Source organism: Schistocerca gregaria, chromosome 8 (assembly GCF_023897955.1).
Source record: "Schistocerca gregaria isolate iqSchGreg1 chromosome 8, iqSchGreg1.2, whole genome shotgun sequence".
Lineage (NCBI taxonomy): Eukaryota > Metazoa > Arthropoda > Insecta > Orthoptera > Acrididae > Schistocerca > Schistocerca gregaria.
This window is the reverse complement of record NC_064927.1, coordinates 47,179,923-47,252,011: the sequence shown is the minus strand read 5'-3', so window position 1 is coordinate 47,252,011 and position 72,089 is coordinate 47,179,923.

Here is a 72,089-nt window from a genome sequence, read left to right as displayed (position 1 = left end):
AGTCCACAGATTACAGAATGCCTCAAGATGTGCATTAGAAACTACTACTGGTCTTCCAGGGAACGGTCAAAGCGTAGACTGTTTGAGACATTACTATCATGGAGGAACGTGCGCATGGTGACTGTTGTATTCATTCCCGAGGCAATTTCTGTGTTTCATCAACACTCTGATAGTCCACAGATTACAGAATGAATCCAGATGTGCATCGGAAAATACTACAGGTCTTCCAGGGAACGATCAAAGCGTAGACTGTTTGAGTCATTACTCCCATGGAGGAAAGGGCGCATATTGACTGTGGTATTCAATCCCTATGCAATTTCTGTGTTTCATTAACACTTTGAAAGTCCACAGATTACAGAATGCCTCCAGATGTGCATCGGAAATTACTACTGGTCTTCCAGGTTACGATCAAAGCGTAGACTGTTTGAGACATTACTCCCATGGAGGAAAGTGCGCATGGTGACTGTTGTATTCAATCCCGATGCAATTTCTGTGTTACATCAACACTCTGATAGTCCACGGTTTCCAGAATGCCTCCAGATGTTCATATCAAACTACTACTGGTCTTCCAGGGAACGATCAAAGCGTAGACTGTTTGAGACATTACTCCCATGAAGGAAAGTGGGCATTGTGACTGTTGTATTCAATCCCTATGCAATTTCTGTGTTTCATCAACACTTTGAAAGTCCACAGATTACAGAATGCCTCCAGATGTGCATCGGAAACCACTACAGGTCTTCCAGGGAACGATCAAATCGTAGACCATTGAAGACATTTCTCCCACGGACGAAAGTGCGCGTGGTGACTGTTGTATCAAATCCCGATCCAATTTTCGTGTTTCATCAACACTCTGATAGTCCACTGATTACAGAATGCCTCCAGATGTGCATCGGAAACTACTACTGGTCTTCAGGGAACAATCAAAGCGTAGACTGTTTGAGTCATTACTCCCATGGAGGAAAGTGCGCATGGTGACTGTTGTATTCAATCCCGATGCAATTTCTGTGTTACATCAACACTCTGATAGTCCACAGATTACAGAAAGCCTCCAGATGTGCATCGGAAATTACTACTGGTATTCCAGGGAACGATCAAAGCGTAGACTGTTTGAAGCATTACTCCCATGGAGGAAAGTGCGCGTGGTGACTTTTGTATTCAATCCCGATGCAATTTCTGTGTGTTTCATCAACACTTTGAAAGTCCACAGATTACAGAATGCCTCCAGACGTGCATTGGAAACTACTACTGGTCTTCCAGGGAATGGTCGAAGCGTAGACTGCTTGAGACATTACTCCCATGGAGGAACGTGCGCACGGTGACTGTTGTATTCAATTCCGATGCAATTTCTGTGCTTCATCAACACTCTGGTAGTCCACAGGTTACAGAATGCCTCAAGATGTGCATTTGAAAGTACTCCTGGTCTTCCAGGGAACGATCAAAGCGTAGACTGTTTGAGACATTACTCTCATGGAGGAAGGTGCGCATGGTGACTGTTGTATTCAATCCCGATGCAATTTCTGTGTTTCCACAAACATCTGATAGTCCACAGATTACAGAATGAATCCAGATGTGCATCGGACACTACTACAGGTCTTCCAGGGAACGATCAAAGCGTAGACTGTTTGAGTCATTACTCCCATGGAGGAAAGGGCGCATGGTGACTGTTGTATTCAATCCCTATGCAATTTCTGTGTTTCATTAACACTTTGAAAGTCCACAGATTACAGAATGCCTCCAGATGTGCATCGGAAACTACTACTGGTCTTCCAGGGATCGATCAAAGCGTAGACTGTTTGAGACATTACTCCCATGGAGGAAAGTGCGCGTGGTGACTGTTGTATTCAATACCGATGCAATTTCAGTGTTTCATCAACACTTTGAAGGTCCACAGATTACAGAATGCCTCCAGATGTGCATCGGAAACTTCTTCAGGTCTTCCAGGGAACGATCAAAGCGTAGACTGTTTAAGACATTACTCCTATGGAGGAAAGTGCGCATGGTGGCTTTTTGTATTCAATCCCGATGCAATTTCTGTGTTTCATCAACACTTTGAAAGTCCACTGGTTACAGAATGCCTCCAGATGTGCATTGGAAACTACTACTGGTCTTCGAGGGAATGGTCGAAGCGTAGACTGCTTGAGACATTACTCCCATGGAGGAACGTGCGCATGGTGACTGTTGTATTCAATCCCGATGCAATTTCTGTGTTTCTTTAACACTCTGATAGTCCACAGATTACAGAATGCCTCCAGATGTGCATCGGAAATTACTACTGGTCTTCCAGGGAACGATCAAAGCATAGACTGTTTGAGACAGTACTCCCATGGAGGAAAGTGCGCATAGTGGCTGTTGTATTCGATCCCGATGCAATTTCTTTGTTTCAACAACACTTTGAAAGTACACAGATTGCAGAATGAATCCAGAAGTGCATCGGAAACTACTACTGGTCTTCCAGGGAACGATCAAAGCGTACACTGTTTGAGACATTACTCTCATGGCGGAAGGTGCGCATGGTGACAGTTGTATTCAATCCTGATGCAACTTCTGTGTTTCATCAACACTTTGAAGGTCCACAGATTACAGAATGCCTAAAGATGTGTATCGGAAACTACTACTGTTCTTCCAGGGAATGGTCGAAGCGCAGACTGCTTGAGACATTACTCCCATGGAGGAACGTGCGCGTGGTGACTGTTGCATTCGATCCCGATGCAATTACTTTGTTTCAACAACACTCTGATAGTCCACTGATTACAAAATGCCTCAGATGTGCATCGGAAACTACTACTGGTCTTCCACGGACCGATCAAAGCGTAGACTGTTTGAGACATTACTCCCATGGAGGAAAGTGCGCATGGTGACTGTTGTATTGAATCCCGATGCAATTTCTGTGTTACTTCAACACTTTGAAAGTCCACAGATTACAGAATGCCGCCAGATTTGCATCGGAAACTACTACTTGTCTTCCAGGGAATGGTCGAAGCGTAGACTGCTTGAAACATTACTCCCATGGAGGAACGTGCTCATGGTGACTGTTGTATTCAATCCCGATGCAATTTCTGAGTTTCATCAACACTCTGATAGTCCACAGTTTGCAGAATGCCTCCAGATGTGCATCTGAAACTACTACTGGTCTTCCAGGGAACGAACAAAGCGTAGACTGTTTGAGACATTACTCTCATGGAGGAAGGTGCGCATGGTGACAGTTGTATTCAATCCTGATGCAATTTCTGTGTTTCATCAACACCTTGAATGTCCACAGATTACAGAATGCCTCAAGATGTGCATTAGAAACTACTACTGGTCTTCCAGGGAACGGTCAAAGCGTAGACTGTTTGAGACATTACTATCATGGAGGAACGTGCGCATGGTGACTGTTGTATTCAATCCCGAGGCAATTTCTGTGTTTCATCAACACTCTGATAGTCCACAGATTACCGAACGCCTCCAGATGTGCATCGGAAACTACTACAGGTCTTCCAGGGAACGATTAAAGCGTAGACCGTTTGAGTAATTACTCCCATGGAGGATAGGGCGCATGGTGACTGTTGTATTCAATCCCTATGCTATTTCTGTGTTTCATTAACACTTAGAAAGTCCACAGATTACAGAATGCCTCCAGATGTGCATCGGAAACTACTACTGGTCTTCCAGGGAACGATCAAAGCGTAGACTGTTTGAGACATTACTCTCATGGAGGAAGGTGCGCATGGTGACTGTTGTATTCAATCCCGATGCAATTTCTGTGTTTCCACAAACCTCTGATAGTCCACAGATTACAGAATGCCTCCAGATGTGCATCGGAAACTACTACAGGTCTTCCAGGGAACGATCAAAGCGTAGACTGATTGAGACATTACTCTCATGGAGGAAGGTGAGCATGGTGACTGTTGTATTCAATCCCGATGCAACTTCTGTGTTTCCACAAACATCTGATAGTCCACAGATTACAGAATGAATCCAGATGTGCATCGGAAACTACTACAGGACTTCCAGGGAACGATCAAAACGTAGACTGTTTGAGTCATTACTCCCATGGAGGAAAGGGCGCATGGTGACTGTTGTATTCAATCCCTATGCAATTTCTGTGTTTCATTAACACTTTGAAAGTCCACAGATTACAGAATGCCTAGAGATGTGCATCGGAAACTACTACTGGTCTTCCAGGGAACGATCAAAGCGTAGACTGTTTGAGGCATTACTCCAATGGAGGAAAGTGCGCGTGGTGACTGTTGTATTCAATCCCGATGCAATTTCTGTGTTTCATCAACACTCTGATAGTCCACAGATTACAGAATGCCTCCAGATGTGCATCGGAAATTACTACTGGTCTTCCAGGGAACGATCAAAGCGTAGACTGTTTGAGACATTACTCCCATGGAGGAAAGTGCGCATGGTGGCTGTTGTATTCAATCCCGATGCAATTTCTTTGTTTCAACAACACTTTGAAAGTACACAGATTACAGAATGCCTCCCGAAGTGCATCGGAAACTACTACTGGTCTTCCAGGGAATGGTCGAAGCGAAGACTGCTTGAGACATTACTCCCATGGAGGAGCGTGCGCATGGTGACTGTTGTATTCGATCCCGATGCAATTACTTTGTTTCATCAACACTCTGATAGTCCACAGTTTGCAGAATGCCTCCAGATGTGCATCTGAAACTACTACTGGTCTTCCAGGGAACGAACAAAGCGTAGACTGTTTGAGACATTACTCTCATGGAGGAAGGTGAGCATGGTGACAGTTGTATTCAATCCTGATGCAATTTCTGTGATTCATCAACACCTTGAAGGTCCACAGATTACAGAATGCCTCCAGATGTGCATTAGAAACTACTACTGGTCTTCCAGCTAACGGTGAAAGCGTAGACTGTTTGAGACATTACTATCATGGAGGAACGTGCGCATGGTGACTGTTGTATTCAATCCCGAGGCAATTTCTGTGTTTCATCAACACTCTGATAGTCCACAGATTACAGAACGCCTCCAGATGTGCATCGGAAACTACTACAGGTCCTCCAGGGAACGATCAAAGCGTAGACTGTTTGAGACATTACTCTCATATAGGAAGGTGCGCATGGTGACTGTTGTATTCAATCCCGATGCAATTTCTGTGTTTCCACAAACATCTGATAGTCCACAGATTACAGAATGAATCCAGATGTTCATCGGAAACTACTACAGGTCTTCCAGGGAACGATCAAAGCGTAGACTGTTTGAGTCATTACTCCCATGGAGGAAAGGGCGCATGGTGACTGTTGTATTCAATCCCTATGCAATTTCTGTGTTTCATTAACACTTTGAAAGTCCACAGATTACAGAATGCCTCCAGATGTGCATTGGAAACTACTACTGGTCTTCGAGGGAATGGTCGAAGCGTAGACTGCTTGAGACATTACTCCCATGGAGGAACGTGCGCATGGTGACTGTTGTATTCAATCCCGATGCAATTTCTGTGTTTCTTTAACACTCTGATAGTCCACAGATTACAGAATGCCTCCAGATGTGCATCGGAAATTACTACTGGTCTTCCAGGGAACGATCAAAGCGTAGACTGTTTGAGACATTACTCCCATGGAGGAAAGTGCGCATGGTGGCTGTTGTATTCGATCCCGATGCAATTTCTTTGATTCAACAACACTTTGAAAGTACACAGATTACAGAATGCCTCCAGAAGTGCATCGGAAACTACTACTGGTCTTCCAGGGAATGGTCGAAGCGTAGTTGCTTGAGACTTTACTCCCATGGAGGAACGTGTGCATGGTGACTGTTGTATTCAATCCCGATGCAATTTCTGTGTTTCATCAGCACTCTGATTGTCCACAGTTTAGAGAATGCCTAAAGATGTGCATCTGAAACTACTACTGGTCCTCCAGGGAACGATCAAAGCTTACACTGTTTGAGACATTACTCTCATGGCGGAAGGTGCGCATGGTGGCAGTGGTATTCAATCCTGATGCAACTTCTGTGTTTCATCAACACTTTGAAGGTCAGCAGATTAAAGAATGCCGAAAGATGTGCATCGGAAACTACTACTGGGCTTCCAGGGAATGGTCGAAGCGTAGACTGCTTGAGACATTACTCCCATGGAGGAAAGTGCGCATGGTGACTGTTGTATTCAATCCCGATGCAATTTCTGTGTTACATCAACACTTTGAAAGTCTACAGATTACAGAATGCCGCCAGATTTGCATCGGAAACTACTACTGGTCTTCCAGGGAATGGTCGAAGCGTAGACTGCTTGAAACATTACTCCCATGGAGGAACGTGCTCATGGTGACTGTTGTATTCAATCCCGATGTAATTTCTGAGTTTCATCAACACTCTGATAGTCCACAGTTTGCAGAATGCCTCCAGATGTGCATCTGAAACTACTACTGGTCTTCCAGGGAACGAACAAAGCGTAGACTGTTTGAGACATTACTCTCATGGCGGAAGGAGCGCATGGTGACAGTTGTATTCAATCCTGATGCAACTTCTGTGTTTCATCAACACTTTGAAGGTCCACAGATTACAGAATGCCTCCAGATGTGCATCGGAAATTACTACTGGTCTTCCAGGGAACGATCAAAGCGTAGACTGTTTGAGACATTACTCCCATTTAGGAACGTGCGCATGGTGACTGTTGTATTCGATCCTGATGCAATTACTTTGTTTCAACAACACTCTGATAGTCCACTGATTACAAAATGCCTCCAGATGTGCATCGGAAACTACTACTGGTCTACCACGGACCGATCAAAGCGTAGACTGTTTGAGACATTACTCCCATGGAGGAAAGTGCGCATGGTGACTGTTGTATTCAATCCCGATACAATTTTTGTGTTACATCAAAACTTTGAAAGTCCACAGATTACAGAATGCCGCCAGATGTGCATCGGAAACTACTACTGGTCTTCCAGGGAATGGTCGAAGCGTAGACTGCTTGAGACATTACTCCAATGGAGGAACGTGCTCATGGTGACTGTTGTATTCAATCCCGATGCAATTTCTGAGTTTCATCAACACTCTGATAGTCCACAGTTTGCACAATGCCTCCAGATGTGCATCTGAAACTACTACTGGTCTTCCAGGGAACGATCAAAGCGTACACTGTTTGAGACATTACTCTCATGGCGGAAGGAGCGCATGGTGACAGTTGTGTTCTATCCTGATGCACCTTCTGTGTTTCATCAACACTCTGATAGTCCACAGATTACAGAATGCCTCCAGATGTGCATCAGAAACTACCACTGGTCTTCCAGGGAACGATCAAAGCGTAGACTGTTTGAGACATTACTCCCATGGAGGAAAGTGCGCATGGTAACTGTTGTATTCAATCCCGATGCAATTTCTGTGTTACATCAACACTCTGATAGTCCACAGATTACAGAATGCCTCCAGATGTGCATCGGAAATTGCTAGTGGTCTTCCAGGGAACGATCAAAGCGTAGACTGTTTGGAGCATTACTCCCATGGAGGAAAGTGTGCATGGTGACTTTTGTATTCAATCCCGATGCAATTTCTGTGTTTCATCAACACTTTGAAAGTCCACAGGTTACAGAATGCCTCCAGATGTGCATTGGAAACTACTACTGGTCTTCGAGGGAATGGTCGAAGCGTAGACTGCTTGAGACATTACTCCCATGGAGGAACGTGCGCATGGTGACTGTTGTATTCAATCCCGATGCAATTTCTGTGTTTCTTTAACACTCTGATAGTCCACAGATTACAGAATGCCTCCAGATGTGCATCGGAAATTACTACTGGTCCTCCAGGGAACGATCAAAGCGTAGACTGTTTGAGACATTACTCCCATGGAGGAAAGTGCGCATGGTGGCTGTTGTATTCGATCCCGATGCAATTTCTTTGACTCAACAACACTTTGAAAGTACACAGATTACAGAATGCCTCCAGAAGTGCATCGGAAACTACTACTGGTCTTCCAGGGAATGGTCGAAGCGTAGTTGCTTGAGACTTTACTCCCATGGAGGAACGTGTGCATGGTGACTGTTGTATTCAATCCCGATGCAATTTCTGTGTTTCATCAACACTCTGATTGTCCACAGTTTAGAGAATGCCTAAAGATGTGCATCTGAAACTACTACTTTTCCTCCAGGGAACGATCAAAGCGTACACTGTTTGAGACATTACTCTCATGGCGGAAGGTGCGCATGGTGACAGTTGTATTCAATCCAGATGCAACTTCTGTGTTTCATCAACACTTTGAAGGTCAACAGATTACAGAATGCCTAAAGATGTGCATCGGAAACTACTACTGGGCTTCCAGGGAATGGTCGAAGCGTAGACTGCTTGAGACAGTACTCCCATGGAGGAACGTGCGCATGGTGACTGTTGTATTCGATCCCGATGCAATTACTTTGTTTCAACAACACTCTGATAGTCCACTGATTACAAAATGCCTCAGATGTGCATCGGAAACTACTACTGGTCTTCCACGGACCGATCAAAGCGTAGACTGTTTGAGACATTACTCCCATGGAGGAAAGTGCGCATGGTGACTGTTGTATTCAATCCCGATGCAATTTCTGTGTTACATCAACACTTTGAAAGTCCACAGATTACAGAATGCCGCCAGATTTGCATCGGAAACTACTACTGGTCTTCCAGGGAATGGTCGAAGCGTAGACTCCTTGAAACATTACTCCCATGGAGGAACGTGCTCATGGTGACTGTTGTATTCAATCCCGATGTAATTTCTGAGTTTCATCAACACTCTGACAGTCCACAGTTTGCAGAATGCCTCCAGATGTGCATCTGAAGCTACTACTGGTCTTCCAGGGAACGAACAAAGCGTAGACTGTTTGAGACATTACTCTCATGGAGGAAGGTGGGCATGGTGACAGTTGTATTCAATCCTGATGCAATTTCTGTGTTTCATCAACACCTTGAAGGTCCACAGATTACAGAATGCCTCAAGATGTGCATTAGAAACTACTACTGGTCTTCCAGGGAACGGTCAAAGCGTAGACTGTTTGAGACATTACTATCATGGAGGAATGTGCGCATGGTGACTGTTGTATTCAATCCCGAACAATTTCTGTGTTTCATCAACACTCTGATAGTCCACAGATTACAGAACGCCTCCAGATGTGCATCGGAAACTACTACAGGTCTTCCAGGGAACGGTCAAAGCGTAGACTGTTTGAGACATTACTCTAATGGAGGAAGGTGAGCATGGTGACTGTTGTATTCAATCCCGATGCAATTTCTGTGTTACCACAAACATCTGATAGTCCACAGATTACAGAACGCCTCCAGATGTGCATCGGAAACTACTACAGGTCTTCCAGGGAACGATTAAAGCGTAGACTCTTTGAGACATTACTCCCATGGAGGAACGTGCGCATGGTGACTGTTGTATTCGATCCTGATGCAATTACTTTGTTTCAACAACACTCTGATAGTCCACTGATTTCAAAATGCCTGCAGATGTGCATCGGAAACTACTACTGGTCTACCACGGACCGATCAAAGCGTAGACTGTTTGAGACATTACTCCCGTGGAGGAAAGTGCGCATGGTGTCTGTTGTATTCAATCCCGATACAATTTCTGTGTTACATCAACACTTTGAAAGTCCACAGATTACAGAATGCCGCCAGATGTGCATCGGAAACTACTACTGGTCTTCCAGGGAATGGTCGAAGCGTAGACTGCTTGAGACATTACTCCCATGGAGGAACGTGCTCATGGTGACTGTTGTATTCAATCCCGATGCAATTTCTGAGTTTCATCAACACTCTGATAGTCCACAGTTTGCACAATGCCTCCAGATGTGCATCTGAAACTACTACTGGTCTTAAGGGAACGATCAAAGCGTACACTGTTTGAGACATTACTCTCATGGCGGAAGGAGCGCATGGTGACAGTTGTATTCTATCCTGATGCACCTTCTGTGTTTCATCAACACTCTGATAGTCCACAGATTACAGAATGCCTCCAGATGTGCATCGGAAATTGCTAGTGGTCTTCCAGGGAACGATCAAAGCGTAGACTGTTTGAAGCATTACTCCCATGGAGGAAAGTGTGCATGGTGACTTTTGTATTCAATCCCGATGCAATTTCTGTGTTTCATCAACACTTTGAAAGTCCACAGATTACAGAATGCCTCCAGATGTGCATTGGAAACTACTACTGGTCTTCCAGGGAATGGTCGAAGCGTAGACTGCTTGAGACATTACTCCCATGGAGGAACGTGCGCATGGTGACTTTTGTATCCAATCCCGATGCAATTTCTGTGTTTCATCAACACTCTGATAGTCCACAGTTTCCAGAATGCCTCCAAATGTGCATTTGAAACTACTACTGGTCTTCCAGGGAACGATCAAAGCGTAGACAGTTTCAGACATTACTCTCATGGAGGAAGGTGCTCATTGTGACGGTTGTATTCAATCCCGATGCAATTTCTGTGTTTCCACAAACCTCTGATTGTCCACAGATTACAGAATGCCTCCAGATGTGCATCGGTAACTACTACAGGTCTTCCAGGGAACGATCAAAGCGTAGACTGTTTGAGACATTACTCCCATGGAGGAACGTGAGCATGGTGACTGTTGTATTCAATCGCGATGCAATTTCTGTGTTTCATCAACACTCTGATAGTCCACAGTTTCCAGAATGATTCCAGATGAGCATCTGAAACTACTACTGGTCTTCCAGGGAACGGTCAAAGCGTAGACTGTTTGAGACATTACTACTATGGAGGAAAGTGCGCGTGGTGACTGTTGTATTCAATCCCGATCCAATTTCTGTGTTTCATCAACACTCTTATAGTCCACTGATTACAGAATGCCTATAGATGTGCATCGGAAACTACTACAGGTCTTCAACGAACGATCAAAGCGTAGACTGTTTGAGACATTACTCCCATGGAGGAAAGTGTGCATGGTGACTGTTGTATTCAATCCCGATGCAATTTCTGTGTTACATCAACACTCTGATAGTCCACAGATTACAGAATGTCTCCAGATGTGCATCGGAAATTACTACTGGTCTTCCAGGGAACGATCAAAGCGTAGACTGTATGAGACATTACTCCCATGGAGGAAAGTGCGCATGGTGGCTGTTGTATTCGATCCCGATGCAATTTCTTTGTTTCAACAACACTTTGAAAGTACACAGATTACAGAATGCCTCCAGAAGTGCATCGGAAACTACTACTGGTCTTCAACGAACGATCAAAGCGTAGACTGTTTGAGACATTACTCCCATGGAGGAAAGTGCGCATGGTGTTTGTTGTATTCAATCCCGATGCAATTTCTGTGTTACATCAACACTCTGATAGTCCACAGATTACAGAATGCCTCCAGATGTGCATCGGAAACTACTACTGGGCTTCCAGGGAATGGTCGAAGCGTAGACTGCTTGAGACATTACTCCCATGGAGGAACGTGCGCATGGTGACTGTTGTATTCGATCCCGATGCAATTTCTTTGTTTCAACAACACTCTGATAGTCCACTGATTACAAAATGCCTCCAGATGTGCATCGGAAACTACTACTGTTCTTCCACGGACCGATCAATGCGTAGACTGTTTGAGACATTACTCCCATGGAGGAAAGTGCGCATGGTGACTGTTGTATTCAATCCCGATGCAATTTCTGTGTTACATCAACACTTTGAAAGTCCACACAGAATGCCGAAAGATGTGCATCGGAAACTACTACTGGTCTTCCAGGGAATGGTCGAAGCGTAGACTGGTTTAGACATTACTCCCATGGAGGAACGTGCTCATGGTGACTGTTGTATTCAATCCCGATGCAATTTCTGAGTTTCATCAACACTCTGATAGTCCACAGTTTGCAGAATGCCTCCAGATGTGCATCTGAAACTACTACTGGTCCTCCAGGGAACGATCAAAGCGTAGACTGTTTGAGACATTACTCTCATGGAGGAAGGTGCGCATGGTGACAGTTGTATTCAATCCTGATGCAATTTCTGTGTTTCATCAACACCTTGAAGGTCCACAGATTACAGAATGCCTCAAGATGTGCATTAGAAACTACTACTAGTCTTCCAGGGAACGGTCAAAGCGTAGACTGTTTGAGACATTACTCCCATGGAGGAACGTGCGCATGGTGACTGTTGTATTCAATCCCGAGGCAATTTCTGTGTTTCATCAACACTCTGATAGTCCACACGTTTCCAGAATGCCTTCAGATGTGCATCTGAAACTACTACAGGTCTTCCAGGGAACGATCAAAGCATAGACTGTTTGAGACATTACTCCCATGGAGGAAAGTGCGCATGGTGACTGCTGCATTCAATCCCGATGCAATTTCTGTGTTACATCAACACTCTGATAGTCCACAGTTTCCAGAATGCCTCCAGATGTGCATCTGAAACTACTACTGGTCTTCCAGGGAACGATCAAAGCGTAGACTGTTTGAGACATTACTCCCATGGAGGAACGTGCGCATGGTGACTGTTGTATTCAATCCCGATGCAATTTCTGTGTTACATGAACACTCTGATAGTCCACAGTTTCCAGAATGCTCCAGATGTGCATCTCAAACTACTACTTATCTTCCAGAGAACGATCAAAGCGTAGACCATTTAAGACATTACTCCCATGGACGAAAGTGCGCGTGGTGACTGTTGTATTCAATCCCTATCCAATTTCTGTGTTTCATCAACACTCTGATAGTGCACTGATTACAGAATGCCTCCAGATGTGCATCCTAAACTACTACTGATCTTCAGGGAATGATCAAGGCATAGACTGTTTGAGACATTACTCCCATGAAGGAAAGTGCGCGTGGTGACTGTTGTATTCAATCCCGATGCAATTTCTGTGTTACATCAACACTCTGATAGTCCACAGATTACAGAATGCCTAGAGATGTGCATCGGAAATTACTACTGGTCTTCCAGGGAACGATCAAAGCGTAGACTGTTTGAAGCATTACTCCCATGGAGGAAAGTGCGCATGGTGATTTTTGTAATCAATCCCGATGCAATTTCTGTGTTTCATCAACACTTTGAAAGTCCACAGATTACAGAATGCCTCCAGATGTGCATTGGAAACTACTACTGATCTTCCAGGGAATGGTCGAAGCGTAGACTGCTTGAGACATTACTCCCATGGAGGAAAGTGCGCATGGCGACTGTTGTATTCAATCCCGATGCAATTTCTGTGTTTCATCAACACTCTGATAGTCCACAGTTTCCAGAATGCCTCCAGATGTGCATTTGAAACTACTACTGGTCTTCCAGGGAATGGTCGAAGCGTAGACTGCTTGAGACATTACTCCCATGGAGGAACGTGCTCATGGTGACTGTTGTATTCAATCCCGATGCAATTTCTGAGTTTCATCAACACTCTGATAGTCCACAGTTTGCACAATGCCTCCAGATGTGCATCTGAAACTACTACTGGTCTTCCAGGGAACGATCAAAGCGTACACTGTTTGAGACATTACTCTCATGGCGGAAGGAGCGCATGGTGACAGTTGTATTCTATCCTGATGCACCTTCTGTGTTTCATCAACACTCTGATAGTCCACAGATTACAGAATGCCTCCAGATGTGCATCGGAAATTGCTAGTGGTCTTCCAGGGAACGATCAAAGCGTAGACTGTTTGAAGCATTACTCCCATGGAGGAAAGTGTGCATGGTGACTTTTGTATTCAATCCCGATGCAATTTCTGTGTTTCATCAACACTTTGAAAGTCCACAGATTACAGAATGCCTCCAGATGTGCATTGGAAACTACTACTGGTCTTCCAGGGAATGGTCGAAGCGTAGACTGCTTGAGACATTACTCCCATGGAGGAACGTGCGCATGGTGACTTTTGTATCCAATCCCGATGCAATTTCTGTGTTTCATCAACACTCTGATAGTCCACAGTTTCCAGAATGCCTCCAAATGTGCATTTGAAACTACTACTGGTCTTCCAGGGAACGATCAAAGCGTAGACAGTTTGAGACATTACTCTCATGGAGGAAGGTGCTCATTGTGACGGTTGTATTCAATCCCGATGCAATTTCTGTGTTTCCACAAACCTCTGATTGTCCACAGATTACAGAATGCCTCCAGATGTGCATCGGTAACTACTACAGGTCTTCCAGGGAACGATCAAAGCGTAGACTGTTTGAGACATTACTCCCATGGAGGAACGTGAGCATGGTGACTGTTGTATTCAATCGCGATGCAATTTCTGTGTTTCATCAACACTCTGATAGTCCACAGATTACAGAATGTCTCCAGATGTGCATCGGAAATTACTACTGGTCTTCCAGGGAACGATCAAAGCGTAGACTGTATGAGACATTACTCCCATGGAGGAAAGTTCGCATGGTGGCTGTTGTATTCGATCCCGATGCAATTTCTTTGTTTCAACAACACTTTGAAAGTACACAGATTACAGAATGCCTCCAGAAGTGCATCGGAAACTACTACTGGTCTTCAACGAACGATCAAAGCGTAGACTGTTTGAGACATTACTCCCATGGAGGAAAGTGCGCATGGTGTTTGTTGTATTCAATCCCGATGCAATTTCTGTGTTACATCAACACTCTGATAGTCCACAGATTACAGAATGCCTCCAGATGTGCATCGGAAACTACTACTGGGCTTCCAGGGAATGGTCGAGCGTAGACTGCTTGAGACATTACTCCCATGGAGGAACGTGCGCATGGTGACTGTTGTATTCGATCCCGATGCAATTTCTTTGTTTCAACAACACTCTGATAGTCCACTGATTACAAAATGCCTCCGGATGTGCATCGGAAACTACTACTGTTCTTCCACGGACCGATCAATGCGTAGACTGTTTGAGACATTACTCCCATGGAGGAAAGTGCGCATGGTGACTGTTGTATTCAATCCCGATGCAATTTCTGTGTTACATCAACACTTTGAAAGTCCACACAGAATGCCGAAAGATGTGCATCGGAAACTACTACTGGTCTTCCAGGGAATGGTCGAAGCGTAGACTGGTTTAGACATTACTCCCATGGAGGAACGTGCTCATGGTGACTGTTGTAATCAATCCCGATGCAATTTCTGAGTTTCATCAACACTCTGATAGTCCACAGTTTGCAGAATGCCTCCAGATGTGCATCTGAAACTACCACTGGTCCTCCAGGGAACGATCAAAGCGTAGACTGTTTGAGACATTACTCTCATGGAGGAAGGTGCGCATGGTGACAGTTGTATTCAATCCTGATGCAATTTCTGTGTTTCATCAACACCTTGAAGGTCCACAGATTACAGAATGCCTCAAGATGTGCATTAGAAACTACTACTAGTCTTCCAGGGAACGGTCAAAGCGTAGACTGTTTGAGACATTACTCCCATGGAGGAACGTGCGCATGGTGACTGTTGTATTCAATCCCGAGGCAATTTCTGTGTTTCATCAACACTCTGATAGTCCACACTTTTCCAGAATGCCTTCAGATGTGCATCTGAAACTACCACTGGTCCTCCAGGGAACGATCAAAGCGTAGACTGTTTGAGACATTACTCCCATGGAGGAACGTGCGCATGGTGACTGTTGTATTCAATCCCGATGCAATTTCTGTGTTACATGATCACTCTGATAGTCCACAGTTTCCAGAATGCTCCAGATGTGCATCTCAAACTACTACTTATCTTCCAGAGAACGATCAAAGCGTAGACCATTTAAGACATTACTCCCATGGACGAAAGTGCGCGTGGTGACTGTTGTATTCAATCCCTATCCAATTTCTGTGTTTCATCAACACTCTGATAGTGCACTGATTACAGAATGCCTCCAGATGTGCATCCTAAACTACTACTGATCTTCAGGGAATGATCAAGGCGTAGACTGTTTGAGACATTACCCCCATGAAGGAAAGTGCGCGTGGTGACTGTTGTATTCAATCCCGATGCAATTTCTGTGTTACATCAACACTCTGATAGTCCACAGATTACAGAATGCCTAGAGATGTGCATCGGAAATTACTACTGGTCTTCCAGGGAACGATGAAAGCGTAGACTGTTTGAAGCATTACTCCCATGGAGGAAAGTGCGCATGGTGATTTTTGTAATCAATCCCGATGCAATTTCTGTGTTTCATCAACACTTTGAAAGTCCACAGATTACAGAATGCCTCCAGATGTGCATTGGAAACTACTACTGATCTTCCAGGGAATGGTCGAAGCGTAGACTGCTTGAGACATTACTCCCATGGAGGAAAGTGCGCATGGCGACTGTTGTATTCAATCCCGATGCAATTTCTGTGTTTCATCAACACTCTGATAGTCCACAGTTTCCAGAATGCCTCCAGATGTGCATTTGAAACTACTACTGGTCTTCCAGGGAACGATCAAAGCGTAGACTGTTTGAGACATTACTCTCATGGAGGAAGGTGCTCATGGTGACAGTTGTATTCAATCCCGATGCAATTTCTGTGTTTCCACAAACATCTGATAGTCCACAGATTACAGAATGCCTCCAGATGTGCATCGGAAACTACTACAGGTCTTCCAGGGAACGATCAAAGAGTAGACTGTTTAAGACATTACTCCCATGGACGAAAGTGCGCATGGTGACTGTTGTATTCAATCCCGATCCAATTTCTGTGTTTCATCAACACTCTTATAGTCCACTGATTACAGAATGCCTATAGATGTGCATCGGAAACTACTACTGGTCTTCAACGAACGATCAAAGCGTAGACTGTTTGAGACATTACTCCCATGGAAGAAAGTGCGCATGGTGACTGTTGTATTCAATCCCGATGCAATTTCTGTGTTACATTAACACTCTGATAGTCCACAGATTACAGAATGCCTCCAGATGTGCATCGGAAATTACTACTGGTCTTCCAGGGAACGATCAAAGCGTAGACTGTATGAGACATTACTCCCATGGAGGAAAGTGCGAAATGGTGGCTGTTGTATTCGATCCCGATGCAATTTCTTTGTTTCAACAACACTTTGAAAGTACACAGATTACAGAATGCCTCCAGAAGTGCATCGGAAACTACTACTGGTCTTCAACGAACGATCAAAGCGTAGACTGTTTGAGACATTACTCCCATGGAGGAAAGTGCGCATGGTGACTGTTGTATTCAATCCCGATGCAATTTCTTTGTTACATCAACACTCTGATAGTCCACAGATTACAGAATGCCTCCAGATGTGCATCGGAAACTACTACTGGGCTTCCAGGGAATGGTCGAAGCGTAGACTGCTTGAGACATTACTCCCATGGAGGAACGTGCGCATGGTGACTGTTGTATTCGATCCCGATGCAATTTCTTTGTTTCAACAACACTTTGAAAGTCCACAGATTACAGAATGCATCCAGATGTGCATCGGAAACTACTACTGGTCTTCCAGGGAACGATCAAAGCGTCGACTGTTTGAGACATTACTCTCATGAAGGAAGGTGCGCATGGTGACTGTTGTATTCAATCCCGATGCAATTTCTGTGTTTCCACAAACCTCTGATAGTCCACAGATTACAGAGTGCCTCCAGATGTGCATCGGAAACTACTACAGGTCTTCCAGGGAACGATCAAAGCGTAGACTGTTTGAGACATTACTCCCATGAAGGAACGTGAGAATGGTGACTGTTGTATTCAATCCCAATGCAATTCCTGTGTTTCATCAACAATCTGATAGTCCACAGTTTCCAGAATGCCTCCAGATGAGCATCTGAAACTACTACTGGTCTTCCAGGGAAAGATCAAAGCGTAGACTGTTTGAAACATTACTCCCATGGAGGAGAGTGCGCGTGGTGACTGTTGTATTCAATACCGATGCAATTTCAGTGTTCCATCAACACTTTGAAGGTCCACAGATTACAGAATGCCTCCAGATGTGCATCGGAAACTACTACAGGTCTTCCAGGGAACGATCAAAGCGTAGACTGTTTAAGACATTACTCCCATGAACGAAAGTGCGCATGGTGACTGTTGTATTCAATCCCGATCCAATTTCTGTGTTTCATCAACAGTCTGATAGTCCACTGATTACAGAATGCCTATAGATGTGCATCGGAAACTACTACTGGTCTTCAACGAACGATCAAAGCGTAGACTGTTTGAGACATTACTCCCATGGAGGAAAGTGCGCATGGAGACTGTTGTATTCAATCCCGATGCAAATTCTGTGTTACATCAACACTCTGATAGCCCACAGATTACAGAATGCCCCCAGATGTGCATCGGAAATTACTACTGGTCTTCCAGGGAACGATCAAAGCGTAGACTCTTCGAGACATTACTCCCATGGAGGAAAGTGCGCATGGTGGCTGTTGTATTCGATCCCGATGCAATTTCTTTGTTTCAACAACACTTTGAAAGTACACAGATTACAGAATGCCTCCAGAAGTGCATCGGAAACTACTACTGGTCTTCCAGGGAATGGTCGAAGCGTAGACTGCTTGAGACATAACTCCCATGGAGGAACTTGTGCATGGTGACTGTTGCATTTAATCCCGATGCAATTTCTGTGTTTCATCAACACTCTGATTGTCCACAGTTTCCAGAATGCCTAAAGATGTGCATCGGAAACTACTACAGGTCTGCCAGGGAACGATCAAACGTAGACTGTTTGAGACATTACTCCCATGGAGGAAAATGAGCATGGTGACTGTTGTGTTCAATCCTGATGCAATTTCTGTGTTTCATCAACACTTTGAAGGTCCACAGATTACAGAATGCCTTCAGATGTGCATCGGAATCTACTACTGGGCTTCCAGGGAATGGTCGAAGCGTAGACTGCTTCAGACATTACTCCCATGGAGGAACGTGCTCATGGTGACTGTTGTATTCGATCCCGATGCAATTTCTTTGTTTCAACAACACTCTGATAGTCCACTGATTACAAAATGCCTACAGATGTGCATCGGAAACTACTACTGGTCTTCCACGGACCGATCAAAGCGTAGACTGTTTGAGACATTACTCCCATTGAGGAAAGTGCGCATGGTGACTGTTGTATTCAATCCCGATGCAATTTCTGTGTTTCATCAACTCTTTGAAAGTCCACAGGTTACAGAATGCCTCCAGATGTTCATCGGAAACTACTACTGGTCTTCCAGGGAATGGTCGAAGCGTAGACTGCTTGAGACATTACTCTCAGGGAGGAACGTGCTCATGGTGACTGTTGTATTCAATCCCGATGCAATTTACGAGTTTCATCAACACTCTGATAGTCCACAGTTTGCAGAATTCCTCCAGATGTGCATCTGAAACTACTACTGGTCTTCCAGGGAACGATCAAAGCGTAGACTGTTTGAGACATTACTCTCATGGAGGAAAGTGCGCATGGTGACAGTTGTATTCAATCCTGATGCAATTTCTGTGTTTCATCAACACTTTGAAAGTCCACAGATTACAGAATGAATCCAGATGTGCATCGGAAACTACTACTGGTCTTCCACATAATGATCAGAGCGTAGAATGTTTGAGACATTACTCCCATGGAGGAAAGTGCGCATGGTGACTGTTGTATTCAATCCCGATGCAATTTCTTCGTTTCATTAACACTTTGAAAGTCCACAGAATACAGAATGCCTCCAGATGTGCATCGGACTACTACTGGTCTTCCAGGGAACGGTCGAAGCGTAGACTGTATGAGACATTTCTCCCATGGAGGAACGTGCGCATGGTTACTGTTGTATTCAATACCGATGCAAATTCTGTGTTTCATCAACACTCTGATTGTCCACAGTTTCCAGAATGCCTAAAGATGTGCATCTGAAACTACTACTGGTCTTCCAGGGAACGATCAAAGCGTTCACTGTTTGAGACATTACTCTCATGGCGGAAGGTGCGCATGGTGACAGTTGTATTCAATCCTGATGCAATTTCTGTGTTTCATCAACACTTTGAAGGTCTACAGATTACAGAATGCCTCCAGATGTGCATCGGAAACTACTACTGGGCTTCCAGGGAATGGTCGAACCGTAGACTGCTTGAGACATTACTCCCATGGAGGAACGTGCGCATGGTGACTGTTGTATTCGATCCCGATGCAATTTCTTTGTTTCAACAACACTCTGACAGTCCACTGATTACAAAATGCCTCCAGATGTGCATCGGAAACTACTACTGGTCTTCCACGGACCGATCAAAGCGTAGACTGTTTCAGACATTACTCCCATGGAGGAAAGTGCGCATGGTGACTTTTGTATTCAATCCCGATGCAATTTATGTGTTTCATCAACACTTTGAAAGTCCACAGATTACAGAATGCCTCCAGATGTGCATCGGAAACTACTACTGGTCTTCCAGGGAACGGTCAAAGCGTAGGTTGTTTGAGACATTACTCCCATGGAGGAACGTGCACATGGTGACTGTTGTATTCAATCCCGATGCAATTTCTGTGTTTCATCAACACTCTGATAGTCCACAGTTTCCAGAATGCCTCCAGATGTGCATTTGAAACTACTACTGGTCTTCCAGGGAACGATCAAAGCGTAGACTGTTTGAGACATTACTGTCATGGAGGAAGGTGCGCATGGTGACTGTTGTATTCAATCCCTATGCAATTTCTGTGTTTCCACAAACATCTGATAGTCCACAGATTACAGAATGCCTCCAGATGTGCATCGGAAACTACTACAGGTCTTCCAGGGAACGATCAAAGCGTAGACTGATTGAGACATTACCCCCATGGAGGAAAGGGCGCATGGTGACTGTTCTATTCAATCCCAATGCAATTTCTGTGTTTCATTAACACTTTGAAAGTCCACAGATTACAGAATGCCTCCAGATGTGCATCGGAAACCACTACTGGTCTTCCAGGGAACGATCAAAGCGTAGACTGTTTGAGACATTACTCTCATGGAGGAAGGTGCGCATGGTGACTGTTGCATTCAATCCCGATGCAATTTCTGTGTTTCCACAAACCTCTGATAGTCCACAGATTACAGAATGCCTCCAGATGTGCATTGGAAACTACTACTGGTCTTCCAGGGAACGATCAAAGCGTAGACTGTTTGAGACATTACTCTCATGGAGGAAGGTGCGCATGGTGACTGTTGTATTCAATCCCTATGCAATTTCTGTGTTTCCACAAACATCTGATAGTCCACAGATTACAGAATGCCTCCAGATGTGCATCGGAAACTACTACAGGTCTTCCAGGGAACGATCAAAGCGTAGACTGTTAGAGACATTACTCCCATGGAGGAAAGTGCGCATGGTGACTTTTGTATTTAATCCCGATGCAATTTATGTGTTTCATCAACACCTTGAAAGTCCACAGATTACAGAATGCCTCCAGATGTGCATTGGATACTACTACTGGTCTTCCAGGGAATGGTAAAAGCGTAGACTGCTTGAGACATTACTCCCATGGGGGGAAGTGCGCATGGTGTCTGTTGTATTCAATCCCGATGCAATTTCTGTGTTTCATCAACACTTTGAATGTCCACAGATTACAGAATGCCTCCAGATGTGCATCGGAAACTACTACTGGTCTTCCAGGGAACGATCAGATCGTAGACTGTTTGAGACACCACTCCCATGGAGGTAAGTGCGCATGGTGACAGTTGTATTCAATCCTGATGCAATTTCTGTGTTTCATCAACACTTTGAAAGTCCACAGATTACAGAATGAATCCAGATGTGCATCGGAAACTACTACTGGTCTTCCACATAATGATCAGAGCGTAGAATGTTTGAGACATTACTCCCATGGAGGAAAGTGCGCATGGTGACTGTTGTATTCAATCCCGATGCAATTTCTTCGTTTCATTAACACTTTGAAAGTCCACAGAATACAGAATGCCTCCAGATGTGCATCGGACTACTACTGGTCTTCCAGGGAACGGTCGAAGCGTAGACTGTTTGAGACATTTCTCCCATGGAGGAACGTGCGCATGGTTACTGTTGTATTCAATCCCGATGCAAATTCTGTGTTTCATCAACACTCTGATTGTCCACAGTTTCCAGAATGCCTAAAGATGTGCATCTGAAACTACTACTGGTCTTCCAGGGAACGATCAAAGCGTACACTGTTTGAGACATTACTCTCATGGCGGAAGGTGCGCATGGTGACAGTTGTATTCAATCCTGATGCAATTTCTGTGTTTCATCAACACTTTGAAGGTCTACAGATTACAGAATGCCTCCAGATGTGCATCGGAAACTACTACTGGGCTTCCAGGGAATGGTCGAACCGTAGACTGCTTGAGACATTACTCCCATGGAGGAACGTGCGCATGGTGACTGTTGTATTCGATCCCGATGCAATTTCTTTGTTTCAACAACACTCTGACAGTCCACTGATTACAAAATGCCTCCAGATGTGCATCGGAAACTACTACTGGTCTTCCACGGACCGATCAAAGCGTAGACTGTTTCAGACATTACTCCCATGAAGGAACGTGCGCATGGTGACTTTTGTATTCAATCCCGATGCAACTTATGTGTTTCATCAACACTTTGAAAGTCCACAGATTACAGAATGCCTCCAGATGTGCATCGGAAACTACTACTGGTCTTCCAGGGAATGGTCGAAGCGTAGACTGCTTGAGACATTACTCCCATGGGGGGAAGTGCGCATGGTGACTGTTGTATTCAATCCCGATGCAATTTCTGTGTTTCATCAACACTTTGAATGTCCACAGATTACAGAATGCCTCCAGATGTGCATCGGAAACTACTACTGGTCTTCCAGGGAACGGTCAAAGCGTAGGTTGTTTGAGACATTACTCCCATGGAGGAACGTGCACATGGTGACTGTTGTATTCAATCCCGATGCAATTTCTGTGTTTCATCAACACTCTGATAGTCCACAGTTTCCAGAATGCCTCCAGATGTGCATTTGAAACTAACTACTACTGGTCTTCCAGGGAACGATCAAAGCGTAGACTGTTTGAGACATTACTGTCATGGAGGAAGGTGCGCATGGTGACTGTTGTATTCAATCCCTATGCAATTTCTGTGTTTCCACAAACATCTGATAGTCCACAGATTACAGAATGCCTCCAGATGTGCATCGGAAACTACTACAGGTCTTCCAGGGAACGATCAAAGCGTAGACTGATTGTATCATTACTCCCATGGAGGAAAGGGCGCATGGTGACTGTTCTGTTCAATCCCTATGCAAATTCTGTGTTTCATTAACACTTTGAAAGTCCACAGATTACAGAATGCCCCCAGATGTGCATCGGAAACTACTACTGGTCTTCCAGGGAACGATCAAAGCGTAGACTGTTTGAGACATTACTCTCATGGAGGAAGGTGCGCATGGTGACTGTTGCATTCAATCCCGATGCAATTTCTGTGTTTCCACAAACCTCTGATAGTCCACAGATTACAGAATGCCTCCAGATGTGCATTGGAAACTACTACTGGTCTTCCAGGGAATGGTCGAAGCGTAGACTGCTTGAGACATTACTCCCATGGAGGAACGTGCGCATGGTGACTGTTGTATTCAATCCCGATGCAATTTCTGTGTTTCATCAACACTCTGATAGTCCACAGTATCCAGAATGCCTCCAGATGTGCATTTGAAACTACTATTGGTCTTCCAGGGAACGATCAAAGCGTATTCTGTTTGAGACATTACTCTCATGGAGGAAGGTGCGCATGGTGACTGTTGTATTCAATCCCTATGCAATTTCTGTGTTTCCACAAACATCTGATAGTCCACAGATTACAGAATGCCTCCAGATGTGCATCGGAAACTACTACAAGTCTTCCAGGGAACGATCAAAGCGTAGACTGTTTGAGACATTACTCCCATGGAGGAAAGTGCGCATGGTGACTTTTGTATTTAATCCCGATGCAATTTATGTATTTCATCAACACTTTGAAAGTCCACAGATTACAGAATGCCTCCAGATGTGCATTGGATACTACTACTGGTCTTCCAGGGAATGGTCGAAGCGTAGACTGCTTGAGACATTACTCCCATGGGGGGAAGTGCGCATGGTGACTGTTGTATTCAATCCCGATGCAATTTCTGTGTTTCATCAACACTTTGAATGTCCACAGATTACAGAATGCCTCCAGATGTGCATCGGAAACTACTACTGGTCTTCCAGGGAACGGTCAAAGCGTAGGCTGTTTGAGACATTACTCCCATGGAGTCACGTGCACATGGTGACTGTTGTATTCAATCCAGATGCAATTTCTGTGTTTCATCAACACTCTGATAGTCCACAGTTTCCAGAATGCCTCCAGATGTGCATTTGAAACTACTACTGGTCTTCCAGGGAACGATCAAATCGTAGACTGTTTGAGACATTACTCTCATGGAGGAAGTTGCGCATGGTGACTGTTGTATTCAATCCCATGCAATATCTGTGTTTCCACAAACATCTGATAGTCCACAGATTACAGAATGCCTCAAGATGTGCATCGGAAACTACTACAGGTCTTCCAGGGAACGATCAAAGCGTAGACTGTTTGAGATATTACTCCCATGGAGGAAAGGGCGCATGGTGACTGTTCTATTCAATCCCTATGCAATTTCTGTGTTTCATTAACACTTTGAAAGTCCACAGATTACAGAATGCCTCCAGATGTGCATCGGAAACTACTACTGGTCTTCCAGGGAACGATCAAAGCGTAGACTGTTTGAGACATTACTCTCATGGAGGAAGGTGCGCATGGTGAATGTTGTATTCAATCCCGATGCAATTTCTGTGTTTCCACAAACCTCTGATTGTCCACAGATTACAGAATGCCTCCAGATGTGCATCGGAAACTACTACAGGTCTTCCAGGGAACGATCAAAGCGTAGACTGTTTGAGACATTACTCCCATGGAGGAACGTGAGCATGGTGACTGTTGAATTCAATCCCGATGCAATTTCTGTGTTTCATCAACACTCTGAAAGTCCACAGTTTCCAGAATGCCTCCAGATGTGCATCGGAAACTACTACTGGTCTTCAACTTACGATCAAAGCGTACACTGTTTGAGACATTACTCTCATGGCGGAAGGTGCGCATGGTGACAGTTGTATTCGATCCTGATGCAATTTCTGTGTTTCATCAACACTTTGAAGGTCCACAGATTACAGAATGCCTCCAGATGTGCATCGGAAACTACTACTGGTCTTCCACGGACCGATCAAAGCGTACACTGTTTGAGACATTACTCACATGGAGGAAAGTGCGCATGGTGACAGTTGTATTCAATCCCGATGCAACTTCTGTGTTTCATCAACACTTTGAAAGTGCACAGATTACAGAATGCCTCCAGATGTGCATCGGAAACTACTACTGGTCTTCCAGGGAATGGTTGAAGCGTAGACTGCTTGAGACATTACTCCCAGGGAGGAACGTGCTCATGGTGACTATTGTATTCAATCCCGATGCAATTTCTGAGTTTCATCAACACTCTGATAGTCCACAGTTTGCAGAATGCCTCCAGATGTGCATCTGAAACTACTACAGGTCTTCCAGGGAACGATCAAATCGTACACTGTTTGAGACATTATTCCCATGGAGGAAAGTGCGCATGGTGACAGTTGTATTCAATCCTGATGCAATTTCTGTGTTTCATCAACACTTTGAAGGTCCACAGATTACAGAATGCCTCCAGATGTGCATTGGAAACTACTACTGGTCTTCCAGGGAACGGTCAAATCGTAGACTGTTTGAGACATTACTCCCATGGAGGAACGTGCGCATGGTGACTGTTGTATTCAATCCCGATGCAATTTCTGTGTTTCATCAACACTCTGATAGCCCACAGTTTCCAGAATGCCTTCAGATGTGCATCAGAAGCTACTACTGGTCTTCAACGAACGATCAAAGCGTAGACTGTTTGAGACATTACTCCCATGGAGGAAAGTGCGCATGGTGACTTTTGTATTCAATACCGATGCATTTCTGTGTTTCATCAACACTTTGAAAGTCCACAGATTACAGAATGCCTCCAAATGTGCATTGGAAACTACTACTGGTCTTCCAGGGAATGGTCGAAGCGTAGATTGCTTGAGACATTACTCCAATGGAGGAACGTGCGCATGGTGACAGTTGTATTCAATCCCGATGCAATTTCTGTGTTTCATCAACACTCTGATAGTCCACAGTATCCAAAATGCCTCCAGATGTGCATTTGAAACTACTATTGGTCTTCCAGGGAACGATCAAACCGTATTCTGTTTGAGACATTACTCTCATGGAGGAAGGTGCGCATGGTGACTGTTGTATTCAATCCCTATGCAATTTCTGTGTTTCTACAAACATATGATAGTCCACAGATTACAGAATGCCTCCAGATGTGCATCGGAAACTACTACAGGTCTTCCAGGGAACGATCAAAGCGTAGACTGTTTGAGACATTACTCCCATGGAGGAAAGGGCGCATGGTGACTGTTCTATTCAATTCCTATGCAATTTCTGTGTTTCATTAACACTTTGAAAGTCCACAGATTACAGAATGCCTCCAGATGTGCATCGGAAACTACTACTGGTCTTCCAGGGAATGGTCGAAGCGTAGACTGCTTGAGACATTACTCCCTGGGAGGAACGTGCTCATGGTGACTATTGTATTCAATCCCGATGCAATTTCTGAGTTTCCTCAACACTCTGATAGTCCACAGTTTGCAGAATGCCTCCAGATGTGCATCAGAAACTACTACAGGTCTTCCAGGGGACGATCAAAGCGTAGACTGTTTGAGACATTACTTTTATGGAGGAAGGTGCGCATGGTGACTGTTGTATTCAATCCCGATGCAATTTCTGTGTTTCCACAAACCTCTGATACTCCACAGATTACAGAATGCCTCCAGATGTGCATCGGAAACTACTACAGGTCTTCCAGGGAACGATCAAACGTAGACTGTTTGAGACATTACTCCCATGGAGGAACGTGAGCATGGTGACTGTTGTGTTCAATCCCGATGCAATTTCTGTGTTTCATCAACACTCTGATAGTCCACAGTTCCCAGATTGCCTTCAGATGTGCATCTGAAGCTACTACTGATCTTCCAGGGAACGATCAAAGCATAGACTGCTTGAAACATTACACCCATGGAGGAAAGTGCGCATGGTGACTGTTGTATTCAATCCCGATGCAATTTCTGTGTTACATCAACACTTTGAAGGTCCACAGATTACAGAATGCCTCCAGATGTGCATCGGAAACTACTACAGGTCTTCCAGGGAACGATTAAAGCGTAGACTGTTTGAGACATTACTCCCATGGAGGAAAGGGCGCATGGTGACTGTTCTATTCAATCCCTATGCAATTTCTGTGTTTCATTAACACTTTGAAAGTCCGCAGATTACAGAATGCCTCCAGATGTGCATCGGAAACTACTACTGGTCTTCCAGGGAACGATCAAAGCGTAGACTGTTTGAGACATTACTCTCATAGAGGAAGGTGCGCATGGTGACTGTTGTATTCAATCCCGATGCAATTTCTGTGTTTCCACAAACCTCTGATACTCCACAGATTACAGAATGCCTCCAGATGTGCATCGGAAACTACTACAGGTCTTCCAGGGAACGATCAAACGTAGACTGTTTGAGACATTATTCCCATGGAGGAACGTGAGCATGGTGACTGTTGTATTCAATCCCGATGCAATTTCTGTGTTTCATCAACACTCTGATAGTCCACAGTTCCCAGAATGCCTTCAGATGTGCATCTGAAGCTACTACTGGTCTTCCAGGTAACGATCAAAGCATAGACTGTTAGAGACATTACTCCCATGGAGGAAAGTGCGCATGGTGACTGTTGTATTCAATCCCGATGCAATTTCTGTGTTACATCAACACTTTGAAGGTCCACAGATTACAGAATGCCTCCAGATGTGCATCGGAAACTACTACAGGTCTTCCAGGGAACGATTAAAGCGTAGACTGTTTAAGACATTACTCCCATGGACGAAAGTGCGCATGGTGACTGTTGTATTCAATCCCGATGCAATTTCTGTGTTACATCAACACTCTGATAGTCCACAGATTACAGAATGCCTCCAGATGTGCATCGGAAATTACTACTGGTTTTTTAGGGAACGATCTAAGCATAGACTGTTTGAGACATTACTCCCAATGAGGAAAGTGCGCATGGTGGCTGTTGTATTCGATCCCGAAGCAATTTCGTTGTTTCAACAACACTTTGAAGGTACACAGATTACAGAATGCCTCCAGAAGTGCATCGGAAACTACTACTGGTCTTCCAGGGAATGGTCGAAGCGTAGACTGCTTGTGACATAACTCCCATGGACGAACGTGTGCGTGGTGACTGTTATATTCAATCCCGATGCCATTTCTGTGTTTCATCAATACTCTGATTGTCCACAGTCTCCAGAATGCTTAAAGATGTGCATCTGAAACTACTACTGGTTTTCCAGGGAACGATCAAAGCGTACACTGTTTGAGACATTACTCTCATGGCGGAAGGTGCGAATCTTGACAGTTGTATTCAATCCTGATTCAATTTCTGTGTTTCATCAACACTTTGAAGGTCCACAGATTACAGAATGCCTCCAGATGTGCATCGGAAACTACTACTGGGCTTCCAGGGAATGGTCGAAGCGTAGACTGCTTCAGACATTACTCCCATGGAGGAACGTGCGCATGGTGACTGTTGTATTCGATCCCGATGCAATTTCTTTGTTTCAACAACACTCTGATACCCCCTGATTACAAAATGCCTCCAGATGTGCATCGGAAACTACTACTGGTCTTCCACGGACCGATCAAAGCGTAGACTGTTTGAGAGATTACTCCCATCTAGGAAAATGCGCATGGTGACTGTTGTATTCAATCCCGATGCAATTTCTGTGTTTCATCAACACTCTGATAGTCCACAGTTCCCAGAATGCCTTCAGATGTGCATCTGAAGCTACTACTGGTCTTCCAGGGAACGATCAAAGCATAGACTGTTTGAGACATTACTCCCATGGAGGAAAGTGCGCATGGTCACTGTTGTATTCAATCCCGATGCAATTTCTGTGTTACATCAACACTTTGAAGGTCCACAGATTACAGAATGCCTCCAGATGTGCATCGGAAACTACTACAGGTCTTCCACGGAACGATCAAAGCGTAGACTGTTTGAGACATTACTCCCATGGAGGAAGGGGCGCATGGTGACTGTTCTATTCAATCCCTATGCAATTTCTGTGTTTCATTAACACTTTGAAAGTCCACAGATTACAGAATGCCTCCAGATGTGCATCGGAAACTACTACTGGTCTTCCAGGGAACGATCAAAGCGTAGACTGTTTGAGACATTACTCTCATGGAGGAAGGTGCGCATGGTGACTGTTGTATTCAATCCCGATGCAATTTCTGTGTTTCCACAAACATCTGATAGTCCACAGTTTCCAGAATGCCTCCAGATGAGCATCTGAAACTACTACTGGTCTTCCAGGGAACGATCAAAGCATAGACTGTTTGAGACATTACTCCCATGGAGAAAGTGCGCATGGTGACTGTTGTATTCAATCCCGATGCAATTTCTGTGTTACATCAACACTCTGATAGTTCACAGATTACAGAATGCCTCCAGATGTGCATCGGAAACTGCTCCTGGTCTTCCAGGGAATGGTCGAAGCGTAGACTGCTTGAGACATTACTCCCAGGGAGGAACGTGCTCATGGTGACTGTTGTATTCAATCCCGATGCAATTTCTGAGTTTCATCAACACTCTGATAGTCCACAGTTTGCAGAATGCCTCCAGATGTGCATCTGAAACTACTACTGATCTTCCAGAGAACGATCAAAGCGTAGACTGTTTGTGACATTACTCTCATCTAGAAAAGTGCGCATGGTGACAGTTGTATTCAATCCTGATGCAATTTCTGTGTTTCATCAACACTCTGAAGGTCCACAGATTACAGAATGCCTCCAGATATGCATCGGAAACTACTACAGGTCTTCCAGGGAACGATCAAAGCGTAGACTGTTTGAGACATTACTCTTATGGAGGAAAGTGCGCATGGTGACTGTTGTATTCAATCCCGATGCAATTTCTGTGTTTCCACAAACCTCTGATACTCCACAGATTACAGAATGCCTCCAGATGTGCATCGGAAACTACTACAGGTCTTCCAGGGAACGATCAAAGAGTAGACTGTTTGAGACATTACTCCCAAGGAGGAACGTGAGCATGGTGACTGTTGTGTTCAATCCCGATGCAATTTCTGTGTTTCATCAACACACTGATAGTCCACAGTTTACAGAATGCCTCCAGATGAGCATCTGAAACTACTACTGGTCCTCCAGGGAACGATCAAAGCGTAGACTGTTTGAAACATTACTCCCATGGATGAAAGTGCGCGTGGTGACTGTTGTATTCAATACCGATGCAATTTCAGTGTTTCATCAACACTTTGAAGGTCCACAGATTACAGAATGCCTCCAGATGTGCATCGGAAACTACTACAGGTCTTCCAGGGAACGATCAAAGCGTAGACTGTTTAAGACATTACTCCCATGGACGAAAGTGCGCATGGTGACTGTTTTATTCAATCCCGATTAAATTTCTGTGTTTCATCAGCACTCTGATAGTCCACTGATTTCAGAATGCCTATAGATGTGCATCAGAAACTACTTCTGGTCTTCAACGAACGATCAAAGCGTAGACTGTTTGAGACATTACTCCCATTTAGGAAAGTGCGCATGGTGACTGTTGTATTCAATCCCGATGCAATTTCTGTGTTACATCAACACTCTGATAGTCCACAGTTTCCAGAATGCCTAAAGATGTGCATCTGAAGCTACTACTGGTCTTCCAGGGAACGATCAAAGCATAGACTGTTTGAGACATTACTCCCATGGAGGAAAGTGCGCATGGTGACTGTTGTATTCATTCCCGAATAAATTTCTGTGTTACATCAACACTTTGAAGGTCCACAGATTACAGAATGCCTCCAGATGTGCATCGGAAACTACTACAGGTCTTCCAGGGAACGATCAAAGCGTAGACTGTTTGAGACATTACTCCCATGAAGGAAAGGGCGCATGGTGACTGTTCTATTCAATCCCTATGCAAATTCTGTGTTTCATTAACACTTTGAAAGTCCACAGATTACAGAATGCCTCCAGATGTGCATCGGAAACTACTACTGGTCTTCCAGGGAACGATCAAAGCGTAGACTGTTTGAGACATTACTCTCATGGAGGAAGGTGCGCATGGTGCCTGTTGTATTCAATCCCGATGCAATTTCTGTGTTTCCAAAAACCTCTGATAGTCCACAGATTACAGAATGCCTCCAGATGTGCATCGGAAACTACTACAGGTCTTCCAGGGAACGATCAAAGCGTACACTGTTTGAGACATTACTCCAAAGGAGGAACGTGAGCATGGTGACTGTTGTGTTCAATCCCGATGCAATTTCTGTGTTTCATCAACACTCTGATAGTCCACAGTTTCCAGAATGCCTCCAGATGAGCATCTGAAACTACTACTGGTCTTCCAGGGAACGATCAAAGCATAGACTGTTTGAGACACTACTCCCATGGAGGAAAGTGCGCATGGTGACTGTTGTATTCAATCCCGATGCAATTTCTGTGTTACATCAACACTTTGAAGGTCCACAGATTACAGAATGCCTCCAGATGTGCATCGGAAACTACTACAGGTCTTCCAGGGAACGATCAAAGCGTAGACTGTTTGAGACATTACTCCCATGGAGGAAAGGGCGCATGGGGACTGTTCTATTCAATCCCTATGCAATTTCTGTGTTTCATTAACACTTTGAAAGTCCACAGATTACAGAATGCCTCCAGATGTGCATCGGAAACTACTACTGGTCTTCCACGGAACGATCAAAGCGTAGACTGTTTGAGACATTACTCTCATGGAGGAAGGTGCGCATGGTGACTGTTGTATTCAATCCCGATGCAATTTCAGTGTTTCCACAAACCTCTGATAGTCCACAGATTACAGAATGCCTCCAGATGTGCATCGGAAACTACTACTGGTCTTCCAGGGAACGATCAAAGCGTAGACTGTTTGAGACATTACTCTCATGGAGGAAGGTGCGCATGGTGCCTGTTGTATTCAATCCCGATGCAATTTCTGTGTTTCCAAAAACCTCTGATAGTCCACAGATTACAGAATGCCTCCAGATGTGCATCGGAAACTACTACAGGTCTTCCAGGGAACGATCAAAGCGTGGACTGTTTGAGACATTACTCCAAAGGAGGAACGTGAGCATGGTGACTGTTGTGTTCAATCCCGATGCAATTTCTGTGTTTCATCAACACTCTGATAGTCCACAGTTTCCAGAATGCCTCCAGATGAGCATCTGAAACTACTACTGGTCTTCCAGGGAACGATCAAAGCATAGACTGTTTGAGACACTACTCCCATGGAGGAAAGTGCGCATGGTGACTGTTGTATTCAATCCCGATGCAATTTCTGTGTTACATCAACACTTTGAAGGTCCACAGATTACAGAATGCCTCCAGATGTGCATCGGAAACTACTACAGGTCTTCCAGGGAACGATCAAAGCGTAGACTGTTTGAGACATTACTCCCATGGAGGAAAGGGCGCATGGGGACTGTTCTATTCAATCCCTATGCAATTTCTGTGTTTCATTAACACTTTGAAAGTCCACAGATTACAGAATGCCTCCAGATGTGCATCGGAAACTACTACTGGTCTTCCACGGAACGATCAAAGCGTAGACTGTTTGAGACATTACTCTCATGGAGGAAGGTGCGCATGGTGACTGTTGTATTCAATCCCGATGCAATTTCAGTGTTTCCACAAACCTCTGATAGTCCACAGATTACAGAATGCCTCCAGATGTGCATCTGAAACTACTACAGGTCTTCCAGGGATCGATCAAAGCGTAGACTGTTTGAGACATTACTCCCAAGGAGGAACGTGAGCATGGTGACTGTTGTGTTCAATCCCGATGCAATTTCTGTGTTTCATCAACACTCTGATAGTCCACAGTTTAAAGAATGCCTCCAGATGAGCATCTGAAACTACTACTGGTCTTCCAGGGAACGATCAAAGCAGAGACTGTTTGAGACATTACTCCCATGGAGAAAGTGCGCATGGTGACTGTTGTATTCAATCCCGATGCAATTTCTGTGTTACATCAACACTCTGATAGTCCACAGATTACAGAATGCCTCCAGATGTGCATCGGAAACTACTCCTGGTCTTCCAGGGAATGGTCGAAGCGTAGACTGCTTAAGACATTACTCCCAGGGAGGAACGTGAGCATGGTGACTGTTGTGTTCAATCCCGATGCAATTTCTGTGTTTCATCAACACTCTGATAGTCCACAGTTTCCAGAATGCCTCCAGATGAGCATCTGAAACTACTACTGGTCTTCCAGGGACGATCAAAGCATAGACTGTTTGAGACATTACTCCCATGGAGGAACGTGAGCATGGTGACTGTTGTGTTCAATCCCGATGCAATTTCTGTGTTTCATCAACACACTGATAGTCCACAGTTTCCAGAATGCCTCCAGATGAGCATCTGAAACTACTACTGATCTCCCAGGCAACGATCAAAGCGTAGACTGTTTGAAACATTACTCCCGTGGAGGAAAGTGCGGTGGTGACTTTTGTATTCAATACCGATGCAATTTCAGTGTTTCATCAACACTTTGAAGGTCCACAGATTACAGAATGCCTCCAGATGTGCATCGGAAACTACTACAGGTCTTCCAGGGAACGATCAAAGCGTACACTGTTTAAGACATTACTCCCATGGTCGAAAGTGCGCATGGTGACTGTTGTATTCAATCCCGATCCAATTTCTGTGTTTCATCAACACTCTGTTAGTCCACTGATTACAGATTGCCTATAGATGTGCATCAGAAACTACTACTGGTCTTCAACGAACGATCAAAGCGTAGACTGTTTGAGACATTACGCCCATTTAGGAAAGTGCGCATGGTGACTGTTGTATTCAATCCCGATGCAATTTCTGTGTTACATCAACACACTGATAGTCCACAGTTTCCAGAATGCCTAAAGATGTGCATCAGAAACTACTACTGGTCTTCCAGGGAACGATCAAAGCGTACACTGTTTGAGACATTACTCTCATGGCCGAAGGTGCGCATGGTGACAGTTGTATTCAATCCTGATGCAATTTCTGTGTTTCATCAACACTTTGAAGGTCCACAGATTACAGAATGCCTCCAGATGTGCATCGGAAATTACTACTGGGCTTCCAGGGAATGGTCGAAGCGTAGACTGCTTCAGACATTACTCCCATGGTGGAACGTGAGCATGGTGATTGTTGTATTCGATCCCGATGCAATTTCTTTGTTTCAACAGCACTCTGATAGTCCACTGATTACAAAATACCTCCAGATGTGCATCGGAAACTACTACTGGTCTTCCACGGACCGATCAAAGCGTAGACTAATTGAGACAATACTCCCATTTAGGAAAATGCGCATGGTGACTGTTGTATTCAATCCCGATGGAATTTCTGTGTTTCATCAACACTCTGATAGTCCACAGTTCCCAGAATGCCTACAGATGTGCATCTGAAGCAACTACTGGTCTCCAGGGAACGATCAAAGCATAGACTGTTTGAGACATTACTCCCATGGAGGAAAGTGCGCATGGTGACTGTTGTATTCAATCCCGATGCAATTTCTGTGTTACATCAACACTTTGAAGGTCCACAGATTACAGAATGCTTCCAGTTGTGCATCGGAAACTACTACAGGTCTTCCAGGGAACGATCAAAGCGTAGACTGATTGAGACATTACTCCCATGGAGGAAAGGGCGCATGGTGACTGTTGTATTCAATCCCGATGCAATTTCTGTGTTTCCACAAACCTCTGATAGTCCACAGATTACAGAATGCCTCCAGATGTGCATCGGAAACTACTACAGGTCTTCCAGGGAACGATCAAATCGTAGACTGTTTGAGACATTACTCCCAAGGAGGAACGTGAGCATGGTGACTGTTGTATTCAATACCGATGCTATTTCAGTGTTTCATCAACACTTTGAAGGTCCACAGATTACAGAATGCCTCCAGATGTGCATCGGAAACTACTACAGGTCTTCCAGGGAACGATCAAAGCGTAGACTGTTTAAGACATTATTCCCATGGACGAAAGTGCGCATGGTGACTGTTGTATTCAATCCCGATCCAATTTCTGTGTTTCATCAACACTCTGATAGTCCACTGATTACAGAATGCCTATAGATGTGCATCAGTAACTACTACTGGTCTTCAACGAACGATCAAAGCGTAGACTGTTTGAGACATTACTCCCATGGAGGAAAGTGCGCATGGTGACTGTTGTATTCAATCCCGATGCAATTTCTGTGTTACATCAACACTCTGATAGTCCACAGATTACAGAATGCCTCCAGATGTGCATCGGAAATTACTACTGGTTTTTTAGGGAACGATCAAAGCGTAGACTGTTTGAGACATTACTCCCATGGAGGTAAGTTTGCTTGGTGACTGTTGTATTCAATCCCGATGCAATTTCTGTGTTTCATCAACACTTTGAAGGTCCACAGATTACAGAATGCCTCCAGATGTGCATCGGAAACTACTTCAGGTCTTCCATGTAACGATCAAAGTGTAGACTGTTTGAGACATTACTCCCATGGAGGAAAGTGCGCATGGTCACTGTTGCATACAGTCCCGATGCAATTTCTGTGTTACATCAACACTCTGATAGTCCACAGCTAACAGAATGAATCCAGATGTGCATCGGAAACTACTACTGGTCTTTCAGGGAACGATCAAAGCGTAGACTCTTTGAGACATCACTCCCATTGAGGAAAGTGCTCATGGTGACTGTTGTATTCAATACCGAAGCAATTTCTGTGTTTCAACAACACTCTCATAGTCCACCGTTTCCGGAATGCCACCAGATGTGCATCTGAAACTACTACTGGTCTTCCAGGGAACGATCAAATCGTAGACTGTTTGAGACATTACTCCCATGGAGGAAAGTGCGCATGGTGACTGTTGTATTCAATCCCGATGCAATTTCTGTGTTTCATCAACACTTTGAAGGTCCACAGATTGCAGAATGCCTCCAGATGTGCATCGGAAACTACTACTGGTCTTCCAGGGAACGATCAAGTCGTAGACTGCTTGAGACATTACTCGATTGGAGGAAAGTGCGCATAGTGACTGTTGCATTCAATCCCGATGCAATTTCTATGTTTCATCAACACTCTGATAGTCCAGAGTTTCCTGAATGCCTCCAGATGTGCGTCTGAAACTAGTACTGGTCTTCCAGGGAACGATCAAATCGTAGACTGTTTGAGACATTACTCCCATGGAGGAAAGTGCGCGTGGTGACTGTTGTATTCAATCCCGATGCAATTTCTGTGTTTCATCAACACCTTGAAGGCACACAGATTACAGAATGCCTCAAGATGTGCATCGGAAACTACTTCAGGTCTTCCATGTAACGATCGAAGTGTAGACTGTTTGAGACATTACTCCTATGGAGGAAAGTGCGCATGGTGACTGTTGCATTCAATCCCGATGCAATATCTGTGTTACATCAACACTCTGATAGTCCACAGCTAACAGAATGCCTCCAGATGTGCATCGGAAACTACTACTGGTCTTTCAGGGAACGATCAAAGCGTAGACTCTTTGAGACATTACTCCCATTGAATGAAGTGCACATGGTGACTGTTGTATTCAATACCGACGCAATTTCAGTGTTTCAACAACACACTAATAGTCCACCGTTTCCAGAATGCCACCAGATGTGCATCTGAAACTACTAGTGGTCTTCCAGGGAACGATCAAATCGTAGACTGTTTGAGACATTTCTCCCATGGAGGAAAGTGCGTATGGTGACTGTTGTATTCAATCCCGATCCAATTTCTGTGTTTCAACAACACTCTGATAGTCCACAGATTACAGAATGTCTCCATATGTGCATCGGAATCTACAGCTGGCCTTCAACGTTACGATCAAAGCGTAGACTGTTTGAGACATTACTCCCATGCTGGAAAGTGCGCATTGTGACTGTTGTATTCAATACCGATGCAATTTCTGTGTTTCATCAACACTTTGAAGGACCACCGATTACAGAATGCCTCCAGATGTGCATCGGAAACTACTACTGGTCTTCCAGGGAACGATCAAAGCGTAGACTGTTTGAGACATTACTCACATGGAGGAAAGTGCGCATGGTAACTGTTGTATTCAATCCCGATCCAATTTCTGTGTTTCAACAACACTCTGATAGTCCACAGATTACAGAATGTCTAAAGATGTGAATCGGAAACTACTACTGGTCTTCCACGTTACGATCAAAGCGTAGACTGTTTGAGACATTACTCTCATGGAGGAAAGTGTGCATGGTGACAGTTGTATTCAATCCCGATGCAATCTCTGTGTTTCAACAACACTCTGATAGACCACAGATTACAGAATGCCTCCAGAAGTGCGTCGGAAACTACTACTGGTCTTCCAGTCAACGATCAAAGCGAAGACTGTTTGAGGCATTACTCGCATGGAGGAAAGTGCGCATGGTGAGTGTTGTATTCAATCTCGATGCAACATCTGTGTCTCAACAACACTCTGATAGTCCACTGATTACAAAAGTCCTCCAGATGTGCATCGGAAGCTACTACTGGTCTGTAGGGAACGATCAAAGCGATGACAGTTTGAGTCATTACTCCCATGGAGGAAAGTGCACATGGTGGCTGTTGTATTCAATCGCGATGCAATTTCTGTGTTTCATTAACACTTTGAAAGACACAGATTACAGAATGCCTCCAGATGTGCATCGGAAACTACTACTGGTCTTCCAGGGAACGATCAAAGCGTAGACTGTTTGAGACATAACTCCCATGGAGGAAAGTGAGCATGGTGACTGTTCCATTCAATCCCGATGCAATTTCTGTGTTTCATCAACACTCTGATTGTCCAGAGCTTCCAGAATGCCTCCAGATGTGCATCTAAAAGTACTGCTGGTCTTGAAGGGAACGATCAAGTCGTAGACTGTTTGAGACATTACTCCATTGGAGGAAATTGCGCATGGTGACTGTTGCATTCAATCCCGATGCAATTCCTGTGTTTCATCAACACTTTGAAAGACACAGATTACAGAATGCCTCCAGATGTGCATCGGAAAGTAGTACTGGTCTTCCAGGGAACGAAAAAAGCGTTGACTGTTTGAGACATTACTCCCATGGAGGAAAGTGCGCATGGTGACTGTTGTATTCAATCCCGAGGCAATTTCTGTGTTTCATCAACACTTTCAAGGCCGAAAGATTACAGAATGCCTCCAGATGTGCATCGGAAATTGCTACTGGCCTTCCAGGGAACGATCAAAGCGTAGACTGTTTGAGACATCACTCCCATGGAGGAAAGTGCGCATGGTGACTGTTGTATTCAATCCCGAGGCAATATCTGTGGTTCATCAACACTTTGAACGTCCACAGATTACAGAATGCCTTCAGATGTGCATCGGAAACTACTACTGGTCTTCCAGGGAACGATCAAATCGTAGACTGTTTGAGACATTACTGCCATGGAGGAGAGAGCGCATGGTGACTGTTGTATTCAATCCCGATGCAATTTCTGTGTTTCATCAACACTCTGATAGTCCACTGATTACAGAAGTCCTCCAGATGTGCATCGGAAACTACTACTGGTCTTCATTTAACGATCAAAGCGATGACAGTTTGAGACATTACTCCCATGGAGGAAAGTGCGCATGGTGGCTCTTGTATTCAATCCCGATGCAATTTCTGTGTTACAACAACATTCTGATAGTCCACAGAACGCAGAATGCCTCCAGATGTGCTTCGGAAAATACTAATGGTCTTACAGGGAACGATCAAAGCGTAGACTGTTTGAGACATTACTCCCATGGAGGAAAGTGAGCATGGTGACTGTTGTATTCTATCCCGAGGCAATTTCTGTGTTTCATCAACAATTTGAAGGTCCACACAATACAGAATGACTCCAGATGTGCATCGTAAACTACTAAACTACTAGTGGTCTTCCAGTCAACGATCAAAGCATAGACTGTTTGAGACATTACTCCCATGGAGGAAAGTGCGCATGGTGACTGTTGTATTCAATCTCGATGCAATATCTGTGTTTCATCAACACTCTGATAGTGCACAGAATACAGAATGCCTCCAGATGTGCTTCGGAAACTACTACTGGTCTTCCAGGGAACGATCAAAGCGTAGACTGTGTGAGACATGACTCCCATGGAGGAAAGTGCGCATGGTGACTGTTGTATTCAATCCCGATGCAATATCTGTGTTTCAACTACACTCTGATCGTCCACAGATTACAGAATGCCTACAGATGTGCGTCGAAAAATACTACTGGTCTTCCAGTCAACGATCAAAGCGTAGACTGTGTGAGACATTACTCCTGTGGAGGAAAGTGCGCATGGTGAGTGTTGTATTCAATCCCGATGCAATTTCTGTGGTTCATCAACACTTTGAAGGTCCACAGAATACAGAATGCCTCCAGATGTGCATCGGCAACTACTACTGGACTTCCAGGTAACGATCAAAGCGTAGACGGTTTGAGACATGACTCCCATTTAGGAAAGTGCGCATGGAGACTGTTGTATTCAATCGCGATGTAATTTCTGAGTTTCATTAACACTCGGATAGTCCACAGATTACAGAATGCCTCCAGATGTGCATCGGAAACTAATAGTGGTCTTCAGGGAACCATCAAAACGATGACAGTTTGAGACATTACTCCCATGGAGGAAAGTGCGCATGGTGGCTGTTGTATTCAATCCCGATGCAATTCCTGTGTTTCAACAACATTCTGATAGTCCACAGAATACAGAATGCCTCTAGATGTGCATCGGAAACTACTACTGGTCTTCCAGGTAACGATCAAACCGTAGACGGTTTGAGACATGACTCCGATGGAGGAAAGTGCGCATGGTGACTGTTGTATTCAATTCCGAGGCAATTTCTGTGTTTCATCAACACTTTGAAGGTCCACAGCTTACAGAATGCCTCCAGATGTGCATCGGAAAAGTACTACTGTTCTTCCAGGGAACGATCAAGGCGTAGACTGTTTGAAACATGACTCCCATGGAGGAAAGTTGGCATGGTGACTGTTGTATTCAATCCCGATGCAATTTCTGTGTTTCATCCACACTCGGATAGTCCACAGATTACAGAATGCCTCCAGGTGTGCATCGGAAACTAATACTTATCTTTCAGGGAACGATCAAAGCGTAGACTCTCTGAGACATTACACCCATGGAGGAAAGTGCGCATGGTGACTGTTGTATTCAATACCGATGCAATTTCTGTGTTTCAACAACACTCTGATAGTCAACTGTTTCCAGATTGCCACCAGATGTGCATCTGAAACTACTACTGGTCTTCCAGGGAACGATCAAAGCGATGAATGTTTGAGACATGGCTCCCATGGAGGAAAGTGCGCATGGTGACTGTTTTATTCAATCCCGAAGCAATTTCTGTGTTGCATCAACACTCTGATAGTCCACAGATTACAGAATGCCTCCAGATGTGCATCGGAAACTACTACTGGTCTTTCAGGGAACGATCAAAGCGTATACTCTTTGAGACATTACTCCCATGGAATAAAGTGCGCATGGTGACTGTTCTATTCAATACCGATTCAATTTCTGTGTTTCAACAACACTCTGTTGTCCTCCGTTTCCAGAATGCCACCAGATGTGCATCTGAAACCACTACTGGTCTTCCAGGGAACGATCAAAGCGTAGAATGTTTGAGACATTACTCCCATGGACGAAAGTGCGCATGGTGACTGTTGTATTCAATCCCGAGGCAATTTCTGTGTTTCATCAACACTTTCAAGGTCCACAGCTAACAGAATACCTCCAGATGTGCATCGGAACCTACTACTGGTCTTTCAGGGAACGATCAAAGCTTAGACTCTTTGAGACATTACTTCCATGGAGGAAAGTGCGCATGGTGACTATTGTATTCGATACCGATGCAAATTCTGTGTTTCAACAACACTCTGATAGTCCACTGATTACAGAATGCCTCCAGATGTCCCTCGGAAACTACTACTGGTCTTCAGGGAACGATCAAAGCAATGACAGTTTGAGACATTACTCACATGGAGGAAAGTGCGCATGGTAGCTGTTGTATTCAATCCCGATGCAATTTCTGTGTTTCAACAACATTCTGATAGTCCACAGAATACAGAATGCCTCCAGATGTGCATCGGAAACTAATACTGGTGTTCCAGGGAACGATCAAAGCGTAAACTGTTTGAGACATTACTCCCATTGATGAAAGTGCGCATGGTGACTGTTGTATTCAATCCCAATGCAATTTCTGTGTTTCATCAACACTTTGAAGGTCCACAGATTACACAATAACTCCAGATGTGCATCGGAAACTACTACTGGTCTTCCAGGTAACGATCAAACCGTAGACGGTTTGAGACATGACTCCCATAAAGGAAAGTGCGCATGGTGACTGTTGTATTCAATCCCGATGCAATTTCTGTGTTTCAACTACACTCTGATCGTCCACAGATTACAGAATGCCTCCAGATGTGCGTCGGAATATACTACTGGTCTTCCAGTCAACGATCAAAGCGTATAATCTTTGAGACATTACTCCCATGGATTAAAGTGCGCATGGTGGCTGTTGTATTCAATCTCGATGCAATATCTGTGTCTCAACAACACTCTGATAGTCCACTGATTACAAAAGTCCTCCAGATGTGCATAGGAAACTACTACTGGTCTTTAGGGAACGATCAAAGAGATGACAGTTTGAGTCATTACTCCCATGGAGGAAAGTGCACATGGTGGCTCTTGTATTCAATCCCGATGCAATTTCTGTGTTTCATCAACACTCTGATAGTGCACAGAATACAGAATGCCTCCAGATGTGCTTCGGAAACTACTACTGGTCTTCCAGGGCACGATTAAAGCGTAGACTGTTTGAGACATTACTCCCATTGAGGAAAGTGCGAATGGTGACAGTTGTATTCAATCCCGAGGCAAATTCTGTGTTTCATCAACACTTTGAAGGTCCACAGATTACAGAATGCCTCCAGATGTGCATCGGAAACTACTACTGGTCTTCCTGGTATCGATCAAACCGTAGACGGTTTGAGACATGACTCCCATGGAGGAAAGTGGGCATGGTGACTGTTGTATTCAATACCGATGCAATTTCTGTGTTTCAACTACACTCTGATAGTCCACAGATTACAGAATGCCTCCAGATGTGCGTCGGAAAATACTACTGGTCTTCCAGTCAACGATCAAAGCGTAGACTGTGTGAGGCATTACTCCCGTGGAGGAAAGTGCGCATGGTGACTGTTGTATTCAATCCCGAGGCAATTTCTGTGTTTCATCAACACTTTGAAGGTCCACAGCTTACAGAATGCCTCCAGGTGCGCATCGGAAACTAATACTTGCCTTTCAGGGAACGATCAAAGCGTAGACTCTTCGAGACATTACTCCCATGGAGGAAAGTGCGCATGGTGACTGTTGTATTCAATACCGATGCAATTTCTGTGTTTCAACAACACTCTGATAGTCCACCGTTTCCAGAATGCCACCAGATGTGCATCTGAAACTACTACTGGTCTTCCAGGGAACGATCAAAGCGATAACTGTTTGAGACATTACTCCATTGGAGGAAAGTGCGCATGGTGACTGTTGTATTCAATCCCGATGCAATTACTGTCTTTCATCAACACTCTGATAGTCCACAGCTCACAGAATGCCTCCAGATGTGCATCGGAAACTACTACTGGTCTTTCAGGGAACGATCAAATCGTATACTCTTTGAGACATTACTCCCATGGATGAATGTGCGCATGGTGACTGTTCTATTCAATACCGATGCAATATCTGTGTTTCAACAACACTCTGATAGTCCACCGTTTCCAGAATGCCACCAGATGTGCATCTGAAACTGCTACTGGTCCTCCAGGGAACGATGAAAGCGTAGAATGTTTGAGACATTACTCAAATGGACGAAAGAGCGCATGGTGACTGTTGTATTCAATCCCGATGCAATTTCTGTGTTACATCAACTCTCTAATAGCCCACAGATTACAGAATGCCTCCAGACGTGCATCGGAAATTACAACTGCTCTTTCAGGGAACGATCAAAGCGTAGACTCTTTGAGACATTACTTCCATGGAGGAAAGTGCGCATGGTGACTGTTGTATTCGATACCGATGCAATTTCTGTGTTTCAACAACACTCTGATAGTCCACCGTTTCCAGAATGCCTCCAGATGTGCATCTGAAACTACTACTGGTCTTCCAGGAAACGATCAATGCGTAGACTGTTTGAGACATTACTCCCACGGAGGAAAGTGCGCATGGTGACTGTTTTATTCAATCCCGAAGCAATTTCTGTGTTACATCAACACTCTAATAGTCCACAGATTACAGAATGCCTCCAGATGTGCATCGGAAACTACTACTGGTCTTCCAGGGAACGATCAAAGCGTAGACTGTTTGAGACATTACTCCCATGGAGGAAAGTGCGCATGGTGACTGTTGTATTCAATACCGAAACAATTTCTTTGTTTCAACAACACTCTGGTAGTCCAGAGATTACAGAATGTGTCCAGATGTGCATCGGAAACTACTACTGGTCTTCCACGTTACGATCAAAAGCGTAGCCTGTTTGAGACATTACTCCAATGCTGGAAAGTGCGCATGGTGACTGTTGTATTCAATCATGATGCAATTTCTGTGTTTCATCAACACTTTGAAGGACCACCGATTAGAGAATGCCTCCAGACGTGCATCGGAAACTACTACTGGTCTTCCAGGGACCGATCAAAGCGTAGACTGTTTGAGACATTACTCCCATGGAGGAAAGTGCCATGGTAACTGTTGTATTCAATCCCGATGCAATCTCTGTGTTTCAACAACACTCTGATAGTCCACAGATTACATAATGCCTCCAGAAGTGCGTCGGAAACTACTACTGGTCTTCCAGTCAACGATCAAAGCGTAGACTGTTTGAGGCATTACTCCCATGGAGGAAAGTGCGCATGGTGAGTGTTGTATTCAATCTCGATGCAATATCTGTGTCTCAACAACACTCTGATAGTCCACTGATAACAAAAGTCCTCCAGATGTGCATCGGAAACTACTACTGGTCTTTAGGGAACGATCAAAGCGATGACAGTTTGAGTCATTACTCCCATGCAGGAAAGTGCACGTGGTGGCTGTTGTATTCAATCCCGATGCAATTTCTGTGTTTCAACAACACTCTGATAGTGCACAGAATACAGAATGCCTCCAGATGTGCTTCGGAAACTACTACTGGTCTTCCAGGGCACGATTAAAGCGTAGACTGTTTGAGACATTACTCCTATGGAGGAGAGTACGCATGGTGACAGTTGTATTCAATCCCGATTCAAATTCTGTGCTTCATCAACACTTTGAAGGTCCACAGATTACAGAATGCCTCCAGATGTGCATCGGAAACTACTACTGGTCTTCCAGGTAACGATCAAACCGTAGACGGTTTGAGATATGACTCCCATGGAGGAAAGTGCGCATGGTGACTGTTGTAATCAATCTCGATGCAATTTCTGAGTTTCATCAACACTCTGATAGTGCACAGTATACAGAATGCCTCCAGATGTGCTTCGGAAACTACTACTGGTCTTCCAGGGCACGATTAAAGCGTAGACTGTTTGAGACATTACTCCCATTGAGGAAAGTGCGCATGGTGACAGTTGTATTCAATCCCAAGGCAAATTCTGTGTTTCATCAACACTTTGAAGGTCCACAGATTACAGAATGCTTCCAGGTGTGCATCGGAAACTAATACTTGCCTTTCAGGGAACGATCAAAGCGTAGACTCTTTGAGACATTACTCCCATGGAGGAAAGTGCGCATGGTGACTGTTGTATTCAATACCGATGCAATTTCTGTGTTTCAACAACACTCTAATAGTCCACCGTTTCCAGAATGCCACCAGATGTGCATCTGAAACTACTACTGGTCTTCCAGGGAACGATCAAAGCGATGACTGTTTGAGACATTACTCCATTGGAGGAAAGTGCGCATGGTGACTGTTGTATTCAATCCCGATGCAATTACTGTCTTTCATCAACACTCTGATAGTCCACAGCTAACAGAATGCCTCCAGATGTGCATCGGAAACTACTACTGGTCTTTCAGGGAACGTTCAAAGCGTATACTCTTTGAGACATTACTCCCATGGATGAAAGTGCGCATGGTGACTGTTCTATTCAATCCCGATGCAATTTCTGTGTTTCAACAACACTCTGATAGTCCACCGTTTAAAGAATGCCACCAGATGTGCATCTGAAACTGCTACTGGTCTTCCAGGGAACGATGAAAGCGTAGAATGTTTGAGACATTGCTCCCGTGGACGAAAGTGCGCATGCTGACTGTTGTATTCAATCCCGATGCAATTTCTGTGTTACATCAACTCTCTAATAGCCCACAGATTACAGAATGAGTCCAGACATGCATCGGAAACTACTACAGGTCTTCCTGGGAACGATCAAAGCGTAGACTGTTTGAGGCATTACTCCCATTGAGGAAAGTGCGCATGGTGACTGTTGTATTCAATCCCGATGCAATTTCTGTGTTTCATCAACACTCTGGTAGTCCACAGCTAACAGAATACCTCCAGATGTGCATCGGAAACTACAACTGGTCTTTCAGGGAACGATCAAAGCGTAGACTCTTTGAGACATTACTTCCATGGAGGAAAGTGCGCATGGTGACTGTTGTATTCGATACCGATGCAATTTCTGTGTTTCAACAACACTCTGATAGTCCACCGTTTAAAGAATGCCACCAGATGTGCATCTGAAACTGCTACTGGTCTTCCAGGGAACGATGAAAGCGTAGAATGTTTGAGACATTGCTCCCGTGGACGAAAGTGCGCATGCTGACTGTTGTATTCAATCCCGATGCAATTTCTGTGTTACATCAACTCTCTAATAGCCCACAGATTACAGAATGAGTCCAGACATGCATCGGAAACTACTACAGGTCTTCCTGGGAACGATCAAAGCGTAGACTGTTTGAGGCATTACTCCCATTGAGGAAAGTGCGCATGGTGACTGTTGTATTCAATCCCGATGCAATTTCTGTGTTTCATCAACACTCTGGTAGTCCACAGCTAACAGAATGCCTCCAGATGTGCATCGGAAACTACTACTGGTCTTCCAGGTAACGATCAAACCGTAGACTGTTTGAGACATTACTCCCATGGAGGAAAGTGCGCATGGTGACTGTTGTATTCAATACCGAAACAATTTCTTTGTTTCAACAACACTCTGGTAGTCCACAGATTACAGAATGTGTCCAGATGTGCATCGGAAACTACTACTGGTCTTCCACGTTACGATCAAAAGCGTAGCCTGTTTGAGACATTACTCCCAATGCTGGAAAGTGCGCATGGTGACTGTTGTATTCAATCATGATGCAATTTCTGTGTTTCATCAACACTTTGAAGGACCACCGATTACAGAATGCCTCCAGATGTGCATCGGAAACTACTACTGGTCTTCCAGGGACCGATCAAAGCGTAGACTGTTTGAGACATTACTCCCATGGAGGAAAGTGCCATGGTAACTGTTGTATTCAATCCCGATGCAATCTCTGTGTTTCAACAACACTCTGATAGTCCACCGTTTCCAGAATGCCACCAGATGTGCATCTGAAACTACTACTGGTCTTCCAGGGAACGATCAAAGCGATGACTGTTTGAGACATTACTCCATTGGAGGAAAGTGCGCATGGTGACTGTTGTATTCAATCCCGATGCAATTACTGTCTTTCATCAACACTCTGATAGTCCACAGCTAACAGAATGCCTCCAGATGTGCATCGGAAACTACTACTGGTCTTTCAGGGAACGATCAAAGCGTATACTCTTTGAGACATTACTCCCATGGATGAAAGTGCGCATGGTGACTGTTCTATTCAATCCCGACGCAATTTCTGTGTTTCAACAACACTCTGATAGTCCACCGTTTAAAGAATGCCACCAGATGTGCATCTGAAACTGCTACTGGTCTTCCAGGGAACGATGAAAGCGTAGAATGTTTGAGACATTACTCCCATGGACGAAAGTGCGCATGGTGACTGTTGTATTCAATCCCGATGCAATTTCTGTGTTACATCAACTCTCTAATAGCCCACAGATTACAGAATGAGTCCAGACATGCATCGGAAACTACTACAGGTCTTGCTGGGAACGATCAAAGCGTAGACTGTTTGAGGCATTACTCCCATTGAGGAAAGTGCGCATGGTGACTGTTGTATTCAATCCCGATGCAATTTCTGTGTTTCATCAACACTCTGGTAGTCCACAGCTAACAGAATACCTCCAGATGTGCATCAGAAACTACAACTGGTCTTTCAGGGAACGATCAAAGCGTAGACTCTTTGAGACATTACTTCCATGGAGTAAAGTGCGCATGGTGACTGTTGTATTCGATACCGATGCAATTTCTGTGTTTCAACAACACTCTGATAGTCCATCGTTTCCAGAATGCCTCCAGATGTGCATCTGAAACTACTACTGGTCTTCCAGGGAACGATCAATGCGTAGACTGTTTGAGACATTACTCCCACGGAGGAAAGTGCGCATGGTGACTGTTTTATTCAATCCCGAAGCAATTTCTGTGCTATCAACACTCTAGTAGTCCACAGATTACAGAATGCCTATAGATGTGCATCGGAAACTACTACTGGTCTTCCAGGGAACGATCAAAGCATAGACTGTTTGAGACATTACTCCCATGGAGGAATGTGCGCATGGTGACTGTTGTATTCAATACCGAAACAATTTCTTTGTTTCAACAACACTCTGATAGTCCACAGATTACAGAATGTGTCCAGATGTGCATCGGAAACTACTACTGGTCTTCCACGTTACGATCAAAAGCGTAGACTGTTTGAGACATTACTCCCAATGCTGGAAAGTGCGCATGGTGACTTTTGTATTCAATCATGATGTAATTTCTGTGTTTCATCAACACTTTGAAGGACCACCGATTACAGAATGCCTCCAGATGTGCATCGGAAACTACTACTGGTCTTCCAGGGAACGATCAAAGCGTAGACTGTTTGAGACATTACTCCCATGGAGGAAAGTGCGCATGGTAACTGCTGTATTCAATCCCGATGCAATCTCTGTGTTTCAACAACACTCTGACAGTCCACAGATTACATAATGACTCCAGAAGTGCGTCGGAAACTACTACTGGTCTTCCAGTCAACGATCAAAGCGTAGACTGTTTGAGGCATTACTCCCATGGAGGTAAGTGCGCATGGTGTATTCAATCACGATGCAATATCTGTGTCTCAACAACACTCTGATAGTCCACTGATAACAAAAGTCCTCCAGATGTGCATCGGAAACTACTACTGGTCTTTAGGGAACGATCAAAGCGATGACAGTTTGAGTCATTACTCCCATGCAGGAAAGTGCACATGGTGGCTGTTGTATTCAATCCCGATGCAATTTCTGTGTTTCAACAACACTCTGATAGTGCACAGAATACAGAATGCCTCCAGATGTGCTTCGGAAACTACTACTGGTCTTCCAGGGCACGATTAAAGCGCAGACTGTTTGAGACATTACTCCTATGTAGGAGGGTGCGCATGGTGACAGTTGTATTCAATCCCGAGGCAAATTCTGTGTTTCATCAACACTTTGAAGGTCCACAGATTACAGAATGCCTCCAGATGTGCATCGGAAACTACTACTGGTCTTCCAGGTAACGATCAAACCGTAGACGTTTTGAGATATGACTCCCATGGAGGAAAGTGCGCATGGTGACTGTTGTAATCAATCCTGATGCAATTTCTGAGTTTTATCAACACTGTGATAGTCCACAGATTACAGAATGCCTCCAGATGTGCATCGGAAACTACTACAGGTCTTCCAGGGAACGATCAAAGCATAGACTGTTTGAGCCATTACTCCCATTGAGGAAAGTGCGCATGGTGACTGTTGTATTCAATCCCGATGCAATTTCTGTGTTTCATCAACACTCTGGTAGTCCACAGCTTACAGAATACCTCCAGATGTGCATCGGAAACTACAACTGGTCTTTCAGGGAACGATCAAAACGTAGACTCTTTGAGACATTACTTCCATGGAGGAAAGTGCGCATGGTGACTGTTGTATTCGATACCGATGCAATTTCTGTGTTTTAACAACACTCTGATAGTCCACCGTTTCCAGAATGCCACCAGATGTGCATCTGAAACTACTACTGGTCTTCCAGGGAACGATCAAAGCGTAGACTGTTTGAGACATTACTCCCATGGAGGAAAGTGCGGATGGTGACTGTTGTATACAATCCCGATGCAATTTGTGTGTTACATCAACACTCTGATAGTCCACAGACTACAGAATGCTTCCAGATGTGCATCGGAAACTACTACTGGTCTTCCAGTCAACGATCAAAGCGTACACTGTTTGAGACATTACTCCCATGGAGGAAAGTGTGCATGGTGACTGTTGTATTCAATACCGATGCAATTTCTGTGTTTCTACAACACTCTGATAGTCCACAGATTACAGAATGCCTCCAGATGTGCATCGGAAACTACTACTGGTCTTCCAGGGAACGATCAAAGCGTAGACTGTTTGAGACATTACTCCCATGGGGGAAAGTGCGCATGGTGACTGTTGTATTCAATCCCGATGCAATTTCTGTGTTTCATCAACACTATGATAGTCCACTGATTACAGATGTCCTCCAGATGTGCATCGGAAACTACTACTGGTCTTCAGGGAACGATCAAAGCGTAGACTGTTTGAGACATTACTCCCATGGACGAAAGTGAGCATGGTGACTGTTGTATTCAATACCGAAACAATTTCTGTGTTTCAACAACACTCTGATAGTCCACAGTTTACAGAATGTCTAAAGATGTGCATCGGAAACTACTACTGGTCTTCCACGTTACGATCAAAGCGTAGACTGTTTGAGACATTACTCCCATGGAGGAAAGTGCGCATGGTGACTGTTTTATTCTATCCCGATCCAATTTCTGTGTTTCAACAACACTCTGATAGTCCACAGATTACAGAATGTCTCCAGATGTGCATAGGAAACTACTACTGGCCTTCAACGTTACGATCAAAGCGTTGACTGTGTGAGACATTACTCCCATGGAGGAAAGTGCGCATTTTGACTGTTATATTCAATCCCGAGGCAATTTCTGTGTATCATCAACACTTTGAGGGTCCACAGATTACAGAATTCCTCCAGATGTGCATCGGAATCTACTACTGGTCTTCCAGGGAACGATCAAGTCGTAGACTGTTTGAGACATGACTCCCATGGTCGAAAGTGCGCATGGTGACTGTTGTATTTAATCCCGATGCAATATCTGTGTTTCATCAACACTCGGATAGTCCACATATTACAGAATGCCTCCAGATGTGCATCGGAAACTAATACTGGTCTTCATTGGACGATCAAAGCGATGACAGTTTGAGACACTACTCCTTTGGAGGAAAGTGCGCATGGCGAATGTTGTATTCAATCCCGATGCAGTTTATGTCTTTCATCAACACTATGATAGTCTACAGATTACAGAATGGCTCCAGATGTGCATCAGAAACTACTACCGGTCTTCCAGGGAACGGTCAAAGCGTAGACTGTTTGAGACATTACTCCCATGGAGGAAAGTGCGCATGGTGACTGTTGTGTTCAATCCCGATGCAATTTATGTGTTTCAAAAAACCCTCTGATGGTCCACAGTTTCCAGAATGCCTCCAGATTTGCATCTGAATCTACTACTGGGCTTCCAGGGAACGATCAAAGCGTAGACTAATTGAGACATTTCTCCCATGGAGGAAAGTGCGCATGGTGACTGTTGTATTCAATCCCGATTCAATTTCTGTGTTTCATCAACACTTTGAAGGTCCACAGACTGCAGATTGCCTCCAGATATGCATCGGAAACTACTACAGGTTTTCCAGGGAACGATCAAAGCGTAGACTGTTTGAGACATTACTCCCATGGAGGAAACTGCGAATGGTGACTGTTGTATTCAATCCCGATGCAATTTCTGTGTTACATCAACACTCTGATATTCCACAGATTACAGAATGCTTCCAGATGTGCATCGGAAACTACTACTGGTCTTCCAGGAAACGATCAAAGCGTAGAATCTTTGAGACCTTACTCCCATGGAGGAAAGTGCGCATGGTGACTGTAGTATTCAATCCCGAGGCAATTTCTGTGTTTCATCAACACTTTGAAGGTCCACAGATTACAGAATGCCTCCAGATGTGCATCGAAATCTACTACTGGTCTTCCAGGGAACGATCAAGTCGTAGACTGTTTGAGACATGACTCCCATGGAGGAAAGTGCGCATGGTGACTGTTGTATTCAATCCCGATGCAATATCTGTGTTTCATCAACACTCGGATAGTCCACATATTACAGATTGCAGATGTGCATCGGAAACTAATACTGGTCTTCATTGGACGATCAAAGCGATGACAGTTTGAGACATTACTCCATTGGAGGAAAGTGCGCATGGTGACTGTTGCATTCAATCCCGATGCAATTTCTGTCTTTCATCAACACTTTGAAGGTCCACAGATTACAGAATGCCTCCAGATGTGCATCGGAAACTACTACTGGTCTTCCAGGGAACGATCAAAGCGTAGACTGTTTGAGACATTACTCCCGTGGAGGAAAGTGCGCATGGTGACTGTTATATTCAATCCCGAGGCAATTTCTGTGTTTCATCAACACTTTGAAGGTAAACAGATTACAGAATGCCTCCAGATGTGCATCGGAAACTATCACTGGCCTTTCAGGGAACGATCAAGTCGTAGACTGTTTGAGACATGACTCCCATGGAGGAAAGTGCGCATGGTGACTGTTGAATTTAATCCCGATGCAATATCTGTGTTTCATCAACACTCAGATAGTCCACATATTACAGAATGCCTCCAGGTGTGCATCGGAAACTAATACTTGCCTTTCAGGGAACGATCAAAGCGTAGACTCTTTGAGACATTACTCCCATGGAGGAAAGTGCGCATGGTGACTGTTGTATTCAATACCGATGCAATTTCTGTGTTTCAACAACAGTCTGATAGTCCACCGTTTCCAGAATGCCACCAGATGTGCATCTGAAACTACTACTGGTCTTCCAGGGAACGATCAAAGCGATGACTGTTTGAGACATTACTCCATTGGAGGAAAGTGCGCATGGTGACTGTTGTATTCAATCCCGATGCAATTTCTGTGTTTCATCAACACTCTGGTAGTCCACAGCTTACAGAATACCTCCAGATGTGCATCGGAAACTACAACTGGTCTTTCAGGGAACGATCAAAACGTAGACTCTTTGAGACATTACTTCCATGGAGGAAAGTGCGCATGGTGACTGTTGTATTCGATACCGATGCAATTTCTGTGTTTTAACAACACTCTGATAGTCCACCGTTTCCAGAATGCCACCAGATGTGCATCTGAAACTACTACTGGTCTTCCAGGGAACGATCAAAGCGTAGACTGTTTGAGACATTACTCCCATGGAGGAAAGTGCGGATGGTGACTGTTGTATACAATCCCGATACAATTTGTGTGTTACATCAACACTCTGATAGTCCACAGACTACAGAATGCTTCCAGATGTGCATCGGAAACTACTACTGGTCTTCAAGGGAACGATCAAAGCGTAGACTGTTTGAGACATTACTCCCATGGAGGAAAGTGTGCATGGTGACTGTTGTATTCAATACCGATGCAATTTCTGTGTTTCTACAACACTCTGATAGTCCACAGATTACAGAATGCCTCCAGATGTGCATCGGAAACTACTACTGGTCTTCCAGGGAACGATCAAAGCGTAGACTGTTTGAGACATTACTCCCATGGGGGAAAGTGCGCATGGTGACTGTTGTATTCAATCCCGATGCAATTTCTGTGTTTCATCAACACTATGATAGTCCACTGATTACAGATGTCCTCCAGATGTGCATCGGAAACTACTACTGGTCTTCAGGGAACGATCAAATCGTAGACTGTTTGAGACATTACTCCCATGGACGAAAGTGAGCATGGTGACTGTTGTATTCAATACCGAAACAATTTCTGTGTTTCAACAACACTCTGATAGTCCACAGATTACAGAATGTCTAAAGATGTGCATCGGAAACTACTACTGGTCTTCCACGTTACGATCAAAGCGTAGACTGTTTGAGACATTACTCCCATGGAGGAAAGTGCGCATGGTGACTGTTGTATTCTATCCCGATCCAATTTCTGTGTTTCAACAACACTCTGATGGTCCACAGATTACAGAATGTCTCCAGATGTGCATAGGAAACTACTACTGGCCTTCAACGTTACGATCAAAGCGTAGACTGTGTGAGACATTACTCCCATGGAGGAAAGTGCGCATTTTGACTGTTATATTCAATCCCGAGGCAATTTCTGTGTATCATCAACACTTTGAGGGTCCACAGATTACAGAATTCCTCCAGATGTGCATCGGAATCTACTACTGGTCTTCCAGGGAACGATCAAGTCGTAGACTGTTTGAGACATGACTCCCATGGAGGAAAGTGCGCATGGTGACTGTTGTATTTAATCCCGATGCAATATCTGTGTTTCATCAACACTCGGATAGTCCACATATTACAGAATGCCTCCAGATGTGCATCGGAAACTAATACTGGTCTTCATTGGACGATCAAAGCGATGACAGTTTGAGACACTACTCCTTTGGAGGAAAGTGCGCATGGTGAATGTTGTATTCAATCCCGATGCAGTTTATGTCTTTCATCAACACTATGATAGTCTACAGATTACAGAATGGCTCCAGATGTGCATCAGAAACTACTACCGGTCTTCCAGGGAACGGTCAAAGCGTAGACTGTTTGAGACATTACTCCCATGGAGGAAAGTGCGCATGGTGACTGTTGTGTTCAATCCCGATGCAATTTATGTGTTTCAAAAAACCCTCTGATGGTCCACAGTTTCCAGAATGCCTCCAGATTTGCATCTGAAACTACTACTGGGCTTCCAGGGAACGATCAAAGCGTAGACTAATTGAGACATTACTCCCATGGAGGAAAGTGCGCATGGTGACTGTTGTATTCAATCCCGATTCAATTTCTGTGTTTCATCAACACTTTGAAGGTCCACAGACTGCAGATTGCCTCCAGATGTGCATCGGAAACTACTACAGGTTTTCCAGGGAACGGTCAAAGCGTAGACTGTTTGAGACATGACTCCCATGGAGGAAAGTGCGCATGGTGACTGTTGTATTCAATCCCGATGCAATATCTGTGTTTCATCAACACTCGGATAGTCCACATATTACAGATTGCAGATGTGCATCGGAAACTAATACTGGTCTTCATTGGACGATCAAAGCGATGACAGTTTGAGACATTACTCCATTGGAGGAAAGTGCGCATGGTGACTGTTGCATTCAATCCCGATGCAATTTCTGTCTTTCATCAACACTATGATAGTCCACAGATTACAGAAGGGCTCCAGATGTGCATCAGAAACTGCTACCGGTCTTCCAGGGAACGGTCAAAGCGTAGACTGTTTGAGACATTACTCCCATGGAGGAATGTGCGCATGGTGACTTTTGTGTTAAATCCCGATGCAATTTCTGTGTTTCATCAACACTTTGAAGGTCCACAGATTACAGAATGCCTCCAGATGTGCATCGGAAACTACTACTGGTCTTCCAGGGAACGATCAAAGCGTAGACTGTTTGAGACATTACTCCCGTGGAGGAAAGTGCGCATGGTGACTGTTATATTCAATCCCGAGGCAATTTCTGTGTTTCATCAACACTTTGAAGGTAAACAGATTACAGAATGCCTCAAGATGTGCATCGGAAACTACCACTGGTCTTTCAGGGAACGATCAAGTCGTAGACTGTTTGAGACATGACTCCCATGGAGGAAAGTGCGCATGGTGACTGTTGAATTTAATCCCGATGCAATATCTGTGTTTCATCAACACTCGGATAGTCCACATATTACAGAATGCCTCCAGATGTGCATCGGAAACTAATACTGGACTTCATTGAACGATCAAAGCGATGACAGTTTGAGACATTACTCCATTGGAGGAAAGTGCGCATGGTGACTGTTGTATTCAATCCCGATGCAATTTCTGTGTTTCATTAAACCCTCTGATAGTCCACTGTTTCCAGAATGCCTCCAGATGTGCATCTGAAACTACTACTGGTCTTCCAGGGAACATTCAAAGCGTAGACTGTTTGAGACATTACTCCCATGGAGGAAAGTGCGCATGGTGACTGTTGTGTTCAATCCCGATGCAATTTCTGTGTTTCATCAACACTTTGAAGGTCCACAGAATACAGAATGCCTCCAGATGTGCATCGGAAACTACTACTGGTCTTCCAGGGAACGATCAAAGCGTAGACTGTTTGAGACATTACTCCCGTGGAGGAAAGTGCGCATGGTGACTGTTATATTCAATCCCGAGGCAATTTCTGTGTTTCATCAACACTTTGAAGGTCCACAGATTACAGAATGCCTCCAGATGTGCATCGGAAACTACTACTGGTCTTCCAGGGAACGATCAAGTCGTAGACTGTTTGAGACATGACTCCCATGGAGGAAAGTGCGCATGGTGACTGTTGTATTTAATCCCGATGCAATATCTGTGTTTCATCAACACTCGGATAGTCCACATATTACAGAATGCCTCCAGTTGTGCATCGGAAACTAATACTGGACTTCATTGAACGATCAAAGCGATGACAGTTTGAGACATTACTCCATTTAAGGAAAGTGCGCATTGTGACTGTTGTATTCAATGCCGATGCAATTTCTGTGTTACAACTACACTCTGATAGTCCACAGATTACAGAATGCCTCCAGATGTGCGTCGGAAAATACTACTGGTCTTCCAGTCAACGATCAAAGCGTAGACTGTTTGAGCCATTACTCCCATTGAGGAAAGTGCGCATGGTGACTGTTGTATACAATCCCGATGCAATTTGTGTGTTACATCAACACTCTGATAGTCCACAGACTACAGAATGCTTCCAGATGTGCATCGGAAACTACTACTGGTCTTCAAGGGAACGATCAAAGCGTAGACTGTTTGAGACATTACTCCCATGGAGGAAAGTGGGAATGGTGACTGTTGTATTCAATCCCGATGCAATTTCTGTGTTTCATCAACACTCGGATAGTCCACAGATTACAGAATGCCTCCAGGTGTGCATCGGAAACTAATACTTGCCTTTCAGGGAACGATCAAAGCGTAGACTCTTTGAGACATTACTCCCATGGAGGAAAGTGCGCATGGTGACTGTTGTATTCAATACCGATGCAATTTCTGTGTTTCAACAACACTCTGATAGTCCACCGTTTCCAGAATGCCACCAGATGTGCATCTGAAACTACTACTGGTCTTCCAGGGAACGATCAAAGCGATGACTGTTTGAGACATTACTCCATTGGAGGAAAGTGCGCATGGTGACTGTTGTATTCAATCCCGATGCAATTACTGTCTTTCATCAACACTCTGATAGTCCACAGCTAACAGAATGCCTCCAGATGTGCATCGGAAACTACTACAGGTCTTTCAGGGAACGATCAAAGCGTATACTCTTTGAGACATTACTCCCATGGATGAAAGTGCCCATGGTGACTGTTCTATTCAATACCGATGCAATTTCTGTGTTTCAACAACACTCTGATAGTCCACCGTTTCCAGAATGCCAACAGATGTGCATCTGAAACTGCTACTGGTCTTCCAGGGAACGATCAAAGCGTAGAATGTTTGAGACATTACTCCCATGGACGAAAGTGAGCATGGTGACTGTTGTATTAAATCCCGATGCAATGTCTGTGTTACATCAACTCTCTAATAGCCCACAGATTACAGAATGCCTCCAGACGTGCATCGGAAACTACTACAGGTCTTCCAGGGAACGATCAAAGCGTAGACTGTTTGAGCCATTACTCCCATTGAGGAAAGTGCGCATGGTGACTGTTGTATTCAATCCCGATGCAATTTCTGTGTTTCATCAACACTCTAGTAGTCCACAGCTTACAGAATACCTCCAGATGTGCATCGGAAACTACAACTGGTCTTTCAGGGAACGATCAAAGCGTAGACTCTTTGAGACATTACTTCCATGGAGGAAAGTGCGCATGGTGACTGTTGTTTTCAATCCCGAGGCAATTTCTGTGTTTCATCAACACTTTGAAAGTCCACAGCTTACAGAATGCCTCCAGATGTGCATCGGAAACTACTACTGGTCTTCCAGGGAACGATCAAAGCGTAGACTGTTTGAGCCATTACTCCCATTGAGGAAAGTGCGCATGGTGACTGTTGTATACAATCCCGATGCAATTTGTGTGTTACATCAACACTCTGATAGTCCACAGACTACAGAATGCTTCCAGATGTGCATCGGAAACTACTACTGGTCTTCAAGGGAACGATCAAAGCGTAGACTGTTTGAGACATTACTCCCATGGAGGAAAGTGTGCATGGTGACTGTTGTATTCAATACCGATGCAATTTCTGTGTTTCTACAACACTCTGATAGTCCACAGATTACAGAATGCCTCCAGATGTGCATCGGAAACTACTACTGGTCTTCCAGGGAACGATCAAAGCGTAGACTGTTTGAGACATTACTCCCATGGGGGAAAGTGCGCATGGTGACTGCTGTATTCAATCCCGATGCAATTTCTGTGTTTCATCAACACTATGATAGTCCACTGATTACAGATGTCCTCCAGATGTGCATCGGAAACTACTACTGGTCTTCAGGGAACGATCAAAGCGTAGACCGTTTGAGACATTACTCCCATGGACGAAAGTGAGCATGGTGACTGTTGTATTCAATACCGAAACAATTTCTGTGTTTCAACAACATTCTGATAGTCCACAGATTACAGAATGTCTAAAGATGTGCATCGGAAACTACTACTGGTCTTCCACGTTACGATCTACGATCAAAGCGTAGACTGTTTGAGACATTACTCCCATGGAGGAAAGTGCGCATGGTGACTGTTGTATTTAATCCCGATGCAATATCTGTGTTTCATCAACACTCGGATAGTCCACATATTACAGAATGCCTCCAGATGTGCATCGGAAACTAATACTGGTCTTCATTGGACGATCAAAGCGATGACAGTTTGAGACACTACTCCTTTGGAGGAAAGTGCGCATGGTGACTGTTGTATTCAATCCCGATGCAGTTTATGTCTTTCATCAACACTATGATAGTCTACAGATTACAGAATGGCTCCAGATGTGCATCAGAAACTACTACCGGTCTTCCAGGGAACGGTCAAAGCGTAGACTGTTTGAGACATTACTCCCATGGAGGAAAGTGCGCATGGTGACTGTTGTGTTCAATCCCGATGCAATTTATGTGTTTCAAAAAACCCTCTGATGGTCCACAGTTTCCAGAATGCCTCCAGATTTGCATCTGAAACTACTACTGGGCTTCCAGGGAACGATCAAAGCGTAGACTAATTGAGACATTACTCCCATGGAGGAAAGTGCGCATGGTGACTGTTGTATTCAATCCCGATTCAATTTCTGTGTTTCATCAACACTTTGAAGGTCCACAGACTGCAGATTGCCTCCAGATGTGCATCGGAAACTACTACAGGTTTTCCAGGGAACGATCAAAGCGTAGACTGTTTGAGACATTACTCCCATGGAGGAAAGTGCGCATGGTGACTGTTGTATTCAATCCCGATGCAATTTCTGTGTTACATCAACACTCTGATATTCCACAGATTACAGAATGCTTCCAGATGTGCATCGGAAACTACTACTGGTCTTCCAGGAAACGATCAAAGCGCAGAATCTTTGAGACCTTACTCCCATGGAGGAAAGTGCGCATGGTGACTGTATTATTCAATCCCGAGGCAATTTCTGTGTTTCATCAACACTTTCAAGGTCCACAGATTACAGAATGCCTCCAGATGTGCATCGGAAACTACTACTGGTCTTCCAGGGAACGATCAAGTCGTAGACTGTTTGAGACATGACTCCCATGGAGGAAAGTGCGCATGGTGACTGTTGTATTTAATCCCGATGCAATATCTGTGTTTCATCAACACTCGGATAGTCCACATATTACAGAATGCCTCCAGTTGTGCATCGGAAACTAATACTGGACTTCATTGAACGATCAAAGCGATGACAGTTTGAGACATTACTCCATTGAAGGAAAGTACGCATGGTGACTGTTGTATTCAATGCCGATGCAATTTCTGTGTTACAACTACACTCTGATAGTCCACAGATTACAGAATGCCTCCAGATGTGCGTCGGAAAATACTACTGGTCTTCCAGTCAACGATCAAAGCGTAGACTGTGTGAGGCATTACTCCCGTGGAGGAAAGTGCGCATGGTGACTGTTGTTTTCAATCCCGAGGCAATTTCTGTGTTTCATCAACACTTTGAAGGTCCACAGCTTACAGAATGCCTCCAGATGTGCATCGGAAACTACTACTGGTCTTCCAGGGAACGATCAAGGCGTAGACTGTTTGAAACATGACTCCCATGGAGGAAAGTGGGTATGGTGACTGTTGTATTCAATCCCGATGCAATTTCTGTGTTTCATCAACACTCGGATAGTCCACAGATTACAGAATGCCTCCAGGTGTGCATCGGAAACTAATACTTGCCTTTCAGGGAACGATCAAAGCGTAGACTCTCTGAGACATTACTCCCATGGAGGAAAGTGCGCATGGTGACTGTTGTATTCAATACCGATGCAATTTCTGTGTTTCAACAACACTCTGATAGTCCACCGTTTCCAGAATGCCACCAGATGTGCATCTGAAACTACTACTGGTCTTCCAGGGAACGATCAAAGCGATGACTGTTTGAGACATTACTCCATTGGAGGAAAGTGCGCATGGTGACTGTTGTATTCAATCCCGATGCAATTACTGTCTTTCATCAACACTCTGATAGTCCACAGCTAACAGAATGCCTCCAGATGTGCATCGGAAACTACTACAGGTCTTTCAGGGAACGATCAAAGCGTATACTCTTTGAGACATTACTCCCATGGATGAAAGTGCCCATGGTGACTGTTCTATTCAATACCGATGCAATTTCTGTGTTTCAACAACACTCTGATAGTCCACCGTTTCCAGAATGCCAACAGATGTGCATCTGAAACTGCTACTGGTCTTCCAGGGAACGATCAAAGCGTAGAATGTTTGAGACATTACTCCCATTGAGGAAAGTGCGCATGGTGACTGTTGTATACAATCCCGATGCAATTTGTGTGTTACATCAACACTCTGATAGTCCACAGACTACAGAATGCTTCCAGATGTGCATCGGAAACTACTACTGGTCTTCCAGGGAACGATCAAGTCGTAGACTGTTTGAGACATTACTCCCATGGAGGAAAGTGCGCATGGTGACTGTTGTGTTCAATCCCGATGCAATTTATGTGTTTCAAAAAACCCTCTGATGGTCCACAGTTTCCAGAATGCCTCCAGATTTGCATCTGAAACTACTACTGGGCTTCCAGGGAACGATCAAAGCGTAGACTAATTGAGACATTACTCCCATGGAGGAAAGTGCGCATGGTGACTGTTGTATTCAATCCCGATTCAATTTCTGTGTTTCATCAACACTTTGAAGGTCCACAGACTGCAGATTGCCTCCAGATGTGCATCGGAAACTACTACAGGTTTTCCAGGGAACGATCAAAACGTAGACTGTTTGAGACATTACTCCCATGGAGGAAAGTGCGCATGGTGACTGTAGTATTCAATCCCGAGGCAATTTCTGTGTTTCATCAACACTTTCAAGGTCCACAGATTACAGGATGCCTCCAGATGTGCATCGGAAACTACTACTGGTCTTCCAGGGAACGATCGAAGCGTAGACTGTTTGACACATAACTCCCATGGAGGAAAGTGCGCATGGTGACAGTTGAATTCAATCATGATGCAATATCTGTGGTTCATCAACACTTTCAAGGTCCACAGATTACAGAATGCCTCCAGATGTGCATCGGAAACTAATATTGGTTTTCCAGGGAACGTTCAAAGCGTAGACTGTTTGAGACATTACTCCCATGGAGGAAAGTACGCATGGTGACTGTTGTATTCAATCCCGATGCAATTTCTGTGTTTCAACAACACTCTGATAGTCCACAGATTACAGAATGCCTATAGTTGTGCCTCGGAAACTACTACTGGTCTTCCAGTCAACGATCAAAGCGTAGACTTTGTGAGACATTACTCCCGCGGTGGGAAGTGCGCATGGTGACAGTTGTATTCAATCCCGAAGCAATTTCTGTGTTTCATCAACACTTTGAATGGCCACAGATTACAGAATGCCTCCAGATGTGCATCGGAAACTACGACTGGTCTTCCACGTTACGATCAAAGCGTAGACTGTTTAAGACATTACTCCCATGGAGGAATGTGCGTATGGTGACTGTTGTATTCAATCCCGATGCATTTTCTGTGTTACATCAACTCTCTAATAGCCCACAGATTGCAGAATGCCTCCAGATGTGCATCGGAAACTACTACTGGTCTTCCACGTTACGATCAAACCGTAGACTGTTTGACACATAACTCCCATGGAGGAAAGTGCGCATGGTGAATGTTGAATTCAATCATGATGCAATATCTGTGTTTCATCAACACTCGGATAGTCTACATATTACAGAATGCCTCCAGATGTTCATCGGAAACTAATACTGGTCTTCATTGAACGATCAAAGCGATGACAGTTTGAGACATTACTCCATTGGAGGAAAGTGCGCATGGTGACTGTTGTATTCAATCCCGAGGCAATTTCTCTGTTTCATCAACACTTTGAGGGTCCACAGACTACAGAATGCCTCCAGATGTGCATTGGAAACTACTACAGGTCTTGGAGGGAACGGTCAAAGCGTAGACTGTTTGAGACATTACTCCCATGGACGAAAGTGCGCATGGTGACTGTTGTATTCAATCCCGATGCAATTTCTATGTTTCCTCAACACTCTGATATTCCACAGATTACAGAATGCTTCCAGATGTGCATCGGAAACTACTACTAGTCTTCCAGTAAACGATCAAAGCGTAGACTCTTTGACACATTACTCCCATGGAGGAAAGCGCGCATGGTGACTGTTTTATTCAATCCCGAGGCAATTTCTGTGTTTCATCAACACTTTGAGGGTCCACAGACTACAGAATGCCTCCAGATGTGCATTGGAAACTACTACAGGTCTTCCAGGGAACGATCAAATCGTAGACTGTTTGAGACATTACTCCCATGGACGAAAGTGCGCATGGTGACTCTTGTATTCAATCCCGATGCTATTTCTATGTTTCCTCAACACTCTGATATTCCACAGATTACAGAATGCTTCCAGATGTGCATCGGAAACTACTACTAGTCTTCCAGTAAACGATCAAAGAGTAGACTCTTTGACACATTACTCCCATGGAGGAAAGCGCGCATGGTGACTGTTGTATTCATTCCCGAGGCAATTTCTGTGTTTCATCAACACTCTCAAGGTCCACAGATTACAGGATGCCTCCAGATGTGCATCGGAAACTACTACTGGTCTTCCAGGGAACGATCAAAGCGTAGACAGTTTGACACATAACTCCCATGGAGGAAAGTGCGCATGGTGACTGTTGTATTCAATCATGATGCAACATCTGTGGTTCATCAACACTTTGAAGGTCCACAGATTACAGGATGCCTCCAGATGTGCATCGGAAACTACTACTGGTCTTCCAGGGCACGATCAAAGCGTAGACTGTTTGAGACTTTACTCCCATTTAGGAAAGTGCGCATGGTGACTGTTGTATTCAATCCCGAAGCAATATCTGTGTTTCATCAACACTTTGAAGGTCAACAGATTACAGAATGCCTCCAGATGTGCATCGGAAACTACTACTGTTCTTCCAGGTAACGATCAAAGCGTAGACGGTTTGTGACATGACACCCATGGAGGAAAGTGTGCATGGTGACTGTTGTATTCAACCCCGATGCAATTTCTGAGTTTCATCAACACTCGGATAGTCCACAGATTACAGAATGCCTCCAGATGTGCATCGGAAAAGTAATATTGGTCTTCCAGGGAACGTTCAAAGCGTAGACTGTTTGAGACATTACTCCCATGGAGGAAAGTGCGCATGGTGACTGTTGTATTCAATCCCGATGCAATTTCTGTGTGTCAACAACACTCTGATAGACCACAGATTACAGAATGCCTCCAGATGTGCATCGGAAACTACCACTGGTCTTCCAGTCAACGATCAAAGCGTAGACTGTGTGAGACATTACTCCAGCGGAGGAAAGTGCGCATGGTGACTGTTGTATTCAATCCCGAGGCAATTTCTGTGTTTCATCAACACTTTGAAGGTCCACAGACTACAGAATGCCTCCAGATGTGCATCGGAAACTACTACTGGTCTTCCATGGAACGATCAAAGCGTAGACTGTTTGAGACATTACTCCCATGCTGGAAAGTGCGCATGGTGACTGTTGTATACAATCCCGCAGCAACTTCTGTGTTTCATCAACGCTTTGAAGGACCACAGATAACAGAATGCCTCCAGATGTGCATCGGAAACTACTGCTGGTCTTCCACGTTACGATCAAAGCGTAGACTGTTTGAGACATTATTCCCATGGAGGAAAGTCCGCATGGTGACTGTTGTATTCAATCCCGATCCAATTTCTGTGTTTCAACAACACTCTGATAGTCCACAGATTACAGAATGTCTAGAGATGTGCATAGGAAACTACTACTGGCCTTCAACGTTACGATCAAAGCGTAGACTGTGTGAGACATTACTCCCGTGGAGGAAAGTGCGCATGGTGACTGTTATATTCAATCCCGAGGCAATTTCTGTGTTTCATCAACACTTTGAAGGTCCACAGATTACAGAATGCCTCCAGATGTGCATCGAAATCTACTACTGGTCTTCCAGGGAACGATCAAGTCGTAGACTGTTTGAGACATGACTCCCATGGAGGAAAGTGCGCATGGTGACTGTTGTATTTAATCCCGATGCAATATCTGTGTTTCATCAACACTCGGATAGTCCACATATTACAGATTGCAGATGTGCATCGGAAACTAATACTGGTCTTCATTGGACGATCAAAGCGATGACAGTTTGAGACATTACTCCATTGGAGGAAAGTGCGCATGGTGACTGTTGCATTCAATCCCGATGCAATTTCTGTCTTTCATCAACACTATGATAGTCCACAGGTTACAGAATGGCTCCAGATGTGCATCAGAAACTGCTACCGGTCTTCCAGGGAACGGTCAAAGCGTAGACTGTTTGAGACATTACTCCCATGGAGGAAAGTGCGCATGGTGACTTTTGTGTTAAATCCCGATGCAATTTCTGTGTTTCATCAACACTTTGAAGGTCCACAGATTACAGAATGCCTCCAGATGTGCATCGGAAACTACTACTGGTCTTCCAGGGAACGATCAAAGCGTAGACTGTTTGAGACATTACTCCCGTGGAGGAAAGTGCGCATGGTGACTGTTATATTCAATCCCGAGGCAATTTCTGTGTTTCATCAACACTTTGAAGGTAAACAGATTACAGAATGCCTCCAGATGTGCATCGGAAACTACTACTGGTCTTTCAGGGAACGATCAAGTCGTAGACTGTTTGAGACATGACTCCCATGGAGGAAAGTGCGCATGGTGACTGTTGAATTTAATCCCGATGCAATATCTGTGTTTCATCAACACTCGGATAGTCCACATATTACAGAATGCCTCGAGATGTGCATCGGAAACTAATACTGGACTTCATTGAACGATCAAAGCGATGACAGTTTGAGACATTACTCCATTGGAGGAAAGTGCGCATGGTGACTGTTGTATTCAATCCCGATGCAATTTCTGTGTTTCATTAAACCCTCTGATAGTCCACAGTTTCCAGAATGCCTCCAGATGTGCATCTGAAACAACTACTGGTCTTCCAGGGAACAGTCAAAGCGTAGACTGTTTGAGACATTACTCCCTTGGAGGAAAGTGTGCATGGTGACTGTTGTGTTCAATCCCGATGCAATTTCTGTGTTTCATCAACACTTTGAAGGTCCACAGAATACAGAATGCCTCCAGATGTGCATCGGAAACTACTACTGGTCTTCCAGGGAACGATCAAAGCGTAGACTGTTTGAGACATTACTCCCGTGGAGGAAAGTGCGCATGGTGACTGTTATATTCAATCCCGAGGCAATTTCTGTGTTTCATCAACACTTTGAAGGTCCACAGATTACAGAATGCCTCCAGATGTGCATCGGAAACTACTACTGGTCTTCCAGGGAACGATCAAGTCGTAGACTGTTTGAGACATGACTCCCATGGAGGAAAGTGCGCATGGTGACTGTTGTATTTAATCCCGATGCAATATCTGTGTTTCATCAACACTCGGATAGTCCACATATTACAGAATGCCTCCAGTTCTGCATCGGAAACTAATACTGGACTTCATTGAACGATCAAAGCGATGACAGTTTGAGACATTACTCCATTGGAGGAAAGTGCGCATGGTGACTGTTGTATTCAATCCCGATGCAATTTCTGTCTTTCATCAACACTCTGATAGTCCACAGATTACAGAATGTCTCCAGATGTGCATCGGAAAATACTACCGGTCTTCCAGGGAACGGTCAAAGCGTAGACTGTTTGAGACATTACTCCCATGGAGGAAAGTGCGCATGGTGACTGTTGTGTTCAATACCGATGCAATTTCTGTGTTTCATTAAACAGTCTGAGAGTCCACAGTTTCCAGAGTGCCTCCAGATGTGCATCTGAAACTACTACTGGTCTTCCAGGGAACGATCAAAGCGTAGACTAATTGAGACATTACTCCCATGGAGGAAAGTGCGCATGGTGACTGTTGTATTCAATCCCGATGCAATTTCTATGTTTCATCAACACTCTGATATTCCACAGATTACAGAATGCTTCCAGATGTGCATCGGAAACTACTACTGGTCTTCCAGGAAACGATCATAGCGTAGACTCTTTGAGACATTACTCCCATGGAGGAAAGTGCGCATGGTGACTGTTCTATTCAATCCCGAGGCAATTTCTGTGTTTCATCAACACTTTCAAGGTCCACAGATTACAGGATGCCTCCAGATGTGCATCGCAAACTACTACTGGTCTTCCAGGGAACGATCAAAGCGTAGACTCTTTGACACATTACTCCCATGGAGGAAAGTGCGCTTGGTGACTGTTGTATTCAATCTCGATGCAATATCTGTGTTTCAACAACACTCTGATAGTCCACTGATTACAAAAGTCCTCCAGATGTGCATCGGAAGCTACTACTAGTCTTTAGGGAACTATCTACACGATGACAGTTTGAGTCATTACTCCCATGGAGGAAAGTGCACATGGTGGCTGTTGTATTCAATCCCGATGGAATTTCTGTGTTTCATCAACACTTTGAAGGTCCACAGACTACAGAATGCCTCCAGATGTGCATCGGAAACTACTACAGGTCTTCCAGGGAGCGATCAAACGTAGACTGTTTGAGACATTACTCCCATGGAGGATAGTGCGCATGGTGACTGTTGTGTTCAATCCCGATGCAATTTCTGTGTTTCATTAAAACCTCTGATAGTCCACAGTTTCCAGAATGCCTCCAGATGTGCATCTGAAACTACTACTGGTCTTCCCGGGAACGATCAAAGCGTAGACTAATTGAGACATTACTCCAATGGAGGAAAGTGCGCATGGTGACTGTTGTATTCAATCCCAATGCAATTTCTGTGTTTCATCAACACTTTGATGGTGCACACACTACAGAATGCCTCCAGATGTGCATGGGAAAGTACTACAGGTCTTCCAGGGAACGATCAAAGCGTTAACTGTTTGAGACATTACTCCCATGGAGGAAAGTGCACAAGGTGACTGTTGTATTCAACCCCGATGCAATTTCTATGTTTCATCAACACTCTGATATTCCACAGATTACAGAATGTTACCAGATGTGCATCGGAAACTACTACTGGTCTTCCAGGAAACGATCATAGCGTAGACTCTTTGAGACATTACTCGCATGTAGGAAAGTGCGCATGGTGACTGTTCTATTCAATCCCGAGGCAATTTCTGTGTTTCATCAACACTCTCAAGGTCCACAGATTACAGGATGCCTCCAGATGTGCAATGAAAACTACTACTGGTCTTCCAGGGAACGATCAAAGTGTAGACTGTTTGACACATTACTCCCATGGAGGAAAGTGCGCATGGTGACTGTTGTATTCAATCTCGATGCAATATCTGTGTTTCAACAACACTCTGATAGTCCACTGATTACAAAAGTCCTCCAGATGTGCATCGGAAACTACTACTAGTCTTTAGGGAACTATCTACACGATGACAGTTTGAGTCATTACTCCCATGGAGGAAAGTGCACATGGTGGCTGTTGTATTCAATAATGATGCAATTTCTGTGTTTCAACAACACCCTGATAGTCCACAGAATACAGAATGCCTCCAGATGTGCTTCGGAAGCTACTACTGGTCTTCCAGGGCACGATCAAAGCGTAGACTGTTTGAGACTTTACTCCCATTTAGAAAAGTGCGTATGGTGACTGTTGTATTCAATCCCGAGGCAATATCTGTCTTTCATCAACACTTTGAAGGTCCACAGATTACACAATGCCTCCAGATGTGCATCTGAAACTACTACTGGTCTTCCAGGTAACGATAAAAGCGTAGACGGTTTGTGACATGACTCCCATTGAGGAAAGTGCGCATGGTGACTGTTGTATTCAATCCCGATGCAATTTCTGAGTTTCATCAACACTCAGATAGTCCACAGATTACAGAATGCCTCCAGATGTGCATCGGAAAGTAATATTGGTCTTCCAGGGAACGTTCAAAGCGTAGACTGTTTGAGACTTTACTCCCATGGAGGAAAGTGCGCATATTGACTGTTGTATTCAATCCCGATGCAATTTCTGTGTTTCAAAAACACTCCGATAGTCCACAGTTTACAGAATGCCTCCAGATGTGCGTCGGAAACTACTACTGGTCTTCCAGTCAACGATCAAAGCGTAGACTGTGTGAGACATTACTCCCGCGGAGGAAAGTGCGCATGGTGACTGTTGTATTCAATCCCGAGGCAATTTCTGTTTTTCATCAACACTTTGAAGGTCCACAGACTACAGAATGCCTCCAGATGTGCATCGGAAACTACTACTGGTCTTCCACGTTACGTTCAAAGCGTAGACTGTTTGAGACATTACTCCCATGGAGGAAAGAGCGTATGGTGACTGTTGTATTCAATCCCGATGCAATATCTGTGTTACATAAACTCTCTAATAGCCCACAGATTGCAGAATGCCTCCAGATGTGCATCGGAAACTACTACTGGTTTTCCAGGGAACGATCAAAGCGTAGACTGTTTGAGACATTACTCCCATGCAGGAAAGTGCGCATGGTGACTGTTGTATTCAATCCCGCTGCAATTTCTGTGTTTCATCAATGCTTTGAAGGCCCACAGATTACAGAATGCCTCCAGATGTGCATCGGAAACTACTGCTGGTCTTCCACGTTACGATCAAAGCGTAGACTGTTTGAGACATGACTCCCATGGAGGAAAGTGCGCATGGTGACTGTTGTATTCAATCCCGATCCAATTTCTGTGTTTCAACAACACTCTGATAGTCCACAGATTACAGAATGTCTCCAGATGTGCATCGGAAACTACTACTGGGCTTCAACGTTACGATCAAAGCGTAGACTGTGTGAGACATTACTCCCGTGGAGGAACGTGCGCATGGTGACTGTTGTATTCAATCCCGATGCAATTTCTGTCTTTCATCAACACTATGATAGTCCACAGATTACAGAATGGCTCCAGACGTGCATCAGAAACTACTACCGGTCTTTCAGGGAACCGTCAAAGCGTAGACTGTTTGAGACATTACTCCCATGGAGGAAAGTTCGCATGGTGACTGTTGTGTTCAATCCCGATGCAATTTCTGTGTTTCATCAAACCCTCTGATAGTCCACAGTTTCCAGAATGCCTCCAGATGTGCATCTGAAACTACTACTGGTCTTCCAGGGAGCGATCAAAGGTAGACTGTTAGAGACATTACTCCCATGGAGGAAAGTGCGCATGGTGACTGTTGTATTCAATCCCGATGCAATTTCTGTGTTACATCAACACTCTGATATTCCACAGATTACAGAATGCTTCCAGATGTGCATCGGAAACTACTACTGGTCTTCCAGGAAACGATCAAAGCGTAGACTCTTTGAGACATTACTCGCATGGAGGAAAGTGCTCATGGTGACTGTTGTATTCAATCCCGAGGCAATTTCTGTGTTTCATTAACACTTTCAAGGTCCACAGATTACAGGATGCCTGCAGATGTGCATCGGAAACTACTACTGGTCTTCCAGGGAACGATCGAAGCGTAGACTGTTTGACACATAACTATCATGGAGGAAAGTGCGCATGGTGACTGTTGTATTTAATCATGATGCAATATCTGTGGTTCATCAACACTTTGAAGGTCCACAGATTACAGAATGCCTCCAGATGTGCATCGGAAACTACTACTGGTCTTCCAGGGAACGATCAAAGCGTAGACTGTTTGAGACATTACTCCCATGGAGGAAAGTGGGCATGGTGACTGTTGTATTCAATCCCGATGCAATTTCTGTGTTTCAACAACACTCTGATAGTCCACAGATTACAGAATGCCTCCAGATGTGCATCGGAAACTACTACTGGTCTTCCAGGGAACGATCAAAGCGTAGACTGTTTGTGACATTACTCCCATAGAGGAAAGTGCGCATGGTGACTGTTGTAATCAATCTCGATGCAATTTCTGTGTTACATCATTATTCTGATTGTCCACAGATTACAGAATGCTTCCTGATGTGCATCGGAAACTACTACAGGTCTTCCAGGTAACGATCAAAGCGTAGACTGTTTGAGACATTACTCCCATGGAGGAAAGTGCGCATGGAGACTGTTGTATTCAATCCCGATGCAATATCTGTGTTACATCAACACTCTGATAGCCCACAGCTAACAGAATGCCTCCAGATGTGCATCGGAAACTACTACTGGTCTTTCAGGGAACGATCAAATCGTATACTGTTTGAGACATTACTCCCATGGAGGAAAGTGCGCATGGTAACTGTTGTATTCAATACCGATGCAATTTCTGTGTTTCAACAACACTCTGATAGTCCACCGTTTCCAGAAAGATACCAGATGTGCATCTGAAACTACGACTGGTCTTCCAGGGAGCGATCAAAGCGTAGACTGTTTGAGACATTACTCCCATGGACGAAAGTGCGCATGGTGACTGTGGTATTCAATCCCGATGCAATTTCTGTATTACCTCAACACTCTGATATTCCACAGATTACAGAATGTCTCCAGATGTGCATCGGAAACTACTACTGGTCTTTCAGGGAACGATCAAAGCGTAGACTCTTTGAGACATTACTCCCATGGAGGAAAGTGCGCAAGGCGATTGTTCAATTCAATACCGATGCAATTTCTGTGTTTCAACAACACTCTGATAGTCCACAGTTTCCAGAATGCCACCAGATGTGCATCTGAAACTACCACTGGTCTTCCAGGGATCGATCAAAACGTAGACTGTTTGAGACATTACTCCCATGGAGGAAAGTGCGCATGGTGACTGTTGTATTCAATCCTGATGCAATTTCTGTGTTACATCAACACTCTGATTGTCCACAGATTACAGAATGCATCTAGATGTGCATCGGAAACTACTACTGGTCTTCTAAGAAAAGATCAAAGCGTAGACGCTTTGAGACATTTCACCCATGGTGGAAAGTGCGCATGGTTACTGTTTTAATCAATACCGATGCAATTTCTGCGATTCAACAACACTCTGGTTGTCCACAGATTACAGAATGAGTCCAAATGTGCATCGGAAACTACTACTGTTCTTCCAGGGAACGAAAAAAGCGTTGATTGTTTGAGACATTACTCCCATGGAGGAAAGTGCGCATGGTGACTGTTGTATTCAATCCCGAGGAAATTTCTGCGTTTCATCAACACTTTCAAGGTCCACAGACTACAGAATGCCTCCAGATGTGCATCGGAAATTAATATTGGTCTTCCAGGGAGCGGTCAAAGCGTAGACTGTTTGAGACATTACTCCCATGTAGGAAAGTGCGCATGGTGACGGTTGTATTCAATCCCGAGGCAATTTCTGTGTTATATCAACATGAAATAGTTCACAGATTACAGGATGCCTCCAGATGTGTAGCGGAAACTACTACTGGTCTTCCAGGGAACGATCAAAGCGTAGACTGCTTGAGACATTACTCCCATGGAGGAAAGTGCGCATGGTGACTGTTGTATTCAATCCCGATCCAATTTCTGTGTTTCAACAACACTCTGATAGACCACAGATTACAGAATGCCTCCAGATGTGCATCGGAATCTACTACAGGTCTTCCAGGCAACTATCAAAGCGTAGACTGTTTGAGACATTACTCCCATGGAGGAAAGTGCGCATGGTGACTGTTGTATTCAATCCGGATGCAATATCTGTGTTACATCAACACCCTGATAGTCCTCAGCTAACAGAATGCTACCTGATGTGCATCTGAACTACTACTGGTCTTCCAGGGAACGATCAAAGCGTAGACTGTTTGAGACATAACTCCCATGGACGAAAGTGCGCATGGTGACTGTTGTATTCAATCCCGATGCAATTTCATTGTTACATCAACTCCTTAATAGCCCGAAGATTGCAGAATGCCTCCAGATGTTCATCGCAAACTACTACTGGTCTTCCAGGGAACGATCAAAGCGTAGACTGTTTGAGACATTACTCCCATGGAGGAAAGTGCGCATGGTGACTGCTGTATTCAATCCCGATCCAAATTCTGTGTTTCAACAAAACTCTAATAGTCCACAGACTACAGAATGTCTCCAGATGTGCATTGGAAACTACTACTGGTCTTCCACGTTACGATCAAAGCGTAGACAATTTGAGACATTACTCCCATGCTGGAAAGTGCGGATGGTGACTGTTGCATTCAATCCCGATGCAATTTCAGTGTTTCATCAACGCTTTGAAGGACCACAGATTACAGAATGCCTCCAGATGTGCATCGGAAACTACTACAGGTCTTCCACGTTACGATCAAAGCGTAGACTGTTTGAGACATTACTCCCATTGAGGACAGTGCGCATGGTGACTGTTGTATTCAATTCCGATCCAATTTCTGTGTTTCAA